The 72,089-nt window shown below is 37.1% G+C and overlaps 1 long non-coding RNA gene across 1 annotated transcript; it reads right to left on the minus strand.

The window, feature by feature from the left end:
• Positions 1 to 17,178: 17,178 nt before the first annotated feature.
• LOC115299078 lies at positions 17,179 to 52,768 on the minus strand. Its single transcript, XR_003911982.1, has 5 exons — positions 52,686 to 52,768; positions 49,182 to 49,227; positions 33,730 to 33,874; positions 31,969 to 32,034; positions 17,179 to 17,324 (listed from the first exon to the last, which is right to left on the minus strand). It is a non-coding gene; the product is annotated as an uncharacterized LOC115299078 (long non-coding RNA).
• Positions 52,769 to 72,089: the final 19,321 nt, after the last annotated feature.

The raw sequence follows: 72,089 nt of genomic DNA on the forward strand, positions 1-72,089 counted from the left end.
ATATCTTCTCTGCCTTGAAGATGCATTAAAGTATAGGCCTGTCCCCAATGTTTATAGCAACATTATCTATAATAGCTAAATTATGGAAACAGCCCATGTGTCCATCAACTCATGAATGGATAAAGAAGTAAAGAAGATATAATATACATATATATATGTATATATATATATATATATACATATATATATATATACCTGGAATATAATAATGGAATATTACTTGGCCTTAAGAAAGAATGAAATCTTACTATTTGCAACCATGTGGATGGAACTAGAGAGTATTATGCTAAGCAAAATAAGTCAGCCAGAGAAAGACAGATGCCATATTATTTTACTCATATGTGGAATTTAAGAAACAAAACAAGTGAACAAAGAGACCAAAAAAAGAGAAAGAGAGGCAAACCAAGAAACAGACTCTTAACTATTGAGGAACAAACTGGTGGTTACCAGAGGGGAGGTGGGTGGGGGGATAGATTAAATAGGTGATGGGGACTAAGGACAGTACTTGTGATGAGCACCTGCTGTCATACGAAACTATTGCATCACTATATTGTACATCTGAAACTAATATTACACTGTATGTTAACTAATTGGAATTTGAATAAAAATTAAAATAACAATTATAATGAAGTATAGGTCTGTCACAAATTGCAAGTGTAGAGTTTCATCCAACCCTACCTATGTCAACATAGCTGCCATTACATTGAAAGAAGAGAAGAATGGGGGGAGGAGGTGCAAAAAAACATATCAAACTTGATAATTCTACGGCCATACCACCCTGAACGCACCCGATCTTGTCAAACTTGATAATTATGACTATTCTGATAAAGATATTTGAGATTTTTTAGGCAAACAAAAATGACCAGAGCAAATGAGAAGTCTACTAACTTTTCTAAAGAATTGGCCACCTAAAAAAAAAAAAAAATTACAAACCAGAATGAAAAACCCTGAAACTGTTTAGACTTAAAGCTTGGGTTTTGAAAATTCCATTGACAAGACAGAACACATAAAAATGACATAACTTCCCTGAAGATTTGGTACCCCAACTTCTGTCCCCTGCCAAAATAGAATATAATAAGCCAAGAAGAAACTTTTTTGCCCAGATGGCTTCACTGGTTAATTCTCCCAAATATTTAAAAACGGAAGAAGCAATTCAAACTTTACATCAACTCTCCCAGAGTAAATAAAAAGAGGCCAATCTCCAACTTATAACCTTGATTTGAAAAACTGTCAAAGACATTATTAAAAAAAAAATATATATATATATATATCACACTTTCCCCCTGATGAACATATGTATAAAAATCCTAAAAGTTAACACACAAAAAAACTCTTCCATGTCAAAAACTAACAGAAAATAAGGTGATTAAATTTGAAGTAATTTGAAATAATTGAATTTGGTCCATCATCCAAATATATTCAGTGAGAATTATCATATCAACAAAACAAAAAGAAAATCATATAATTATCTTAATACATGCAAAAAATTGATTAAATAGAACATCTTAATTATATTAAAAATGTATAAAAAACTTAATAAAACAGTGATTTCTTAGTCTCACAAAAGGTTTCCACCAAAAAAGTATAGCATATTAACAGTGAAATGTTTAAAACAAAAATCATGGGACACCTGGGTGGCTCAGTCAGTTGAGTGTCTGACTCTTAGTTTCAGCTCATATCATGATCTCAGTTTCCCCATGTCAGGCCTGCTTCAGATTCTGTGTCTCCCTTTCTCTCTGCCCCTCTCCCACTTGCACTCTGTCTGTCTTTGAAAAATAAATACAAATTAAAAAAAGAAAGAGAGAGGAAGAAAAGAAGAAAGGAAGGAAGGAAGGAAGGAAGGAAGGAAGGAAGGAAGGAAGGAAGGAAGGAAGGAAGGAAGGAAGCTCAGGCCATGATCTCATGGTTTGTGGGTTCAAGCCATGCATCATAGCTGTGATTAGAGACCTAGAAAAGAAAAAAAGAGAATCTGAGGCAGGAGCAATATTTGAAACTATTTTTCAAGAATTTTTCTGAAGTAATCCAAGCTGCTGATTCAAGAAACAATACAAATGATGAGAAGGAAAGCACATCTTGCTAAATGATAGTAAAAAAAAAACACTGAAAACCAATGACCAGAGGAAATTTTAAGACATTCTTTTCAAAGAAGAAAGAAAAATTGGCAACTGACTTATTACAGAAACTATTTAAGTCAGAAAACAATGAAATGGTATTTCAAAGTCCTAAGAAAACAAAAATTCTAGAGTTCTATATGCAATAAAAAAATCTTTCAAAATTGGGGGCACTTAGGATGGCTCAGTTGGTTAAGTGGCCAACTCTTGATTTTGCCTCAGGTCATGATCTCATGGTTCAAGAGTTTGAGTCCTACCCTGGGTTCTGCACTGACAGTGTGGAGCCTGCATGGGATTCTCTTGACCCCCACCTCTCTGTGACTCCCCTACTAGCATGTATGTGCGATCTCTTTCTCTCTCAAAAATATATAAAACATTTATAAGAAAATCTTTCAAAATTGAAGGTACAATAATAATATTCCAGGAAAAAAAAAACAAGAACATTTTTTATAATATATCCCCATTCAAAGAAATAAAAGCAAGGAGTATTTAAGCCAACAGAAAGGTTCCTCAAATGAAGGAAGAAAACTTCAGGAAAGTATGAAAAGTAATAGAAACAAAAAGTGATAAATTAAAAATATTTATTTTATTAAACAACAAAAATAATAACTTCCAGAACTTAACATATATGAAAGCATATCCATCAAGAGAGAGTAAATAGATTTAGTGCTTTAAGGTATTTATATTTTCTAGGATTTGGTAAAGACCACAAATTAATATTAGATATTAATAAATTCATCATGCTAAATAGTGTCCACTACATTTTACACATGAAACTAATATTACACTGTATGTTAATCAACTGGAATTTAAATAAAACAAGGAAAAAAGATAAATAATATATAACTAAAAGCTAATTGAGAAGACATTTTTATTATTTATTTACTTATTTATTTATTTACTTATTTACTTATTTATTTTAGAGAGAGAGAGAGAGAGAGCGCATGTGAGTGGGGGAGGGGCCAGAGGGAGAGAGAGAGAGGATCTTAAACAGGCTCTGCCCTCAGCATGGGGCCTGATATGGGGCTCAATCCCTAGACCCAGAAATCATGACCTGAGCTAAAATCAAGAGTCAGATGCTCAATAGACTGAATCACCCAGGTGCCCTGAAAAGAAATTCTAATAATAATTTGCTGATGAGTACAAAGAAAGAAAGAACAGTACATATAATGGTGGACCCAACAGAAAACAAGTAAGTGCATGAGGATGAAATTGCAAATTAGATCATCCTACACTTCTCTTTACAAACTTTAGTACTTTCTATTGCAGTTAAGCTAAAATCCTCTTTCTTGGATCTCACCTATTCTCACTTCCCTTGTTTCTGACTTCCCTCTAGCCTTATGGCTTCTCTGACCTTTGAATGTGTCAAAATTTCCCCTTGGGACCTTGCACTCACTCTGCAGCCTGAAGGGCCCTCTTTTCATGTATTTCCAAGATTGGCTGGGCTCTAATATTACCTCCTCAGTGCAGCCCCCATGACCACCATGCTAATTTAACCATATAGTTCTCCTACCCACAGCTAGCACATCACAGTTGGTTTAGTTTTTGCCTTCATACCATTGATTCTCTGTGAATTTATCTGGGTCATTTATTTTTTTCACTTCATTATGATTTTTCTACTTTAATACAACCTCTATAGAAACAAGGACTTTATTTCTGTTCTTCATCTAATCCCAGCCTATAAAACAGTACATCAAGTAAAGATTGTTGATTCGATGAATGAAATGTCTGTTAAGTGGCTAAGGCATCCCAGACTGTCTTTAAAAATATAAGTTCCCCAAATGCCAGAAGTTAATATTTCCACTCTTTGTTTCATCAGGTGACTTCTAGAATATTCGGTTGGAATCTAAGCACATTTTAAGTAGACTTTGGAAATCTGGAGTTTGGATTTTTATCTTAATCTCAATGGGAGAAATATACAAAACTAATACTTGGATTGTTTTAAGGAAGAATAGACATAGTTTTCTCCAGGGAGCAGAATTGAAAGAAGTAAGGGCACAAGGGATGTGGTATAAGGTACCATCAGAATGAGGATATTCCGAATGACATATGCTGGTCCTGGAAGCAGAAATTTTGCTGATCATTGAGACGATTGAAGCGAATACTAGCACCTACTAGGCATTCTGTACACAGCGTTTCTGCACAAGTGAGAAGTTGGCCAAAAAGAACTTTAAGTCTCTTTGAATTCTGTTTCCACTCCACAGCGCTACATAATGGTCTTTGCCGTTTAAGTTTATACAAAGTAAATACCATTTATGGTAACACTTGCCTTAATTGTAAAGGGTCATTATGGTATTTGTGCATTATTCTGCTTCCTTTCTAACTTTCCTTGATGTCTGGTTCTAAATATTATGGTAGGAGGCTTTCCAGACTGTGTGGTCCTACTTTGCTGCTTCTGTAGCTACAATCTGGCTGCCTACTTCTAGGCTCTGGCAAGGACCTTTTTAAATGAGTCATAGTAGCCACCTAATTTGGGAGAGATCCAATGTTTATTTTATTCTGATTTTGTTGTGAAAGGCTTACAAAACGTTAGTTAATGACCTGCTCCCTTCTTTCTGCCCGTGGAGGTAGGGGTGAGAAGGTTTCTTGGGCAAAAAGGATGTTTTGATCCTCACTTTTCTTAAGTAAATTTATCATCCTTATCTGATGGTTGTTAAAGTGATATGATAAAATTTACCTTTTTGTTGTTTCCTCTTGCCATATTTTAGCAGTGGAGAGATGTTATGAATTTATGGGATTACACGAGCAGACACCTAGGATTTCATGGTGGTGAACATGCTGCCTCTTATAAAACTGAGATAGAAACTTGGATCTCTCTAGCCTGGGGTCTCTTGTTTTTCCTATCTCTTTTTCTCTGACCCACGTCCACTGCCCAAGATCAGATTCACATAATAGCTTACAGGTGCTAAAATAGTTTGATTTTTCTCATAATTACTCTCAAGCCTCTCGTGTCCGTCCTGTTCAATCAACCCTAACTATTGTGTTGGTGTAATCTAATCAGGTCACTCCCCAGCTCAAAACTTCCTGCCTCCTATTTCCAGAAGCATGAAGTCCAGGAGCTCTGGCCAGACATTCCAGGTCTTTCACAATCAGACCACAATCTGCCAGGCCTGCCTTATCTGGGGCTAATCCTTATCAAATGACAGGCTTCCCCAAATCCCACCTCGGGCTTTGGCTTATTCTATTTCCCTTTTATCCTCATCTCTAAGTCTTTCTCATATTGAAGGGAATAGGAGAACGTGTCAAGGGGGATGGTTAGAATTCCTGCAAGTGCCAGAAAATGTAAAACTGAGGAGGTGGGTGTTGGGGGTGAAGGGAATTTTAGGCTTAAGATACTAGGAAGAGATTTAGATAAACTTTAGAGAAATATATTTTTCAGATTTAGCCTGGCATCAAAGCATAAGGAATAGATTTCTGAATTTAATTGTCTGCATACAGATGTTTGTAATCAGTGTTGATTCAGATTCAATTGAGCAATGAGTATGCTTTTCATATTATAATCATAGAACCTAAGACAGAAAAGCAGGCCTCTCCTTGGTTCCCAAACCATCACTGGTCCAAGCAAGTGCTTGTTACTTGCTAGTTGATTTGAACCTTTTAGTGGCGGGCATTACCAGTTTTTATCCAACATGGACTCATCCATCACAGGACTTTATGCCAAACAGATCTTTTTCTAGTGTCCTAAATCATCACCAGTCAGTCCCCAGGGCTGCTGGTTCGCCGCCTCTCAGTGTCTCTTCACACACAACACAACAGAGACAACAGAGCAGTGATTGATCTTTGCTTCTCAATATCTTTTTTCATCTTATTACACGTTATGGTGAGTAAAGAGGAATGCTGTACTCCAAACAGTCCTGTTTTCTATCATTGCTATGAAACATTCAAAATTTAAAAAATAAATAAATAAGCAGAATAACACTTTGGGGAGCTCTTTACACACACACACACACACGCACGCACACACACACAAAGAATGTGATGAGTAGAAAGCTAGAAAGGATAGAATGGCAATCTTCCATTAAACTTTCTCTTTTACACAATTTTTTAATGTTTATTTTTCAAAGACGGAGAGGGATGAGTGGGAGAGGGGCAGAGAGAAAAGAAAACAGAATATGATGCAGGCTCCAGGCTCTGAGCTAGCTGTCAGCACAGAGCCCAATGCAGGGTTCAAACTCAGGAACCATGAGATCATGATCTGAGCCGAAGTCAGAGGCTTATTTGACTGAGTCACGCTGGTCCCCCTAAAACCTTCTCCTTAAAAGGCTGCTTATTTTAGGGGATGCTTGGGTGGCTCAGTCGGTTGGGCATCTGACTCTTGATTTCAGCTCAGGTCATGATATCATGTGCTGATAGTGTGGAGCCTGCTTGGGATTATCTTCCACTCTTTGTGACCTTTCCCTGCTTGTGCTCTCTCTCTCTCTCTCAAAATAAACTTAAAAAATAAACTTAAAAAAAGCCTGCTCATTATTAAAGATTTCTAAGGCAAATGCTTGTTTCTTTTTTCATTTATTTCTTCTTGGCTGCTTAAGCATTTTATAGTAGAGAGAAAAGACTGAGTATCTGTAATAATGCTCAACCATGAGCTTCCTTGAAGTCATCTGTTTTGGTGTTCTCACCCTTAACATGGAAACAAAAAGTAAATAAATATTAGTGGGCTCGTCTTAAAACTCACATTAAAACAACTCTGTTGTATTGCAGCTTATCTGTGACAAATCTTACTTTAACGATGTTTTAACCTACATGCAGAACACAATTATGGGAAAATGTTTTTGGTTCTTCCCAATCTCACTATCTAAAGAGACAAACTTGCTTTACTTCAATTTAGTGCTCTATAGTCTAAAGTAGGCCTTTCCCACAAGAGAAGAGAAATTTGTGAGGAAAGTTAAATTTATTGCGTTTTTAAATTGAATTTCATTGTAAACTTAAATTACATTTACTATTGTACATTCCGAGAGTATCAGTAGATGAACCTTTCAGTTTTACATACATTTATTAAAGAACCGCCTTGCTTCAAGAACAGTACGTAGACATCAAGGAGCCGAGGATGAGTAAGTCAGTTACATGCCTGCCTTCAATTGTGTTTGGGAATCAAACATTTGGAGAGACAAAGTATAATTCCATGTTTTAAAGATTGTAATGGCTTTATGGATAAGGTTGATGGGAAAGTTGTAATAGGAACTTTGCTTGAGTGAGTCAGGAAAGAAGTTTCACAAAGAGGAAGATATTTGAACCCAATCTGGAAGACTGTTTTAAAAGTACCATTGTCATATGAAATTTATTTTTTTCAGTTTATTTATTTGGAGAGAGAGAGAGGGTTGGAGAGGGGCAAAGAGAGAGAGGGAGAAAGATAGAATCCCAAGCAGGCTCCGCACTGTCATTATGAAGCCCAATGTGGGGCTAGAACTCCTGATCCTGTGAGATCATGAACCTGAGCTGAAGTCGGATGCTCGGCCCCCTGAGCCACCCAGGCACCCCCAGCCTGAAAGGTTTTTAAGACTTTGGGAGGAAGATGTTCCAGGGAGAGGCAAACTACATAATTAGTTTAGCAAACAATAATCAGTTTTCTCTAAGTTTAGCATAAAATTAAGAATTGAAAGCTGGGGTAAAGCACCCTGTTTGTCATCCTAAGGGGTTCGCTCTCTGTGTTGGCAATAGGAAACCTTTCATGGATGTTAATAAGAAAAAGCATGAAAAGGGTTGTTTGGGAAGATAATCTTGGGGTGTGTTCAGAATGGAACAGATAAAAGCTATCCTGAAAGTCCAGATAAGTAAGTGGGAAAATATTGCAAAATCCCATAAGAGATGACAGAGGCCTTAATAAATGCAGTTAGTGGAGGAAAAGAGGTAAGCACAGACAGAAGCACAATTACAGATCAGGATCAGCACTGCTACTTGGGAAATGAGCAGTGAAATGGGCAGACAGGCCTGGGACAACTGTCAGGTTTTCTCTGTGCCACATGCAAGGTTTTTAAAAAATCAGCATCATTAATGACATTTATTGAGGGCTTACTCTGCGCCAGATGCCTTGTCAAGGGCTTCAGTTCAAATCTTGTAACGATCTTCTTAAGACAGATACCATTATTGTTCCAACGCTACAAAATAAATGAAGTTTAAACTACCCTGGGAGGGATCATTGAAATGTAGCTGGAGTACCAGTAACCTTGAATATTCTTTTCAACACATGTTGAAGTTTATTAGTTAGTTTCTCCATATCCACAGGGTCAAATATTAAAATCACTTTGTTTTAATAAATGGGAGGGGTGCCTGGGTGGCTCAGTAGGTTAAGTGTCCAGCGTCAGCTCAGGTCATGATCTCACGGCTGGTGAGTTTGATTGAGCCCCACACTGGGCTCTGTGCTGTTAGCTCAGAGCCTGCTTCGGATCCTCTATTCCCCTCTAGCTCTGACTCTCCCCCACTCGTGCTTGCTCTCTCTCAAAAATAAACACTGAAAAAAAATAAATGGGAAATCGGTCTGAGAAAAACCAATGGTAGCTCAAGAGTGAAATTCTGGATCTCATGTGGCAAGGAACTGAGGGAGGCCCTCAGATAACAGCCAGTGAAGAAATGGGACATTCCGTTCAATAAACCATGAGGAAATGAAGCTTGCCAACAACCAGGTGAATGAATTTAGAAAGAGAGCCATTCCCCAAGTTGGGCCTTGAGAGGAGACTGTAGCTCCAACAAATACCTTGATTACAACCTTGAAGAGACATGAAGGCAGAAGCATTGAGCAAAACAAAATATTTTCGCTGCTGCAAGTCACTAAATTTTGGAGTCACTTGTCAGAAACATGTATTAGTCAGGCTTCTCCAGAAAAATAAAGCGATGTGTGTGGGGGGAGGGGGGGTGTACAGAAGGAGAGAGTGTGGGAGAAAGCAAGTCCAAAGTCTACTGAGCAAGCTGGCAGGCTGTCAATTTCAGCAGGTGTTGATGTTGCAACCATGAGTCCAAGGGCATTCTAGGGCAGTGGTGGTAGGGTGGCAGAACTCATTTGTCTTTGAGGGACCTCTATCTTTTTTCCTAAGGCCTTCAACTGTTTGGATAAGGCTCATGAGCTTTACAGAAGGTAAATCTACTGGTAAGTAGTAGTCACATCTAAAAGTCACCTTTACAGTAACATCTGGCCTGGTATTTGACCAAACAACTGGTCACCATAGCCTAGCCAAGTGGACATACAAATCAACCATGATCATGGCAATAGATAACAAATATACATACATTAAACATTAAACCAAATATGAATATATCATTCTTATCCTAATACCCAAGTATTAACTTGACATACAGAATGTTCTCTATTTTTGATTTTGAACTTGCACAAGGAGACAATTTTATTATTCAAATAAGAATTGGTATTGCCATTTCAGTGTGTTAAAATTGGTTGACCTTGGGACTAGCTTTGAGGCTAGAATGAAAGACCTGGGACATGTAGACAGACAGACTGACATCAATCCTGCCACTGACATCAGGGTTCAAGGCACTCTTTCATTGAATATTTCCACCTGAGTTGAATAAATGGAATTCTGCCGCTAGAACCTTTAGCAAACTTGTTTTTTTTTTTAACCACTTACTTAGATTTGCATTCTTTTTTATGTTTCCTTTTAGATTTATATAACATCTATTTGGGCTTGCATGTTTTTCATAATTTTGTTTGACTCAGATACCGCACTGTGAGTGCATCCTGACTTTTCCTATCCACAAAATAGACAACATGGCTACTAATTGCTCCCACACTTCCACATTTAGACCTACATTCCTGGAGTATTAAAAGATATTGACTTCCATTTCTTAGTTTCCATATCTAACATTCCTGTAAGGATTCCAGTTGATCCTGTTCAGATATGGTGTCTGTCCCTAGAGGAGGGAGGGATTATAGAGAAGATCGTATAGCACTCATGGGAATAAGGGATGCTGGCCAGCTAATCCCCCAGATTTTGTAATGCATAGGCATAAAAACTCATGGTATTAGACTTATATTGCTTTAATTTAAGTTGATGAACAAAAAAGATTTGCACGCTCAACTCTAAAAATGAAAGATTTCGTAGTAATACTCTTCCCAAATTCTTACCTGCTGGACTTCTACTCAAGGGCCAGTCTTAGACCCTCATATCTACATCTTCCCCACAGTGTCTCAGCCATGCCTGCCCTTTGGAGGTGGCAAGTAGAGCTTCACATATATCCTCCTTTTTCGCAACTGGAATTTTGCAACATGTAGGTGAAAAAAGACACACAGCCAGGGCCAGAAAGACAAGAGCCAACTATTTCACATTTAAACTTTGCACAAAGTTTCAAATTGCAGATTAGCAGCATGTTCTTATATGTAAGTCATTTTAAACATTCCAAAAAGTAACCTGCTGGGACAGTTATCCAAAATCAAATAAGGAATGATTCCATAGAGAAGAATTCTAGTCATCAGAGGAAGGTAAAGAGGTATTTTTGGATACAGAGACTCTGACAGGAATGGAGATTGGAGCATGGCCGGTACAGTCCCATATGTCAATACCAAGCAGAAAAATATTTATTTTCTGCCTTCTGCCACTTGAATTGTCCCTAAATATTTAAATATAATGACCTGAAAGTGAAAACATTGAAAAAAAAAAAAACTAAAGAAAACCACTGTAATGAAGCAGGGGCTATAAAAGAAATCAAATGAAAATCCTTAACTATTGCTTATTAGAAGACATGGTGGAATAGAACCTAGAATAGAGATGATAAAAAAAGGAAATTGATCCCTAGATAACTCTTCAAGCGCTGAATTGGTTCTTTCCTCAGAATTCTTTGTTTTCTTGTGTTGTTTGTTTGTTTAATTTGGATATTTATACACACACCTCTCTTCTGTCTCAAGGTAGGCCCTGTAGCCCTTACACAAAACCACACAAAATGTGTAACTTTGTCTACATATCTTCTTGGTCCTTTTCTTCTTAAATCAGTTGTATGTGGTATCTCAGAACCTCCTTACATGGCCAGGGGCTAGACGTGCTGTTTAGTTACTTAGTCCTTGAATCTCTCGCATGGCTATGTGTGTACATCCAGTTCTAAGAAATGAGTATAATTTTGCTTACTATAAAGCAAAAAGAAACTGCCAAACTAGATATGAGTCATATACAATTTTTCTGTTTGGCATTGAAGTCTATGCCTCTGTGTTTCGGTACATTTTTCAAAGGTTTAAAGAGTATACCTCACTTAAAAGGAACTTGGTGAATAATATTTAGTTACATACTTAAAATTTATTCCACCTTTATTAACTGCACTCAGATTTTTCTTTTGGAATGTCCTGCCCTCATTGGGCTATAGCCATGAACTTTGGATGGATTGACTCGATCCCAGCTCCAAGCTATATTATTTTGTCCGAATTAGAACAAAGACTGGTTCAGCAGGGCTGTCACCAAAGGCCCGATTAACCAGCACTTGGCTTCTTCCTGGGCACAGTCATTGGCTTAATCAGAGTAAACCTCAAGACTTTTGTTAAATTATTATAGTGATAGTTAAAATATTATAGTGATTATAGTGATAGTCTCTCTTACCTTGTATATGAATCAAATAACACGTTGCTTTGGTTGCTATTGGCAGCCATTTTGTGGCTATGATGGAAGCCAATCTGAGCATGCAGCCAGAACACAGAGAGGGACGCCGCCAAGAGAGTCTAGGAAACCGAGAGACTGCCTCATCAAAACACACCTGGGCTGCTCAGATATGTGAGCCAATAAATCTGGCTTATCATTTATGCCAATCTGAGTTGGAGTTCTGTTACTCACAACCAAAAACATCTCAACTAATATATAAAGCATCTGGGAAAGTGGACTTATCTAGAAAAGGAATACTAGAATATAGTAAAATTTAATCACTATTATTTATTACAGTATTCTCATTCACTGTAGCATTTCATGGATTCATGAAATCAGACAGAAAGACTTCAAAGTTAAGCAGAACCAAGCACTCTTTTAATAATGTACAAATGTAGTAGTTGATTCAGTCCTGTTAGAAAAATATGCCCAAAAGGTGAATTAGCCATTTGAGGTTTGCTTGATCTAAAACTTTTCTCTACGAAACCAAGTTTTCTCTACTAATTATAGAAAATATGTCAAGCTTGTCATTCTTACAAGAGAAGGATTTTAAAGATCTTATTACTCAAAATTATAATTTTAGATGGGCAAGATAGGAGCAATCATTTATTATTAAACAACTTACCAGGTATTAGTTTATCGGATTAGCTCCAGCAGAAAGAACCCTCAGGAAATGGAATGTACATTTTATTAGGTGGAACAGACATGAAAGAAAAGAGTTGCAGGGGCACCCAGGTGGCTCAATCAGTTAAGCATCTGACTCTTGATTTTGGCCCAGGTCACAATCTCACAGTTTGTGAGTTCAAGCGTTGCATTGGGCTCTGCACTGACAGCATGGAGATTGCTTGAGATTCTTTCTCCCTCTCTCTCCCCCTTCCCAAGTCATATTCTCTCTCTCTCTCCCTCTCTCTCTCTCTCTCTCAAAAATAAATAGATAAACTTAAAAAAGGGAAAGAAAGAAAAGAGTTCTGTCTACAGAAGAAGGACAGGTGTGGGCGAGGAAAGAGTAGTAAAGTGACAAAAATTATTCTAAAAACTAACCTCACTTACTTTATTTCCTCCAGAGTCAGTCTATGTAGAGAAGGCTTATAGATTATATCTCCATGTTTGAAGTGCTTATTTATATGAGTATGAACCCTGACACCAACAATTGGCAAAGTTTTAAGAACATGTCCTAGAACTAGAAGTGTGTTCAAGCCAGAAACCTACAATAAACAAACTGAATGGACGCCACATTTCAAACTTGACAATTGGCCCTTCTACTCTGTCCCTCCGCTCTCCCTGATCCTGCCAGTCAATGACTTTCTTGGCAATCTGCGTTTACAAGATATTTGCATGGCTTCTCCACTCCACTTTCCATCCTGGAAAGGAACTAGTTTTGTGAAAAACTTCTATTTGTCTCACTGGGAAAAAAAAGGGCAATGATTAACTACTAGAACTGCATCCACACATAACTGAAGCTGGTTCAGCTCTTATTTCATACACTCTGTTTCTCCAAAAGAAATGTGGTCCTTCTTCCTTCCATTCTATCGACTATATCTTTAACTGCTTTTTCCCCTAAAGCATTCAGTGTAAGATCGTTTGATTTGAGGGAGCCTTCCAAATATTTATAGAGTAGCTTGAAAGGGTCTTTATAAAACCACTTTGGAAAAACTATTTTGTTCTTCTTGCAGGAAAAAAAAAACCTTAAAAATGTGTTTTGATTCTTTCTAACTGAGAAAGAGAGAGAGAGAGAAAGAGAGAGAGAGAGGTATTAAGGTGCAAAACTACCACTTGACCATTTGGTTTTGAGCTGATATTTTATTAAAAATTATAAAAGAAACTCTTTGGTGTATAAAACTCAAGCTGTGTAGTCTTTTGAAGTAAAAAAGTCCTGCTATATCTGCTTGATTTATGGTTTGCTTTTAGGAAAAAAGAATACCGTCCAAGCCTCATTTAGACCCTGGTACCTATTTACCAGTAGATTAATGTCAAGTCCTGCTATTTTTGAGATCCTGACCTTTTACTTTTATTTTGTTTAATCAGGAAATATTTAAAATTACACTCTTTAGGCTTCTAGATTTCACATCAGCGCATCTGCCAGCGGTCTGCCCTCCTCCATAGGAGTTCTGGCAGAAATAGACAAGCCTGGTAGAATATCAAAGTTTATCAAGCCACAGGATCTACAAAATCTTAATTTTCCTCATTACTCCGCATCCCACACACCCAGCCCCACCCTAGAAAGTAGTAATATGATCCAGAAAGAAACATTGGAATTAACAAAATCGAATAGAGCCGAGAATCCTAGACTCTGGATAAAGACCGGCTTAAATTTGTTTACACGTCACTAATGAAACATTTGTGGGTGTGATGCCAAAAACTTAAAATTGAGAAAGTTTATTTGCATACCTTTCTCAAGATGGCCCCTGTGGCCAGTTGATAATTATACTTCATTTTTTTGACCAAAGAATCTGAACCCAGCTTCTAGAAAATATGTGACATAGTATCAGAGAGAACCTTTTGTCTTATCTCTCTCTGAAAAATCTCTACCTCAGAGACAGAAGCTATGATTATCTACATGACAGTCCTAGACTGTGATGTTTCCTAAAATCTGAAATTCCTCAATATGATTCCTAAGCTTCAGCATCCTGGCATACTTCCAAGAAGCAAAACAAAACACAATGGAACTACAGAAACCACAAGATTTTATATTGAAAAAATACTGAATACATTTATATTTTTTAATATCAAGATTTTCAACATTAAAGGCTCCATCGTAGTTTTTTATTTGTATCTTTCTTGCTCCCCAGATACCAGCAGACAACTCTAAAATTAAATAACTTTTATGAATAATATAGGCGGCACAACTGCAAAATTTAGATTTTGAATATAAAGGATAAGATAAATGAAGTAGACATATGATCTTTCATTTTCCTCCTTTTCATCAGAGCAGTTCTTCGATGACCTATGGACCTACTTCTTTCTGTTTCTTCTCTGCCTCTCCCACACACTTTCAAGGAAATGGACCAAAACATTCATTGAACATTGGAAAAATTGAGCTCTAGAGGAAAAATCCTAGGACTATAGCAATGCGCTTTATTTTCTTATTATAATAAAAATAATGATAATATCTTGAGTTTAACGTGTCTTTCTTTTAAAGCATTTGAGCATATTGTTTTTGTTTTCATTGTCTATAGATTATCCAATGTTCCCATGACATACTTAAAGCCACTTGACTCCTTGGTAGAACTAAGACTAGAACCTAAGCCTCCCACATATGTGTCTAAAGTTCATTCCCCTAGGTTATATATTGGCCAATTCATAAAGTACCCACCTTAATAGTCCAAAGGCCTCTAAATAACAGCTGAAAGTCACACTAACTAAGGTTATTTTCCCTCTGGGTGTGAGCTCTTTTGCTTTGTGATAGAGCTCAATTTGATTTTTAAAATCAGCTCCTTGCTTTTTCTAGCCCAACTGTTACCTAAGGAAGGAACAATCTGAACTACTGCCTTTGGGTTTAACTTTTGATCCAGTCATTTACCTGCGTGGCCTTTGAGCCTGCCTCATGGGAGAACTCTCTCGAAATCTCAATCAGGAAGTCAGATCTGGATAGCAATGAATACACGGGTTTCTATTTATAATAAGTAATGTACTTCTTTCTACTTCATTTTTTAAATATAAAATTCAACATAATAAAATACTAACTATCTCACAGGATTTCTGTGAGTTTTAAAGAGAACTTATTACATGTGTATATCATATACATAATATATATAATATACATGATATATTACACATAACTATTTACATATTGCATATAAGGCAGTGTATGAGTTTAGTCAGTACTCAAGAGATTTTATTATATTCTTATTTTTTGGTCTGTAACATTTTATTTTTATGTGTACTCTATTAGCAATTACCCCAATAGTTCCAACATTGAGCTTACAAACATCAGCCTGCTGTGAGCATTGGTCAGGTCCCTAGGCCAGTCTGCATAGGCATTTCATCCCACCTCCATCCCATCCCACCCAAAAAATGATTAGGAAAATTTAGCAGAACTATTTTGATCATCTTAGCACATCTACTCAAAGCTGAAAATATTTGAATAGCCTGGTCATTCCTTAATCTGAAATACATAAACTTTGTAAAAGTTACTCATGAATTTTTCAATTGAATCAACATCCCTGATGTTTAAAAATTATGTGCATATATATGTATACATTCATATATATGTATACAAATATGTATTACATATGTATATATGATGTGTATATATGTGTATATGTGTATGTATTCAGTGAAAGATGTGAATTAATCTTCATGTATTATATTGTCAAATGTTAAGAATGTTGAGCAATAATATAAGGAATGTGTTTAAATTACTGCATGCAGAAGATGATCATAAAAGGAAAGAGGCAGTTTTCCAAAAGTTAAATGGGTTTCCTCTCAGCATTTCAGTTTTAAGTATATAGTTTCGCATACAGGTGCAGCATCTGACTCTAAACTTTATAGTCCTCCTTCTACAATCCATAGCTTTAATAGTTTTCCATTCCATTATTAACTCCCAAAATATAGTTTGTTATTCTTAAATTGTTGATACAGACACAATGGAATCGCAAAATCTTTTTTTTAAGTTTATTTATTTATTTTTGAAAGAGAGACAGACAGAGTGAGTGGGGGAGAGGAAGAGAGAGTCCCAAACAACTCTGCACTGTCAGCACGGAATGTGATGTGGGGCTCGAACTCACAAACCGTGAGAACATGACTGGAACCGAAACAAGAGTTGGACACTTAACTAACTGAGTCACCCAGGTGCCCCTGGAATTGCAAAATCTTTAACTGAGAACTCTTTTAATCTTCCTCGTTTTTAAAGTAAATATTATAAATATTTACAAATTTACAAACCTTGATACATATTGTAAAATAAACAAGAAAGTCTATCAACTACTATACCTGCTTTTGTTAAAAGATAAAGTCAAGGGATGCCTGGGTGGCTCAATCTGTTGAGCATCCAATTTCAGCTCAGGTCATGGTCTCATGGTTTGTGGGTTTGAGCCCCGCATCGGGCTCTATGCTGACAGCTCACAGCCTGGAGCCTGCTTCTGATTCTGTGTCTCCCTCTCTCTCTGCCCCTCCCTTACTCACACTCTGTGTCTCTCTCTCAGAAATAAATAAACATTAAAAAACTATTAAACTTCATATAGGAAAGAAAAGTTTTAATGTTAGGGGTTGTGGAGTTTAAACACCTATAAGTCAAGTTTACTCCAAATAGTCACATGTCTGGATGTTGATGAATGTCTGCCCTGGGTAAGGCTTCATCATCTTAACTTGTTTATTCATACTGTTTCTTTCTTATTTCAGTTTTAACTTTAAACATGGTTTTATTGTATTGTATAGCAAAGACTCTAAGACATGGTTGTTTGCAAATATATTGGATTTGAGATTACCTCAGGAGCTAGAGCCACATTTAATTCAACCTGTGATAAATCATATAAACATTTCAGTCTTTGTTTAAAGAAGTCGTTTTTATTGTATGCCTTCTTGGATTTTTTTCTGAGCATGGTATCTTTACTTGCTCTGTTTTCTTCTGTTTTATCAGTCTTCTTTATTTACATAACAGTTTCCTTCAACTTCCAACTTCCAAGTTACCTTGACATGAAGCTGTTTCTTTCTGGAACAGAAAAGGAAAATATGTCATGTACTATTATTCTTTTTTTTTTTATTTATTGAACCATCTGGACATCTGGAAGCAGAGTCTAAACCTGTCAGCCTCTCGTGATATAAAGCAAATATGCATTATTCTATGGAGGAAACTAAAACAGAGGCTTTCTTTCTCCATCTCCCCACCTCATGGAAAGAAATTTAATTTATGGGGATTTCTGTGAAGGGCAGTCTGTGTCAGAGAGGAGGGCTTAGCAATTACCTCAAAAAAAAGCACTCAGAGTTTCATCAAACACGCCCCCCCCCCCCAAGATCTTTGGAAATTTGCCTAAACTCCATTTTATTTTCGACAGACCCTTCAGACACATAGGAAGTGAAGGATATGCTTCCAAGCCAAAAGGTTCTTCACAGATGGCAGTGGAGGCGGAAACACTGGCGTGTTCCTTCCTCGGCCGTTCGGTCATGTTTGTATCGTGAGACTTCATAAACGAGGAGTGTTTACAGCATCCCGTGGCTGTGAGATGTGCCAGGCGGCATGTAGGGTGCACTCAGGTAGAGCTAAGGGGTTCCATTTCCTAATTTACCCTCTCAAAATCACAGAGTTCCATCCCGAGATGGTGCCTCTGAACAGTTAAGAGCAGTAGGTGGACACGGGAAGGTAATAGGATCTAAGCCAGTTCTGTGTTTTCAGTCAGCTGAAAAAAATGCATTATTGTGTAATCTGAGACTTAAAGGGACTTCAAGGGATATACATTAATCGTTTAGCCCACTAGATCCACGGCTCAAGTACCAAAGTATCAAAGAATTAATAATAGGAGCCAAAATAGCAATTGCCTTTCCTTTTGTATTTCTAACATAAAATTATTCTCTATGAAATAATCACATACAGTATTAAAAACAGTATTTTTTATGTAAAGCTAATGCATCCAACTCACCAGTGTTTTCATAAACAATGAAACAAAGTCATTTTACCTTATACAGAACTTTAGGTCTATGAAGCATTCACATCCACACCTGCAGCATACATAGACAATGATTTGGCTACTTATAGTCCTAAAACTGCCACAAAGCCCTGTCTATCTGGATAATTCTATGATTCACAGAGTTGACTCAGAAATTTTATTCCAGCCTACCCCCTGTCACTCACACAGGATGATGGCACATACCAAAGCAATTCTTGAAGTTGCTACCTTACCTTTATTAATCTCTACAGACTGAGGTTCTAATTTTTCCCACCTTTCACCTTGATTAAGAGACCAGCTTCTTCTGCCCTCTTCCCCCCATTGCCACTTCTAGGATTGAAGATGTGCTTAGGATTCTGTGTGGCCCATTCTACAGATCTGTCTATTGTATGTCACCTGTCCCTGGTGACCGATATCCAGGCCCTACGGTTCATGCGGGAAAAACAAGACTTGTTTTTATGAGAGCCTATACACATGCTAAAATCTCTTTTACCAGTATTTTACAACTCTTCTCATTGTCTACAGCTTTCCTTGATAACTAACTGGGCCTCTGCCTGGCTGGCAGGTTACGTCTTGTAGATTTCTGACAGTTTAGATTCCTTCAAGCTAGACTTCTAAAACTTGAAAGCCATTTTGAGAGAGCAATTTCAAATCTTTGCCCTAAGAAAGTAGTAGCAGACTTTCCTATTATAACTATTCCAACATACACCATTAAAGAACCAAATCCGATGGATTTTCATCAGACTCAAAGAAAATGCTGGTGCTTTTCAAAGTCCATCCCAGTTTCTTTACAGCCCAGCTCTCCACTGGCAAAATTCTCTGGATTATATTTGGAAATTCTGGGGCATATTTTTAAATCACAAATTGATGTGTTTTACTTTAAAAGTAAGACCTCCTTTATATGTTACAGAAGAAATTTTACCATTATCATTGGATCTTTGCACCTTAAAATAAACTTTATTTTGAACCACACCTTTCTGTGAGGCTTGACAAAAGAAGACAGCCAGACCTAGAGGGTTATGAATTCTGTGATGGAACTTGATTCATGGTTTCTAATAAAGATATTTTAATGCTCCTGCCAAGTTCAGCAGCAAGGCTTGCCAGAACACAGGCGCTCAAGTAAGCCTACCCCTTAATCTTGTGTGAGAAGAGAAAACAGGCCCAACAGCAATACAGGCTGGATATGAAAGTCCTTCTCTGCGTTACTTTCCCCAGTAAAGGTCATCTGTGCCAGCAAGAAACAGTATCTCAGTAATATCTGGTAGTGCTCAGAGCCACTGGCAAGAAAAGGAGCATTACGGTCAATTGAATATTTATTTACGTAAGAAAGCCCCTTTTGCCAGTTGCCCTTTTAGTACATACACTTTTCCCCCCTATACAGAAACAGCTTTTGATTATTCAGGTTAGTTGGGGTGGAAAATAAGGGGGAAGGGACAAGACCACTCAAAGTGATAGACAATGAAAAACTCAACTGTGGTTGGCTTTCAATTTTGTTTTTGTACTTTCATTGAAATATGGGTGTGTCTGGCATTCTGAGAATTTGCATTTCAGATAAAGTAGTAACAGCAGAGCATAGAGACCTGACTCAGAAAAGCTGGAAAGTCATTTTAGTTCCCTATCTGCTCAACTTTTGGTCACCCCATTCCTTACTGGGGGTAGACATCTCCACCTCTCCATTTATTGCTTGATTTAATTAAGTGGGGTAGAGTGTTTCTTGGTTTTCAACCAGAAAATGGAAGCACAATCTTCCATGGCATGATGATATAAAACTTGAGCAATAGACATTTAACTGCTCCATAAGAAAATTAGTGGAATAAAAATCCATTTACTTCTCAGTAAACTTTGACTTGGCATACATTTCAGAGATACTTTGCCAAATACACTTGATAATTGCATACAATTTACAAAACAAGATTGTTTCTAGAATTTTTACCCCGTCCCCACCCTTCACCAACACACACACACAATCATCCCACATCCCTCAGACTGAGACACGTGACAAACATCCAGGTAGGGGCACAGGAGGATGGCACGCCAGTAAATACCAGAGAGAGATTTGTCATGTAGCAATGAAAATAGTGAGAGACAACCCAAGAACATCTTTCACCGAGAAGAGACGATCCTCCTCAGTGCTGTGTGAGTGACATTACAAGACAATATTTAAAATTTATTTAACCTACACATCTTCCATTTTCAAAGAGGTAAGCATTGATATATTTGGCAGGTGGGAGAAACTAAATGTTCACTTGCAGAGGTACTGCCATTTCTGTGGCTCCTGGGGGAAAAATGTTTTAGTACATGATTTAGATGTTTTACAATCATTACTGTAATGCCAAATCCTTGGAGTCACTGTTTGTGATGAACCGAACAGGGTGCACAGATGCCTTAAAGCCTGGAAAATTGCTAACCAGAAAATGCTTCATTTTAGTCAGAGTTGTCTCAGAAAGACAGATCTCTCTAAACAATACTAATTCAGGGACTTGGCTAACATTGGAAATGGAAAGTAGTGCTCTCTTGCCAAGTTTTGGAGATGCTTGCACAATATCCAGATGATTGAATTATATACATGGCAAATCAAAGTGGCAAATATCAGTTGTACAAATCAAATTCTTAAAGGTAACTAATGATGGGGCATTATCCCAACCTTCTTCTATTTTTTTAATGTTTATTTATTTTTGAGAGAGACAGAGTGTGAGGAAGGGAGGGACAGAGAGCGAAAGGGAGACACAGAATCAAAAGGAGGCTCCAGACTCAGAGCTGTCAGCACAGAGCCTGATATGGGGCTCGAACTAACAAACCATGAGATCATGACGTGAGCCACAGCTGATTGCTGAACTGACTGAGCCACGTAGGAACCCTTTTTCTATTTTTTTTTAAGTTTTTATTTATTTTGAGAGAGAGCAAGTGTGAGCAGGAAAGGAACAAAAAGAGGGGGAGAGAGAATTCCAAGTAGGCTCAGCACTGTTGGCACAAAGTCTGATGCAGGGCTCGAACTCACAAACTATGAGATCATGACCTGAGCCAAAACCAAGCACATGATGCTTAACCAACTGAGCTGCCCAGGTGCCCCTAGAAACTCAATCCTTTTCTAAAATCAAAGTAGGAAATTAACATCTTTTCTTCTTTTATCTATCTATGCAAAAGCAAGTAATATAAGATGTTGTTCAGGAGCTTGGGTGGCTCAGTTGGTTGAGCATCCAACTCTTGAGTTTGGCTCAGGTCATGATCCCAGAGTCATGAGACTGAGCTCTACATTAGGCTCCATGCTGAGCGCGGAACCTGCTTAAGGTTCTCTCAGTCTCTCCTTGTGCCCCTCTCCCCTGCTTGCACTCTTTCTCTCAAAAATAAAATAATAAAATAAAATAAATTATTAAATTGGTAAACCTTATTAGTTTTAAAATTGATGTTTTCAACAAACATCTTTACTGTAGAAAGGGATAATATGTGTTACTAAGCCATCATAAGGTTATCAGTAAAATTTTCAACCTGGCATTTGTATTCAATGTGAAAAAATTTTGTCCTAAAAAAAAAAACAGGTAAGAAAACTAACAATATAAATAGAGAAATACAATTGCACATTCACAGACCAACATTTGAAAGGAAATAAGCGAAAATAAATCTAAATGGTCTTTGACTTCACTGGCATAAATGATTCCTGAAAGCATGAGTTAGTTATAAGGACAAAGTCAAAATAGATGAGATTGTATAGAAAAGGACAATATTTCTTCTGTAACAGATCTAGGTCTTACTATGAAAGATATTGGAAAAACATGTTATTGATAAAAAGGAAGAAAATATTCAATTGTCAAAGGACTTGATCTTAATCATCTAAAAGTTGATAAACAAACATCAGAACATATATCATCAATTCTTTTAGAATATATCAATTTAGATGAGTTTTTCCTATATTCATTAACATCATTACATTGGAATAGCTGAACTTAAACTGCAGATTGACACAATAATAGTACAATTGAAGCCACACATAATCTCAAATTACTTACTCTGGGCTTTCAAATGAATGACAGGACTTTCAGCTTTCACCACTAAATTTTATATATGCAAAAAAAAAAATAGTTGTCAGCGGACCAAGTCAAAGATTAGAAGCACAAGAAGGAGGGGCATTGGGGCGGCTCAGTCAGTTAAATGTCCAAACCTTGATATTGGCTCACGTCATGATCTCACTGTTCATGGGTTTGAACCCTGCATCAGGTTCTATGCTGACAGTGGGGGGCCTGCTCGGGATTCCCTCTCTCTCTCACTGCCCCTGCCCCATCTCTCTCTCTCAAAAAACAAAATTAAGAATAACAAGAATGATTCCAATGTACTATTTCTGACTAGAAGATAGAGGGATTGTGTGTCAAAAACTGCAGGCAGTTTCTAAAGACACAGAGAAGTCCTTGATCAACACCTGACAAGAGTCAGGGATCTGTGTCCTACAACCACAAGGAAGTGAATGATGCCAACAACAAAAATGAATTTAGAAGGAACTTAGAAGGCAGATTTCCCCCCGGAATCTGCAGATGACCACTCAGCCCAGCATACATCTTGATGTCAACTTTGTGATACTCTGAGAATAGAACCCAGCAAGGCCATGCCGGACTGTTGACTTCAAGAACTATGCTGGCTGAAGTCCAATCCTATCCTGTTATTGCCCAGGGGGATTAACTGGTCATTTGCACATCATGTCAATTCACAAACTCAGGCAGCAGAGAGTCCTTGTCATGTCAAGTTCAGAGAAAGCAATGAGAGATAGGGGCCTACCTCTGAGGCTATCTATTTTTTCTTCTAGATGTATACTAAAATGACACATTTTCATTAAGTTGGCAAGATGATTCAGTCTTCTAGTATTAAATTGAAGTTGGTAGGGAAGAAATAAAGTGAAATAAGGATTGCATATGAGACCTAAGAAGAAAACAACATAATAGAAATAAAAGAAAGGGAGAAAGCTATGATTGAGTATGACTACAAGGATCTGAGGATTTTTTATAGTCTACAAAAACCATGTATTTATCATCTTAAGAAATTAGTTGCGTTTCTTCCTTTTAAAGTCAGTAATGCTAGTATTGTACTATCATTAAAAGTTGAATATTAAAAATAGTTTGTGGCATATGCAAACTATAATTCTTCACTCACTAATATCCAGACTCTACATCAAATTCTATTATTTTCAAAGTTAGAGACATAAAATTTGAAATATTAGATTGAAGCATATAAAACTGTGAATATATAATCCTTTATGACCTATTAAAATGGTAGCTTCATGTGATTCAACTTAACAGATTGTTAGGGGGTATTAAAAACATTATGTGGCTACAGCCACATAATTAATTTTGGTAAAGAGAGAGCTGAATAGTGACTTAACAACTGGTAGGCCTTTTTATCATATAACCTATTTCTCTAATATCTATCACAGTAAGTGCTAGAGTCATTAAGGGAGAAACATTGATCTTTTTTATACAAACTGTCCACTGAGAACATTAAAGGAAAAATTAAGCTCAGTCTTTAAGATAAAGTACCTTTACAATTTACATTTACAATAGAGAGTATCGCTCTGAGAGTGAGGGATGCTATTTATTTTAATTGGCTACCTTTATTGACAGTATCAAGCATGACTCAATATTTTACTGTGGCAACAGAATATTCTAAAGAATACTAATTTTTAGTTAAGAGAACAAGATTATTTGGTTGGACCATATTAAATGACAGCACAAGATAAACCAGAACATCTTACCTCACAGAGAGAAGGTATTACATCTCAGAGAACTCTCTCTCTAAGCTCTTATGCCCTTTTGTATTTCTTTTTGTATCTCTCCACATTCTCTATCTTGGTGTCTTCATGTCTAGACACTCGTTTATTTATTGTCCTAGCTTAGGCTTTATGGTAAGTCATTACAGGGATGTCTATAAATCGATTTAGAATCCTTTGTTCCACTAACATTTTGTTGCATGGGCCAGGAAAATCCCCTATCTTTGGTTAATTCTATGATTTCCATTATTCTCATACCTCCTACTACTGATTGTACTCACTCAAAGGGCATGCTAAGTAAATCCAACTAGGTTTCAACTAATAAGCAACTTTTTCTTCTATTCATCCTAGAAGCTAGCTTATATAATTTCCACATTCTTCAAGTGGAATCCTACACCCTATACTCAATCCCAGAGATTATTTCGCTGAAAAGATTCAAGTCATTAACAATAAATTTTATTGACTTTCTCCTTCTCTTACTGAAAAATTTACCTTATTTTCTGTTATCCAATTCAATGTTGTCACAAAGAAATATCTTGCTCCTATTTTCAAAACTAACCCTTTTACTTGTCCTCAGAACCTCATTTTCACCCGATTCTTCTCCATCCTTACTTTATGAAACATCTCTTGAACGTCAAGTATATTTCTCTTATTGGCTTGATTCCAAGCAATACCCTGTGATAGCTTCATTCTCTCTGAATGTTATTCCTTACTTACCCCCACAAGCATTCCTTTATTATTTTTGACTCTTCACTGAAGGATTTCTGAGGGAATTTTGTTTACATTATTATCTCTCCACATTCTCTATCTTGGTGTCTTCGTGTCTAGATACTTGTTTTTGTATATTTCTTCATAAACTGCTATGGTCTTTACATTGAGCTTTGTTCAGGAAAGCCATCCTGCTGCCTTAGTCAAAACATTGTGAACCAGGGGGCCACTTGAGTGGCTCCATTAGTTCAGTGGCAGACCCTTAATTTCAGCTCGGGTCATGATCTTGCAGTTCATGAGATTGAGCCCCACATCCAGCTCTGCTCTGACAGTGTGGAGAACCTGCTTCTGATTTTCTTTCTCCCTCTCTCAGCTCCTCCCCCTCTCACACTTGCTCTCTCTCAAAATACACTTGATCTTAGCCAAAAGTCCAAGAAGTGATGCTCTCTCTCAAAATGAATAAACTTAAAAAAAAAAACCCACCCATAAAAATAACTTCCTGAACCAGGAAGCATGGAAAGCCTAAAATGCCATCTCAAGATGAGGTAGCTTCATGGCTATTCAGATTTTCTACTTCATCTTGTGTCAGTTTTGCTCACATGGAACTGTGTAAGTCTTCTGGATAGGAGAGACTCTATTTTGAGAAAAGCTCCACTTTCCTTTCTAAAGCAAATGGCTAATGAACTGGGCAAAAAGATCCTTGGCTGGACCAAAAGAGGCAATTGTTTTATAAGCATTTGTCTATAAAAGTCAACAGGACAGCAAATATCCTGATCATAAGACAGTTGGTTGTGGACATTTTGAAGAGAGAATAGTTAACTAATGCATACCAGAATAGTTTCATTTATTACCACCAAAAGAACAATCAATGTGTAACCAAAAGTAGTTCAGCCTCTTAGTACCAACTGACTTTTTTTTTTCTTTTTTATCCAAATCATATAATTGCCTTCCTTCCTGTTTATCATAAAAATCCCTTGCTTTCACACTGCAGGCAGAATACTTTTCTGGTTTCTACTAGGATTAGGCTCCCTGGATTGTAATTCTAAGACCATAAATAGAAGCTTCTGTTCTTTTTCAGCTTTACTTCCTTTCTTGGTTGATGGTAGTTTGTATCATTCAGGAATTTGTCCATTTAACCAAAGTCACCAAATGTGTCAGCATCACATTGTTCATATTCCCTTATTACTCTTCACATGTAAATAGGATTTAGAGTGATAACTTCTGTTTTATTCCTGATATTAGCAATTTGTGTCTTCTCCATTCTTTATTGTTCTTTTTTTTATTTTGTTATCATTTATTTATAGTTGAGAGACAGAATGCGATCAGAGGAGAGGCAGAGAGAGAGGGAGGCACAGAATCCAAAGCAGGCTTTGAGCCGTCAGGACAGAGCCTGAGGCAGGAATCAAACCCATGAACTAGGAGATCATAACCTGAGCTAACATCAGACACCCAACCTACTGAGCCACCCAGGTGCCCTGTTTATTTTTCTTCTTAATGAAGGGTTTCTACTCTAGCTATTTGGAATTAGAAAGCCTCTCAGCCCCTGAGAGTTGAAAAATTTTATGAGCTCTCTGGTGGTTCTTTTGCCTGGTTTCATGGAGTTTCGCCCTATTTATGCAAAACTTCAGATCCCCAACAGACTCAAAGGGACTGGTGTACAAAGTTCTATAGCTCTTTTTCTGCTTCTTCTTGAGTGCTTTGCCACAAGAACTGAAGCTCCTCGACCTATATGAATTCTGAGTCTGTCTCCTTAGTGGAATCTGTGAAACCCCAGCCTCTGCTCAGATGCCTCTTTCAGTGGAGAAATCCAGAAAGGCAAAAAGATCAAAACAATTGCAGGGCTCGCCTCCTTTGCTCTTTCTCAAAAATCAGGGTCCTATGCTGCCTTTTCCTCATGTGTAATAAGAGCTGTTTAATATTTTGCAGCTAGAGGGCAAAATCAAGGCCCATCACTCAATCAGGGCAAATAGAATTCCTTTAAGTAGGGGTGTCTTTTGAATTCGCTCATTCTATCACCTGTGACCTTCTGGCCCAGCTTTGCTGGTGTGTTTTTTTCCTCTGCTGTCAGAATCTAGCATCTAGCTACAGTTGTCCTCTGGGCCTCTTTAACAGATTGTCTTTAAAAACATGCATTTTGAATGGGACTCCACATTCTTTCCTTACCGTCATGCATTCAATGAAATATTTTGGATTTTGAAAGAGTGATGTCAATTTAAGTGCTTAATTTTGACCAGTCTTCTGCTCTTACATAACATTGATAGAATGGCATGGTAAGGAGCTACCTTTTATTTTATTTTATTTTTGAGAGAAAGAGAAAGAGCATGAGCGAGGGAGGGGCAGAGACAGAGGGAAACACAGAATCTGAAGTAGGCTTCGGGCTCTGAGCTGGCAGTACAGAACTCAATGTAGGGCTCGAACCCACAAACCGTGAGATCATAACCTGAGCTGAAATCAGATGCTTAACCAACTCAGCCACCCAGGTGCCCCAAGGTGTCACCTTTTAAAATGGCAAATTCTCTAGGAATAGTAATACACTCTTTAAACGTTTCTCGTGAGAGAGGCTACCGAATGGCTTTAAGACCACTAGGCAGGAAGGAAAAGATGACAGAAAAGGGAGATGAGAAATGAGAAGACGTTATTCTAAAGTCATTTCCTCGGCAGTTAATTCTCTCTCCTGGAACATGCCAGGTTTCTGTTCTTCCCCAGTCACCCCTGAGGTCACCTTAAACTCTTATCCTCCAGTAAGCCACACAAGGTCAGGGAGGGTTTTCATCTCCTTTGCAGAAATTTTTAAATTTATTTGTAAATGTTTATTTACTTCGAAAGAGAAAGAGAGTGACAGTGAGAGAGGAGCAGAGAGAGGGAGAGAAAGAATTCCAAGCAGGCTCCACACTGTCAGCCAGAGCCTGATGCCAGGCTCTATCTCAAGAACCATGAGATTATGCCCTGAGCCAAAATCAAGAGTCAGACACTTAACTGAGACACCCAGACACCCTTCTTTTGGAGAAATTGTTTTTAAAAAAGAAAGGGGGTGAAGTGAAGACATAAGACTACAAAAGTCAAGGGAAGAAATCACAAGAAGCTCTTAGGGAATACAAAAGGAATATTCCTTAAAAGCACTAAATTATAGTACCAAATAATATCATAGTTCTAACAAGAGAATATAACTGCTTTCTACTTCTTACTTTCAGTAAGCCATTAATGTGCATTTAAATTTTCTTCTTTGTAATATTGTAGATGTGGTTAAACAATATGATTTCTCTAATTTCTTCTAGAGCTAATATATAAATTTACTCAGTAGTAAAATAAATATTCTAATTTTATACTACCATATTGGGAGGAAAAGTTCTTAAAGGTATTCTATACATAGGAAACATTCAACATGAAAGCATATGAAGATGAACAGGCTAGACTGTTTCTCTATTACTAAGCACAGAAGCATTATAGAAGATTGTCTACACTTCTGAAAGCTTAGGTAAGAATAGAAGCTGTAGAGCTACCAGCCATGTTTCTCATATTTCTAAGGAAATAAATCAAGAAATCCAATAGTAAGGAATGTAGTGGCCATGGCAAACAGTTTGATAATAATTTGGCCTTATTTTGAACCCCTTTCCACTTTGCATTTCTAAAGTTGGTAGTTCTATTTCTATAATCCCTGAAGTATGATTAGAATTAGAAAAGTATTTAGTGCCATGCTGAAATTAGCAAAAAGAAAGAGAAGGAGGTAATAGGAGCAGAGGTGGGAAGGAGAGGAAGAGAGGAGGAAGAGAAAAAAAGAAAAGGAAGCAGAGAAAAGGTAGGGAGGGGGAGGAGGAGATTAAACAGTAAATAGGAAAGTACAGGTTCTTATATTTGTTTTTGCCACACTTCCAGTGAGTCCCAGGGTCAGATGATAAATTAATAGGTAACAGCCTCTCTTCTGCTCTAGCTAACCTTTATATAGATTCAGAATTATTTTCCAAGGAAACGTCAAAATCTGCCATTATATTGGCTTCTAGCTCTGGTTAACAAACTTGTTAAACTTGTAAGCTGTAAGGGACAACTGAGCATTCTAAAGGTGTGTGCTACTCTTCTCTACAGGTACCAGTTTCTTAGGTTAGGAATACAGCATTTCTGTGGGCAAACATCTTGATGGAATTCTGTACAGGCATTATTAGAATTGTAAAATTATGGAAAGCGCAGAGTCTACTGTGAGATTTCAATCTAGAGCAGAGGTGAGAAAAGCATAAACACAAATATATGTAATGACTATATTTTGTGTTTACAAATACAGTTTTCCAACAGAAATGGTATGGAGGGAGAAAAAATAAATTGTTGGGTAAGTAGAAATTCTGAGGATAAGAAATAGGAAAGACTGAAATAGAAAATCAGGGTAATAGGTATAAGGACAATCAGCAGACAATTCTCCAAAAATAAACAAAAATAACTTCTTGAGGGGCTCAGTGCATTAAGTGTCTGACTTTGGCTCAGGTCATGGTCTCATGGTAGGTGAGTTCAAGGCCTGCATAGAGCTCTTGGCTCTCAGTGCCAGGACCACTTCGGATCCTCTGTACCCCCTCTCTGTCCCTTCCCCACTTGCTCTCTCATTCAAAAATAAATAAACATTAAAAAAGGAAGATATAAAATCTTTTAAAAAAAATAATAAACGTCTTGAAAAAGGTGTGACTCCAGCAGAAATCTGAAAGATAGGACATGATTTGGAGCAGACATTCCACAGGAATTAAAGAATTAATAAAAAAAGAAAATAATAGAAAATAGTAAATTCTATTACGATTGCTGTTTTCTTTTTACTTTTTTAATGTTTACATAGTTTTGAGAGAGAGAGATAGTCAGAGCATGATCAGGAGAAGGGCAGAGAAAGAGGGAGACGCAGAATGTAAAGCAAGCTCCAGGTTCTGAGCTGTCAGCACAGAGCCCAATGTGTGGCTTGAACTCACAAGCCTTGAGATCATGACCTGAGCCGAAGTTGGACGCTTAACCAACTGAGCCACCCAGGCGCCCCTATTATTGTTGTTTTATTATTTAGAAGGAAGAGGAAAAGATTATTTTTCCTCCCAAAGAGGCACTACATGCTGCTCCCATTTATGTTCTTGGAGTTACCTGTAACTCTTGTATCTCCGCTGTAGAAATACCACAAAATGGTGTGCTTTTCTGCATCTATTCCCAACCAGTGTTACAGATCAGGGCTTTCCACTTTTTCAGGATATCCGATTGTTAAACACTTACCAGCACACGGGAAATTATTTTCTCTGAACAACAGGCAAGAGTCATGTCCCCAAAGACACTTTCAGGAATGCTGGCTTACAGAAAAAAAGCTCTTTCCAGCTCTATCTCCTAATACCTCCTCTATGTACTTTGTTGCAATGTATCAACTTAACCTATTTTCTTCAACTCCTACTGATTCTTGAATTTTTTTTAATTTTTATTTATTTTTGAGAGAAAGAGAGGGGCAAGAGCATAAGCAGGAGAGGCAGAGAGAGAGGGAGACACAGAATCTGAATCAGGCTCTGGGCTCTGAGCTGTTAGCACAAAGCCCAACGTGGGGCTCGAACTCATGAGCTGTGAGATCATGGCCTGAGCTGAAGTCAGACACTTAACTGACTGAGCCACGCAGGTGCCCCATTTCCTACTGATTCTTAAAAGTCTCAGCTTGGACATAGTCTTTTTTGTGAAACCTCTGATCTTTCTACACAGAATTAACTAGAGCCTAGTTGCCCCCCCCTGAAGTTTGGATGTGTCACTATTAGAATATTATTGTCCTACCTATAATTCAGTAACTAATTCAACAAATAGTTGTTCCTCCCCTATTATGTGCCAAGAATTGGGTTATGTGTTGGGAATAATATTGAAAAGGCAGCCATGGTCTATTCCCTGGTGAGGGAGATAAACAATAAATCAGGTAACTATCATTTTGACAAGTGCTTAGAAGAAGAGTGTAATTATACATACATTTGCTTAATCTACAAAGCTGTGATTCTCTTCAATGATAGAGAATTTTTTTCTTTTTAAGTGTTTATATATTTTTGAGAGAGAGAGAGTGTACATGTGAGTAGGGAAGGGGCAGAGAAAGAAAGAGACAGAGGATCCGAAGAAGGCTCTGCACTGACAGTAGAGAGCCCAGTGCAGACCTTGAACTCACAAACCATGAAATCATGACCTGAGCCAAACTCAGATGCTTAACGGACTGAGTCACCCAGGTGCCTCACAGCTTTTATCCATCATCATTCTCTTTTTAGTGTCAGGATTTTTCTAGAATATATATGTTGGACAAATTTTCTGTGAAAGAAAGAAGATACATGTAGGGAAAGAAAAAAATGAAACTTTTATAGATTGTATTTACTTACAAGTGAGTACTAAAAGATCCTTAAATAAAAAAGTAAATATATACATAAAATATGATATATTATAATGTTAATATGTATGTTAAGATCAAGAATGGATGACAAAGAGGATTCTTACTCTTCAGTTTAAGTTAACTCCCCAGAGAAGAGATTGTGGAAGGAAATGTTAGAGCATTTAGAGAGGAAGCCATAGTAGAGATGAAGCAGAATTAAGACTAGATTGTGATTGTGGAAATGAAAAGAAAGGGAGAAATCCTGAAAATATCTGCTTGAAGAATGAGTTGAAGAGGTGATGGTCCAGAAAGGAAGAATAGTAATAAAGGAGAAAGAGCTGCTACTGAGAGCCCAGAATGCCAGGACTTTGGAGCAGTGAGTTCAAGTCTTGGCACTGGTACAGTCACTGGTATTGTTGTTGCCTAGAAAGAGAGGTTTGAAGGCAAGCGTCTACACTGGAATGCTCATGTAAGCAATTCCGGGGCAGAAAAATAACAAGTTAATCCTTCAAGCTGTCCCTGACCACGAAATAGACTAGCATTTATTTCACGGTATCCTCCCAGTAACAAAAAGTTAATATTTTCCCATGTGCATAATGGTAAGAATTCCCTAGCTTTCCAAAGATGGACACGTTCCAAGTGCCCTGTTAGCAATCTTCCACTGAGAATAATATAAGCATTCAGAAATTTTGAGGAAACTCCCTTATTTGCTGCCAAAATATTTTTCCCCCAAAGCCATATACAGCTTCTGGAATAATTTCATGATTTTGGCATGATGCACATTATTGAGTTTGTAACCAAACACACGAACTTTACATATCGGGATCTCAACCAAATTTGTCTTCTCTGGAACATTTTTTATTTAAAACGTTAACATACTGAGAGAACTTAGGGCACCCACATGTGTGCAAAACCGTTGATTCAACAATTCCTCAGGCGTCTCATAAAGGAAATGTAGACCTGTAACCTGAAATAGACCAAAGAAAGAGATTTCAAAGTGTTAGAATCCCAAACACATTCAGATGTAATAACACCATGGACTATTCTCTAATATTTATTCCCATCCCTCTGAAGATTGGCTTTGGGCTATTTGTTTTGAAATTCTAAAGCCATCAGTACTTAGAAGTTACACCGGGAAGGAGCTTTCCTTATTACATATCACATTTAACCCTAAAATACATGGAATTATAGGTATTTAAATCAATTAGGGCCTTTGAAATTATATATTCTAATTTTGTGAATTTGTTGTCAGTGATTTCTATTACAGACTTTTCGCAAATATGATTTTTATTTCTGAATTTCTGCTTAGAAAACTGCACATGTTTAGCCTATTGCACAAAAGTTTAGATTTGTCAATTCCCTGAAATTGATTCATGGGTGATGTGACTGTCGGGGTGGGAAGGGCAGGGAACCACAGACCTCAGGTCAACTGTCTCTGATTTGGCCCAAGAACCTTAGCCACAAGGGAAGAAATGGAACCCAGAGTGCCTGAGGGAGAAAGGTCACACAACAGAGGATCAGGGCGGCCAGTGGGAACTGAACTTTCTTGATAATTCATGGACCTGTATGCTGTCTATGGCTAATAGGAATTTAAATAGCCACAAACAGAAGTGCCTATCTGGCTCAGTTAACAGAGTGTGTGACTCTTGTTCTTGGAGTCATAAAACTGAGCACCACATTGGATGTGGAGTCCACTTAAAAAAAATCATAATAATAAAGGGCACCTGAGTGGCTCAGTCGGTTAAGCCTCCAACTCTTGACTTCAGCTCAGGGTGTGATCTCATGGTTGGAGCCCTGCATTGGGCTCTGTGCTGATGGGGAAAGCCTCCTCGGAATTCTCTCTCTTGCCCTCTCTCTCTACCCCACTCTCTCTCTCTCTAAAATAAATAAATAAACTTAAAATCAATAAATAAAAATAAAAGATTACAATAAATAAGCACAAACAATCAAGATTTTGGATATCTGTCCACCATCCTGCCCACAGACTGCCCAGTCATGGTCAAGAGGTAATATGGTCAGAAGGTGGAGAAGCCTGGGAGCACCTGGGCGGCTCAGTCAATTGAGCGTCAGACTTTGGCTCAGGTTCTGAGCTGGTTTGCAAATTCAAGACCCACACAGGGCTCCCTGCTGACAGCACAGAGCCCACTTTGGATCCTCTATCCCCCTCTCTCTGCCCCTTCCCTGCTTGTACTCTCTCAAAAAATACATAAATAAATACTAATTAAAAAAAAGAAGTTGGAAAAGCCTGGCTTCATTTCTGATAGATGACTGGTTGGGAGTAGCGTATGACTGGACATAAAGACTTTGTCTGCATCAGTCTCTCTATCTTCAATGTAAAAACAAGTTATTTCTGGCCGAGTCCAACCACTTAAGACTATCACAAGTGAGATGATAACTACAACATGTAATATCAAAAGCATATAACTTCAGGGGGGAAAAATCTCAAAAAAACAATCACAATAATAATAACTTGTATTTTCCAGAGAATGACAATCTAGAAATAACTGTGAAGTAACACTTTTGGTACAAATATGTTCGGTCTGATTCTAATGTCCACTGGGAAAAAACAAGTGGTAGCTTACACTGGTTTTTACTTAAAGTCTCTAGCTGTGCGCCCCAGGTCCTCATATGAAAGCCGTCTCAGCTGCTGGCGGACATCTACCTTTCTCCTCCTCCGTTGGCTCCAGCGTCTTGGGGAGAAGTCTCTGAAGGCTGCCAAGTGCTTTATTGTTGCTGCTGCTGGTGGCTCTGCTTTATATTCACACCACCTTCCCAAAAAGACCAAAGTCCCATGCTGGGGTAGCTGCCTGGAAGAGTATTATTTTCGTGATTTTTACTGATACGCAACAAGGTGGCCCAGGGTCACGTTCTCCTCTCTAGATTTACTTCTTTAAAAAAGAAGACCACACAGCACTGTATTTGTCCCAGAGCAATGTTACTCTGCATTCCTGATGTCCACTGAGATTTTTCAGTTTCTAGTGGCTGGTACATACTTTATACCAAAGAAATGCTGATGGAAATGCATAATGAAGATTTGCAAATTTGCAATATTATTATTATTTCAGTGTGTTAGCAGAATCCCTTGACTGTCGCCAGGAAACGCACTGAGTGTTGATCATACTGGTGAAATGAACTCGAGAATATCACAGATTCCAAAACAGATTTATCCAAAATGGTAATTAAATGTGTCAACTTGCAAAAACAGCATTTTGTCTCTTAACAGTTTCTGATAAAGGGAATTGAGAAAGTTTGTTGAATACATAGAATTACTAAAATTGTAAGATTAATTTCATGCTAGTAAATACAGTAATATTTGATCATTTGGATCAAAAGCTGTTAAACTGGAAAATATCGTACATATTTCATTAATTCTTTTAATGTTTTATTTATTTGAGAGAGAGAGAGAGAGAGAGAGAGAGAGTGTGTGTGTGTGTGTGTGTGTGTGTGCATGTGTGTGAGCAGGGGAGGGTCAGAGAGAGAGGGAGACACAGAATTCGAAGCAGGCTCCAGGCTCTGAGCTGTAAGGATAGAGCCCTACACGGACTCAAGCCCACAAACCATGAAATTGTGACCTGAGCTGAAGTTGGATGCTTAACCCACTGAGCCACCCAGGCACCCAATACCGTACATATTTCAGACTTGAATATCAGTGTAAGAGCTGAAGAATGATAAGGGGAATGTCATTTGCAAAAGGATTTAAATATACTAGGCACATTTAAGGTTTCCTTTCAAGCTTCATAATTGAGTTAAATACATTTAATCCAGAGAAAGAAGGAATGAGAACTTTTAAAAGTCTTTTTCTTTCTTTCTTTTTTTTTTTTTTACATAAACCCTATGCCTAATGCGGAGCTCAAAGTTACCACCCCAAGGTCAAGAGTCACATGTTCTACTGACTGAGCCAGCCAAGTGTCCCTATAAAAATTTCAGTCGTTCATGGGACAAATACAAGCAGTATTGTGTGATACACACTGCTGTATACAGAGAATACAGTGCTGGACAAGCAAAATACAAACCACACTTTCAGGCAATTTCCAGTCACATGGGAAATGCTGACAAAGAGGCAGGTGCCTGATAACAAATGCTAGGACTGGCGCCTGATCGGAGAAAGTACCAACTAAGACAGAACAATGACAGATGTCAGGCCAAGGAAGAGGATGTTTAAAATAGAATAATGCATGTACAAAGACCTGGAGTTGAGACTGAGTGGTTGGAGAAGTAAAATCCGTTCTGACTGGCTGAAATGCAGAATGTGAGAAGGAGTACTGACTAGAAACGAAACTGCAGAGGATTATCAGGGGACACATTAAGAAGGGTTTCCAGGTCCTTGGAAAAGAAGTTTAATTTTATCTAGACAAATGGGGAAATATTACAGGGTTAGTACTAGAGTACTGGTCTTATCAGGTATACATTTTTAAAATTCTGACCACAGCCTGGAAAATATCTCCATGAAAAATGCAGAGAGCCAAGCTAAGCGTAGGGAGATCGGTAAGGAAGCTGTCACAGTGATTCAGAACTGCTACCATGGTGGCATATGTAAAGGCCCCTTCATAGAGATAGAGAGAGGTGAGAAGTGTACAGATCCCAGGATGCTTAGGACGTATAGTGGTGATGGATTACATGTCAATGGTTAAAAAAAAAAAAAAGCATAGACACCACATAACTTTCTGGCTTAAGGTCCTAGGAAAGGGAAAAAAATGCAAACAGGCAAGATTTCTACTGTGGGACTTCCAGATGGAGATGTGCAGTTAAAAGTTGCAAAAAAAAAAAAGTTGCAGATGTTAATATGAATTGAAATGTAAGCAAATTTCCCAATGGGTTAGGTCAGAGGAGATATTTAGGCAAAAAGGGGGTTGAACCTCTCCACGGATGTGCCAGCGGTAGAAACAACTAGCTTCTCTCTCTCACTTCTCTCTACGATGACCAGAGACAAGTAAATAGATGTCGACTCTGCACCTGTACTGTGGCAAATAGTATTTTGGGAAAGTTGAATCCACTGAGATCTGCTGGGAGGGGAGAGTCTCGGTAGGAATATTAATAAGTTAACGAGAATGGGGAAAATCCATTTAGATATTTTCACCAAGAGTTTGTCGGCCAGGAAAGGGAAGAGAGAATTGCAAGAGAAATTGATTCTAACATCTGCCAAAGTCTCCCAGTGAAACACAAAAGGGAAATAAGAACCCAGGCTTCTACTTACAAAACTTTCTCTCTTTGTGGTTCTAGTCTTTTCCTTAACTGCATTGCTGTTCTTTTCAGCCTCAGATACCTAAGAGTCACAGGATCACAGAACTGAAGAGGCCTCCTTCAGAACACACCACCCTACTAAAGAAATCCTGTGTATTGCATACTTAACTGGTAACTGTATTTTCCTTTTCCTCGGCAATCAATGAGGTATTGCTCTACGGGTATCACTATTGCTTTACTAGTTTACTTGTCCTTGCTGTTTACTGGCAATGTGCCTTCTGTGGGCTGCATATCTAAGGTGAAATAAGTGATAAATGTCCACCAGGGACCAAGCATGTCCAGTGAAATAGACATCACTTCTCTGATGGAAGACATGTTCCATAATGGCTTAATTACACAGTGCAGATGGCAATAGATACCAATGAGGTAGAGATTTCCAAAGTGGAACTTTAAAAACACCTGGATGAACTTTAAAAAGATAGAAGCCCAGTCTTACTCCAAATAAACCAAATCAGAATTTCAGTGTATTAAAAGTCAATAGGGGTGCCTGGACGGCTCAGTCAGTTGAGCATCTGACTCTGGCACAGGTCATGATCTCGTGGTCTGTGAGTTCAAACCCCATTCAGGCTCTGTGCTGACAGCTCAGAGCCTGGATGCTGCTTTGGATTCCCTCTCTCTCTCTCTCTCTCTCTCTGCCCCTCTCTTGCTTGTAATCTGTCTCTCTCTCTCTGCCCCTCTCCTGCTTGTACTCTGTCTCTCTCTCTCAAAAATAAATAAACATTAAACAATTTTCTTAGAAGAAAAGTCAAGCATTAGTTTTTCTTTTTTTTTCTTTTCTTTCTTAATACTCAGCTTAATCTAATGTGCAGCCCAAGTCATGAGCTTATGTTCAATAGGGTTTTGATGGCTGATCCAGTGTGCTCCCATCTTAAAGTTCTAGATATGTGGGCTCCATGTTCCCGAGTAGAGGACTGAGTTGTGAATTTGAGCTGTGAACCCACTTGCTTAAAGGCCTTTGATTTCTTCTTGTGCACATGGCAGTAGCCAAGGCTAAATGTGTCACATATGTGTGGGCAGTAAGGGCAAATGGCACAGAAGACTTTTGGCAAAATAATTTTAAATTGTTATTACTAACACTCAGTGAACAGAGAGCAGAGATGATCAAAATCATTATTTTATGGGTCTAAATTTGTTATGAAAAACAGCGATAAAAAATTTGAGAGGAAGAAACAAAAGCATGCGTAGGGGGGTGTTGTCAGTGCCTCCCCTCCTGAACTCAGGAAGTCCTGCGAGGCTTCTGCCTGCCTGTCAATCCTCCCTTTTAGAAACTAATTAGCAAACTGCTTGAACAGAACAAGAAACATTTGAGGAGCACACATGCGCAGATGAATCAAAAAGTGGCTGAGCCTCATTATGATGTTAAAATCCCCTCCTGAATGTTCACCCCGAGCCTAGCCTACTTCCTCTGGCTCTTTGGTCTGGTAACAGTGCTTGTGGTGTTTAAGAGAGAGCGAGAGAGAGAAAGAGAGAGGGAGAGAATAAGATGAGAGAGAAATGAAAGAGAAACAAGCTGGTGAAGAAAAAAATACTCATGAACCAGATTTCCTTGGCTCTAGATCATTAGGTGACTCTAAAGTGATTTTAACTGAACATGAAAACTTGTCACTTTCATGTCCTTTCCTTTAATAGTCCTTCCTAAATGGTCAGCTGCTTTCTTTGAATGACTATTCTAATTTCTGAGAATTTAAACCCTGTTTTCTCCTAATAAATATTAAACAATTATATGCATCCCAGAAAATATCTCCTCAAACAATACAAAATTTCTTAATGTATAATTCCCAAGCTAACAGTAATATCTACTGTTGATCAAATACCTATTATGTAATAGGTGTGATTTGGTGGGTTGTAACCCAGTGATGTAAGTATTATTTACTAGCTTCTTGTTCTAAAGGATGAGACCAAGCGCCCAGTTCCCTTCCTAAGATCCTAAGGTTGTTTGAATCCAACACTTGAATTCTTTTTTTTTCTTTTAACATTTATTTATTTTTGAGAGACAGAGCACGAGCAGGGGAGGGGCAGAGAGAGAGGGAGACACAGAATCTGAAGCAGGCTCCAAGCTCTGAGCTGTCAGCACAGAGCCCGATGCAGGGCTCGAACTCATGAACTGTGATATTATGACCTGAACCGAAGTCAGACGCTTAACCAACTGTCCCACCTAGGCTCCCCAAAAACTTGAATTCTTAACCGTTTAGCTGAACTGCCTCCCCTATGAGAGTTTCTCAAAAGTAGCAACACAAAAATGATAGTTTTTTTTCTATTTTCATAATAAGAGGATGTCAGAAAAGTATTTCAGTGTGTTGATTAATGGCATTTGGAATACAGATAAGTATGTATGTATATTAATCAAAGGGAGAAAAGAAAGTGTATCTCTAAAATGAGTAATGTATTGCCCCTTAGACTTAGATATGCACAAACATCAATTCCATCAATTTTGAGGCAGCAAATTATGATCTATTTCATCCCAAACCAAGATCCCCAATTGAACAATGAAAAATTCAACAATTGAACAATGAAAACTAGTTTATATAATTAATGACAATTGAAAGTAAATAATTTATTGCAATTTCGTGCAGTGAAGGTTTATGTCCTCACCAAAGAAGGAAGAGGAGACTGCAATGCAGATGACAGTTACTGCAGGGCAAGTCATTCTTTGGAAGGTACACTCCTTTTTTTTGTTGTTGTTACCATTTTATCCACCAATTTCCAACCGCAAACTACACTTACAAAATAATGCTAGAAACTCATTGATAATATCATAATAGTAGGGGACTTCAACACCCCACTTACAACAATGGACAGACCATTGAAGCAGAAAATCAACAAGGAAAAAATGACTTTGGATGATATACTGGACGAGATGGACTTAACAGATATATTCAGAGCATTTGATCCTAAGCAGCAGAAATAAATCCTTCTTGAGTGCACATGGGACATTCTTCAGAACAGACCACATACTGGGTCACAAATAAGCCCACAACAAGTACAAAAAGGTCAATATCATACTATGCATATTTTCAGACCACAGTGCTATGAAACTTGAAATCTGTGGGGAAATAGGTTCTACTTCACATAAATGGGTTAGAAAGATGCTTAGGGCAGAAAGCCACCACCAGGGGGCTAAAGTGTCCGAGGTTAGCTAGTGAGATACTGTAATGGGATCACTAGGAACTTGTTACATCACCTGCAGGAAGTTACCTTCCATCTGGTGCCAGTATACTATTGTGCTTTGATCACAAACTCCACTTGCCCCAAGAGCCTTTGCTTCTTACACATACAAGTTAATGATTACTGTCTGATTGTTTTCTCCACTTTCCCGTGTGTAAGATCTTGTTTTCTTCACATTCACCACGTGGGTAATATCTTATGAGCTCAGTAAATACAGAGACAAAACCCTTGTCTGGGCTCTTGTCTCCTCCCACACATAGCCTTTCTTGTATTCAATTCTGCATCCATTCTCTTGCTAGACAAGAGAGAACTCCAGACTCATGTCTGTAATAGAAATCAACCACAAGAAAAAATTTGAAAAGACCATGAATACTTGGAGATTAAAGAACATCCACTAAAGAAAGAATGTGCTAACCAAGAAATTAAAGAAGAAATTAAAAAGTACATGGAAGCCAATAAAAATGAAAACAAGACAGTCCAAAACCTCTGGGATGCAGCAAAGGTGGTCATAAGGGGGAAGTTTATAGCCATCCACCCTTAATAAAGAAGGAAGAAAGGTCTCAAATATACAACCTAACATTGCACCTGAAGAAGCTGGGAAAAGAACAGCAAATAAAGTCCCACATCAGCAGAAAGGGGGGAATAATAAAGGTTAGAGCAGAAATAAATGATATTGGGAGGGAAAAAAAAAAGCAGTAGCATATACCAACAAACAAGAGGCTGGTTCTTTGACATAATTAACAAAATTGATAAACCCTTAGCCAGATTTATAAAAAAGTAAAAGGACAGAACCCAAATAAATAATCACAAACGAAAGAGGAGAGATCACAACCAACACCACAAATATACAAATAATAATAAAATAATATTATGAACAATTATATATTCTAATACATGGAGCAGTCTGGAAGAAATGGACAAATTCCTAGAAACATATAAACTACTAATTTTGAAACAGGAAGAAATAAAAAAATTTTTTGACAGATCCATAACCAGTAAAGAAATTGAATCAGTGATCAAAAATCTCCCAACAAATAAGAGTCCATGGCCGGAAAGCTTCCAAGCAGAATTCTACCAAACATTTAAAGAAGAGTTAATACCTATTCTTTTAAAACTGTTTCCCCCCCCGCAAAAAATAGAAATGGAAAGAAAACTTCCAAATGCATTCTATGAGGCTAGCATTACCTTGATTCCAAAACCAATCTTCTTAATGAACACAAAGCAAAAATTCTCAACAAGATACTAGCAAACCAAATACAACATACATTTATTCACCACAATCAAATGGGATTTATTCCTGGGCTACAGGGGTGGTTCAATATCTGCAACTCAATGTGATACACCACATTAATAAAAGCAAGGCTAAGAACCACATGATTCTCTCAATAGATGCAGAAAAAGCATTTGACAAAATACAGTACCCTTTCTTGATAAAACTCTGAGGAAAGTAGGGATAAAAGGAATATACCTCAAGATCATAAAGGCCATATTTGAAATACCCACAGCTAATATAATCCTCAATGGGAGAAAACTGAGAGCTTTCTCCATAAAGTCAGGAACACAACAGGGATGTCTACTCTCACCACTGTTATTCAATATAGAGTTGGCAATAGGACAACACAATGAAATGAAGGGCATTCAAATCAGCAAGCAGGAAGTCCAACTTGCACTCTTCACAGATGACATGATACTCTATGTGGAAAACCCAAAAGACTTCACCAAAAAATGGCTAGAACTGATACAGAAATTCAGCAAAGTCACAAGATATAATTCAATGTACAGAAATTGGTTGCATTTCTTATACACCAATAATCAAGCAACAGAAAGAGCTATCAAGAAATCAATCCCATTTATAATTGCACCCAAAACCAAAAGGTACCTTCGAATAAACCTAACCAAAGAGGTAAAAGATCTGTATGCTACAGAAAGCATAGGAAAGAAATTGAAGAAGACATAAAGAAAGGAAAAACATTTCATGGTCATGGATTGGAAGAAAAATATTGTTAAAATGTTGATACTACCCCAAGTCATCTACACATTCAATGCAATCTCTATAAAAATAACACCAGCATTCTTCACAGAGCTAGAGCAAACAATCCTAAAATTGGGATGGAACCACAAAAGACCCCCAGATAGCCAAAATAATGTTTAAATAGAAAATCAAAGCTGAAGTCATCACAGTTCCAGACTTCAAGCTGTATTGCAAAGTTGTAATCATCAATACATCTATTTTTGTGCCAGCACAAAAATAGACACATAAATTAATGGAACAGAAAAAAGAACCCAGAAATAGACTCACTAATGCATAGCCAGCTAATTTTTAACAAAGCAGGAAAGAATATCTAGTGGAAAAAATTCTCTTCATCAAGCGGTGTTGGGAAAACTGGACAGTGACGTACAGAATAATGAACCTGTACCACTTTCTTACATCATACAGAAAAATAAACTCAAAATAGATTGAAGACCTAAATGTGAGACAGGAAACCATCAAAATCCTACAGGAGAAGACAGGCAGCAAACTTATTTGACCTTGGCTGCATCAACTTCTTACCGGACATGTCTCTGGAGGCAAGGAAACAAAAGCAAAAATGAACTGTTGGGACCTTATCAAGAAAAAAGCTTCTGCACAGTGAAGGAAACAACCAGCAAAACTCAAAGTTAACTGATGGAATGCAAGAAAATATTTGCAAAAGACATATCAGATTAAGAGTTAGTATCTAAAATCTATAAAGAACTCACCAAACTCAACACCTAAAAACCAATTAATCCAGTGAAGAAATGGGCAGAAGAAATGAACAGACATTTTTCCAAAGAAGACACACAGATGACTAACAGATGCATGAAAAGATGCTCAACATCACTCATCATCAGGGAAATACAAATTAAAATCACAATGGGACATCACCTGTCAGAATGGTTAAACTTAACAACTCAATAAATAACAGATGTTGGTGAGAATGCAGAAAAAGTGGAACACTTTGTACTGCTGATAGGAATACAAACTAGTGCAGTCACTCTGGAAAACAGCATGGAGGTTCCTCAAAAAAATAATAACAGAACTACCCTATGATATAGCAATTGCACTACGAGGTGTTTATCCAAAGGATATAAAAATGATGATTTGAAGGGGCACATGCACTCCAGTGTTTATAGCATCACTATCAATGAAAGTCAAATTATGGAAAAAGCCTAATGTCCATCGACTGATGAATGGATAAAGAGAATGTGGTGTATATATATACAAACACACATATAATGGAATACTACACTATAATCAATAAGAATGAAATCTTGTCATTTGCAACAATGTGAATGAAGCCAGAATGTATTATGTTAAGCAAAATAAGCCAGTCAGAGAAATATAAATATATGATTTCACTCATAGGTGGAATTTAAGAAACAAAACATATGAACATAGGGAAAAGGAAGGAAAAATAAGATAAAAACAGAGAGGGAGGCAAACCATAAGAGACTCTTTAATACAGAGAACAAACTGAGGGTTCCTGGAAAGGTTTTGGGAGGAGGGATGGGCTAAATGAACAACGGACATTAAGAAGGCACTTGTTGGGATGAGCACTGGGTGTTATGTGTAAGTGATGCATCATTAAATTGTATTCCTTAAACCATTATTACACTATATGGTAACTAACTTGGGTTTAAATGAAATTTTTAAAAATATAAAGTAAAACTATAAAAAATAAAGCAAAACTAATAAAATATAATGCTATGACATGGACACCATTTTTAGAGCCAAAAATGTTTGTACATGAGCTTATTTTAAAATACAAAAGTGTTGCATGCACAGAAGAGACTAGTCAACGCCCTTCACTTGATGTGTATACAAAGAAAAATTTTGAATTCATCCATTGTTCTACATACATTCCCAGACTCTAAACTGCTGTGTCAAGTCTATTGATGAGTATGTCTTTGAAAACATAATGTAGAAATATCACTTCTAATAGCATATATCATTAGTACATTGGGTAGGGGGAGTAGTTATTATTATACTGAAAAAGAAATCATTCACAAAGAAGTAAACTTTTCAAGAAATATTATTACCAGAAGTGATGAATAAACAGCCATTACAAGGAGGAAAATTTGTATGGTCAATGGTCTGGGACCTTCTGGGGTAAGGCCTTGGGAAATCATATTACCCATCCCATAGAATGCATGAAAACATGAAATATACAAAGACAGAAGTGTGAGAACAGTTAACCCATTGTCACTAGACACTTTATGAAAGAGAATAGGGATTCTGAAAGAGAGAAATGAATGTGAGTATGCAGCCTATATTTCTCAAATCAAGCCATCCACCATTTACTTTTTCTAGTCAGAGCAGATTCAGAAGTCACAGGTTACACACATGGCTTCTGCTCTTTAAAGATATATCTTTTTTGTTTTTAATTTTGTTAATACTTATTAAGAAAGAGGGAAACAGAATCTGAAGCAGGCTCCAGGCTATGAGCAGTCAGCACAGAGCCCAAAGCGGGGCTTGAACTCACAAACTGAGATCATGACCTATGCCACGCAGGCCCCCCTGCTCTTTGAAGATATTGGTGGAAAAAATAAGCATATGACTTAGTTCCTCTTGTACTGGAACTTTGAAACTTGAAGTTGAGAGTCTTGTAGCATCAAGTCCTTAGGTCTCCTGGAGAGAAGCAGGTTCATAGAACTTCATGGATGTATATGGAGATGCATGAAAGAATATGCCCCAAAATGGTAATGTTACCTCAGGGTAAAGAGCTTTCATTTTATTTTAACTTTCTTACTTATACATATGTGTAGTGGGAACTTTTTTTTTTACAATAAATTATATTACTTCTAATATATTAAAAACGATGACCTTATTTCATCATGAAATAGAACTGAAACAGAAAAATTAACTCATTAAAAAGTTAAAAACTCAGATTACTGGCGCACCTCAAAGACATTTAGAGACACAGGGACTTTCTTAAACCATTTAAAATGATTCCTTATGGGCGCCTGGATGGCTCAGTCGGTTAAGCGTCTGGCTTCAGCTCAGGTCATGATCTCACAGTTCGTGGGTTCGAGCCCCTGTCGGGCTCTGTGCTGACAGCTAGCTCAGAGCCTGGAGTCTGTTTCGGATTCTGTGTGTGTGTCTCTCTCTCTGACCCTCCCCTGCTCGCGCTTTCTCTCTCTGTATCTCAAAAATAAATAATAAACATAAAAACATTTAAAAATTTTAAAAAATAAAATGATTCCTTAACATAGGCAGCTGCAGGACTGAATGTGGCCAGAGATTTATTCTGTTGTCAAATTGTAGTATCAGTTGAATTCTCAGCCTTACCAAGACTCATAATGATAGTCATAACTAACACTTAGAAAATGCTATGCTCAGTCGGTTAAGCGTCCAACTTTGGCTCTGGTCGTGATCTCACAGTCTGTGGGTTTGACCCCCACGTCAGGTTCTGTGCTGACAGCTCAGAGCCTGGAGCCTGCTTCAGATTCTGTCTCCCTCTCTTTCTCTGCCTATCCCTCACTCATGCTCTGTTTCTGTCTGTCTCAATAATTAATAAACATAATAAAAAATTTTTAAATGCTATGCTCAAGGCACAGTTCTAAGTGGTATAATTTTATTATATTTAATATGCAGAAGAATCCTTTTAAATCAGTATTTTTGTCTTCTCTATTTCACAGATTAGGAAACCAAGGCACACAGAGGGAAAGTAAATCACCATAGGTCAAATTGCTGGTAATAGTGGAGCCAGTGTTAGAACAATCGGTCTCATTTCACAACCCATATTCTTAACTGTACATAATAAGTAAACAGCACACTAGTCAAAATTACATGAGTGCTAGAGAACTAAAATGGAGAGATGTGGGAGGATTTCAAGGTCTGTGAGTACCCTGAAATTGCAAAGACTCGATGAAGCTCTCTTGATCATGGGATTAGTAGACTTTAGACCTTTGTGTTATAAAGATGTCCTTCCCTTGCTTGAAAACACTGCTGCCTTTTGATCTGGAGTAGTCATCCTGCAAGAAAGAGCCACTTCTCATGATAATCCCACTTTGTCCCCCACTAAATTGTGCAGCTAAAGTCAGCCAAAACATTCTCTTGATTTTCAGCATACCATGACACAATTTTAGTTCTCTGCCTTAAATATTGTGTCCCACAGCACTCTCTAGTCCTTTTCCCTTTTCTGTCATGAAAGGTGAAATAAGAAGGAGTCAGGTGCACCTGGTTGGCTCAGTAGGTTGAACATCCTACTTTGGCTTGGGTCATGATCTCCTGGTTTGTGATCTCAAGCTCCACATCAGGCTCAGTGCTTTCAGTGCAGAGCCCTCTTCAGATACTTTTTCCAGCTCTTTCTGCTCCTCCCCGGCTTGTGTTCTCTTAAAAATAAACATTAAAGAAAAAACAACGGAGTCAGCTATATCAAGGGGTCTTAAAATGGAGCTGGGAGGCCATTAAGGAGATGAGCCTTAGGCATAGGCTCACCCGCTGGAACTGTGAAGTTTTTAACTGTACCTAACAGCAACTATTCCAAGGACTCTGCATGAACAGCTGAAATTTGCTACAATAAGTGACTTTTGCTTCGTGAGAGCCTTAGCAACCGATTATTTTAGCCAAGGTTAGTTTTCTGCCACCACCACCACCAATCAAAATTATTTGTAAACAATGTATACAAGCTTTCTCTTTTGTCTTTAACAAGCTCTGACTTTTGTTCCCAGGGGGACATAATTTAGGTCGCCACACAGATCTGAGCTCCCCATATTGCAATAATGAGCCCTTAAATAAATGCTTCTGTGTTATTTCAGGTCTGTCTCTTTTCTCGCTCAACGCTATCTATCACATTTATTGCCACGCTCAATCACAAAGCCTAATAGTCAAACGCAAACCTAATTTCCGACTGTTTCCTTTAAAATGTCCAGTAGGCATTGCAAACCTAACATGTCCGAATCTGAATTCCTGAAAATTCCTACTAAACTAGATCCTCATATACAATCTCTCCTATTTCAGTAAAGGAATCCATCAATTTTTCAGCTGCTCAGCCAAAACCCCTGAAGTCATCTTTACTCCTCTCTTTCTACTACATCCCACATATGAATTCCAGTTTAGTCCATCTTCAATGTATTTCTATAATCTGACACCTCTAACCATGCACACTGCTGCCACACTGGTCCATGCCACCATAATCTCTTCTGAATTATTGCAATAACCTCCCAATGGTCTCCATAGTCCTTCACTTAATGAACTTTGCCTCCCTGTCCCCTTGCCCCCAAAACACGCATTAATTTTACAAGGACAACTGTAACGACCCTGATACAAGTAAATCAGATCATGTCACTCCTCTGTTCAAATTCTATTTTATGGTTTTCAATTTCATTCAGAATATAAGCCAAGACCTTTGCTAGTACCCACAGGCCCTACATGATCTAGTGCCCATTACCTTTCTGATTTCATGTCTTAATACTTCCCTCTTATTCTTTGTGCTTCAAGCCTATTGGCCTATTTAATGCTCCCCTAATTTATCAGGGGTACTCCCCTCCAGGGTTTTCACACTTGACATCCCCTCTCAGATACATGCAGAGCTAACTGTCTCATGACTTCCTTTTTTACTCAAAATTTACATTCTGTCAATGTGAGCTTTCCTGGTCGCCATCCTATTTAAAATGTCATGCATATATTCCCCACATGTTCCTTCCATCCATCATTCTCACTTAGAGCCATCAAACGAAATGTGATACATATTTACTTGTTTATCTTGTTTATTTTATCTCTCCCATGCTACAGTGAGAGTTCCATGAAGACAGGGATTTGTGTTCTGCTCCGTTCCTTATCATATTTCCTGTTCTGAGATTAATGCCCGGCATGGGGTTGACATTTTGTAGATACGTATTGAATATATAAAGGAACACTCCACAATGTCAATTATAGAACAAACTTGGAAGAGGACTTTAATACACCAAAAATATCACAGGACTTTTGTTAAGATTTCATAAATATTGGAAACTGGTGACAAAGTTGATTCTGAGAATGCTGATAAAAGAAAGATGAAATTAAATGCGAATTTAGGGGCACCTGGGGGGCTCTATCTGTTAAGCATCCAACTTCAGATCAGGTCATGATCCTGTGGTTCATGAGTTCGAGTCCTGAGTCGGGCTCTATGCTGACAGCTCAGAGCCTGAAACCTGCTTCAGATTTTGTGTCTCCCTCTCTCTCTGCCCCTCCCCTACTCACACTCTACTTCTCTCTCTCTCTCTCTCTCTCTCTCTCTCTCTCTCTCTCAAAAATAAACATTAAAAAAATAAAAATAAAAAAATAAGTGTGGATTTAAATGCATCAATATGAGTGCCCCTTCTCAGAGATTCTGGATTCATTGCAGGATCATGACCTGAAGTTAGAGGCTTAATCAATTTCTTGAATACTATAGACATAAAATAATAGAAAAGACAGAACTGAAATGCATCACCCATCCTTTTATTTTTTTTTTCATGACTGGCCTAAAGCAAGCTCTCTGTGGTAGACTGATTACAGTAAATGACTTTTGAATCAGATCACTCTTGCCAGTTCCTGTCCTTTCTGAAGTGGATAATCATCAATGGAGTCATTATATCAAGAATGAATATAACATCAAGAACAACAGGTCCAGTGTGTGACCTACACTTACACATGTCCTTGTGTCCCCTTCCTAATATAACCTCAGTCCATCAAATAAATCTGTGGCTGACTCAGCCTGCTTCACAGCTTCTACCTAATTCTTTTTTTTTTCTGAGATCTTTGATGCTTATTTATTTTTGAGAGACAGAGAGATGGAATGTGAACAGGGGCAGGGGGTGGAGAAAGAAAAGGAGACACAGAATCCAAAGCAGGCTCCAGGCTCTGAGCTGTCAGCACAGAGCCTGACATGGGGCTTGAACCCACAAACCATGAGATCCATGACCTTTTCCAAAGTCAGATGCATAACTGACTGAGTCACCTAGGAGCCCCTGAAAGTCAGAAAATATTGATTCAAGCACTCAATGCCATATTCTATGGGAAATTCCCAAGATTTCTGAGAATTTCCTAGTGTTCATATCTTCATGGTTAGTGGCTCTGTCAACTTGTCCTTCTGGACTGCTAATGCCACTGGCATCAGATCCCCTACAATGACTCTCACGTCCCCTGCCCTATACCAAACTGAGACACAAGAGACAACATCTTTCTTTTGAATAGCCTAACAATCTGCCTGCCCACAGCCTTTGCACGTTACATGTTAATTTATGATTTGGAATGACCAGAGAAAGTTATTTACATGGCTTCAAAAATGTTTATGTTTCATGTTGCCATTCTTAATCTTTATATTTTTATTACTTGCCTTCAATAATTTCTTATGGCCCATTTCCTAGTAGATGTCTGCCATATTGTGTGATCAGATTTCTGTACCTTCCTCATCTCTTCTACTCTCCACGTTGTGTTCCTAGCATCTGTTTGTCACCCTTACAGAGAATATTTGTTCTTCTTCCTTTTTCTTTTCGTATTACCCATGTCATTGGGTTTTCATGTTATACCAAAAAGTAGCTTCTTAAGTTTTATTTATTTTACAAATAAAGACAATTCCTCTTGGTTAAAGGAACTTCAATGCCAGCTTTTAAAAGTCTTTGTACTGAGACTAAGAGTATTGGGCAGTTGAGGGAATGGCATCTGCCTAATCCAAACCTCTCCAAACACCCAAAATAATGAGAAAAACCATACAAAACTCATACCTTCATCAAAACTCGAAGACAGACAATCCTAAAACCTGCAAATTATCTGTAAGTAGAAAAATAAGAAAAAGTTTCAGCACAACCAACTTTTGAATTCTTTCTGCATCATTTACAGAGAGCAAAGACATTCTAAAAAAAAAAAAAACATGTGCAAAAGAGGTAAGAGAGGATATTTCCACCAACAGTGCAAGAGGGTTCCCCTTTCTCCACATCCTTACAACCTGTTGTTTCCTCTTTCTCCACATTCTTACAACCTGTTGTTTCCTGTGTTGTTAATTTTAGCCATTCCGATTGGTGTGAAATAATAGCTCATTGTAGTTTTGATTCGTATTTCCCTGATGATGAGTGATATTAATCATCTTTTCATGTGTCTGTTAGACATCTGTATGCCTTCTTTGGAGAAATGTCTATTCATGTCTTCTGCACATGTTTTAACTGGATTATTTGCTTTTTGTGGTATTGAATTTGATAAATTCTTTATAGATTTTGGATACTAGTACTTTATCAGATAGGTCATTTGCAAATATCTTCCCCCCTTCCATAGTCTGCCTTTTAATTTTGTTGTTTCCTTTGTTGTGCAGAAGCTTTTCATCTTGATGAGATTCCAATACTTCCTTTTGCTTTTGTTTTCCTTGCCTCAGGAGACTTACCTAGTAAGAAGACACTACGGCCAATGTCCAAGAGGTTACTGCTCATTTTCTCCTGGAGGAAATTGATGGTTTTCTGTTTGATATTTAGGTCTTTCAACCATTTTGAAGTTATTTTTGTGTATGGCATATGAATGTGGTCCAGTTTCATTCTTTTGCATGTTTCTGTCCAATTTACCCAGCATCATTTGTTGAAGAGACTGTCTTTTTTCCATGGGCTATTCTTTTTCGTGGTTTGTAGAAGACTAGTTGATTGTGTAGTTGTTGGTTCATTTCTGGGTTTTCTATTCTGTTTCAGAATATGTGTTTATTTTTGTGCCAGTACCACACTGTCTCGATGACTACAACTTTGTAATATAATTTGAAGTCCAGAATTCTTATGCCTCCAGCTTTGCTTTGCTTTTTTGATTGCTTTGGCTAGTCAAGATCTTTTGAGGTTCCCTACAAATTTTAGGATTGTTTGTTCTAGCTCTGTGAAAAATGGTAGAGGTATTTTGACAGGGATTTCATTAAATGTGTAGAATCCTTTTGTGCTCACTTCGGCAGCACATATACTAGAATGCTTTGGGTAGTATAGACATTTTAACAATATCTGTTCTTTCGATACATGAGCATGAAATGTTTTCCCACTTCTTTCTGTCATCTTCTATTTCTTTCATCATTTTTTTATGTTTTTAGAGCATAGATCTTTTACCTCTTTGGTTAGGTTTATTCCTAGCTATCCCATGGTCTTTGGTGCAATTATAAATGGAATTGATTCTTTGATTTCTCTTTCTGCTCCTTCATTATTGGTGGATAGAAATGCAACATATTTCTGTACATAGATTTTGTTTTGTGCAACTTTAGAAAAGCCAGTATACTTTCTAGTAAGCCCAAGGTAGCACATGAAATTTCTAGTACAATTAACAACTCTGGTGAGTTTTATTTTTCCAAAATCCTCAAGAGAAATTATTTATAACTAACAATTGTTAAATACATTTTTCTAGACTGAGGTGAGGTCTTGAATAGTGAGGATAGTGTGCTTAATATCCAACTCTATTATCTACGTTAGAATATATCCTGAAAACAGGCATTCCTTTGTTGAAAAAAATTTTTTTAAATATACCTTTAATATCCAGAGGAATCTAAAATATAAAAAATCCAGAAAAAGATCAAGGGAATTAACTTTGCAAGGCAAATGAAAACCCACATGTTGCAAAACTTGATTTTGAAGTTTAGGTTTTTATTCTCTTTTAATAAAAAATCTTGTAACAAAATTAAAAGATGCAGAAATCAAGTCTTTGCAAATATTCTTCATTTTGAAATTCTTTAAATCTAATTTTCATATTGAACTGTCACGAAAGTAGCTAGCTACCCATTCCCTTTAGATACAGTAGCTCTATATACTTGGCAACTGCCAACCCATGAGTCACTGAGTCAGCTTGTGACATGCCCACAGTGTCTCATAGTATTTAACCCATTACTTCAGGAAACATATAAGGAAAAATAATTTCTCCACACACCAATAATTTTAACACCAATGCCAAATTTCTTATTACAAAGTTGCATTTCCTTAGTGTGAATGGCAATTCCAGTGGTTCTGTGCAAGTTTGAATCGTGTTTTTGAAAGAAACAATAGTTCTGTAGAATTGTTTTTCACTTGCTCTTTACCTAAAAAAGCTGTCAAACTGCCAACATGTAATTCTGAAAGCTGGAAATGGAATTGTGTTACTTGTATCATAATCCTTAGGATGTGTTCCTGTGGTTATTTCAGTGATTCACAGATAGCACCAGGAATCACAATAAAAACTAGGAAAGCAGATTTTGATAAAATATGATTGAATAAAATGCAAAATCACATTTTGGCAAAGTGCTTTTGACCTCTTCTTAATGTAAGATTTCTTCCTCTCCCTCTTCCTCCCCTTTCACCTCTTCTTCTCCCCTCCCCCCACCCTTCTCTTTCATTTCTGTCAAGGCTCACACTGATTTCAGATTTCACCCAAACTTTGAGAGTAAAATGTTGTATGCCTTGAGAAAAACTTCTGCCATATTTCCACGCATTTCGAGGCAATTTCCGATAAGAATGTTAATTTAAGTATGATTTATGGATATTGTTATTCTTATCTGGGGAAAAAATAAAAACTTAGAAGTGTTTTGACAGGGTCCATGCCTTTATAAAAATGCTGGCCCTTCTAATTTGTCAAAAAGATATCAGACTATGAAAAGCTTCTGTCTAAATTATGGAAAGGACCAAATATATGCTTTTGTTAAAAAAATAATATGCAAGCATAAAGTCAAAATCCTTAATCATTTATTTTTGAAATTAACCTCTTTCTTAAAAGTTAAACTTTTTTTTTTTTTTTTGCTTACTTTTTACTCCAAAGATTGGGTTCAGTTGAGGTTCTGGGAAGAACTTAGTGATTAACTTTAAATAAGCTTAAAATTCACTAAGTGTAAGCATAAAACCTTTTAACCAAACACTCTGCATGGGAACGTATTCCTCATTTCCATAAATCTAATCTCCTAAAGTCTAAACTTCTGCTCAGAATGTTTCTTGGCAGGTGAGCACAGAGAAAACCAAAAAGGCAGTTTGTTTTCTTGAGCCTTCGTAAGTGTACCCACCTCGGCACAGTGTATTGTAAAGCCTTCTACATCCACATCAGAGAAATAAATACACTTCGTAATTGTAATAGCTTTTATTTTTGAAGGACTGAAAATAGAGTCATCGTATTGTGAAATAATTTAAGTGAATCCATGTGCCCACAACTTGCTGTGTATGTGAAGCAAGTCAAATACAAGAAACATGATCTCCTTGCTCTGGAACAATAAATGGAACATAAATAAGCATAGAATGAATAGAAAGCAGTTCAATACTTACTATTTTGAAATGAATATATGATGATACATTTCAAAAAACAATTTGGAGAAATATACTTCTTTCCTCAAAAATGTCCTCCAGGCAATATTGTGAGAAATGTGTCCACTCAGCTCCACAACGAGACTGAAAAATGGGAAATATGAGTGCCTCATTTCCTGTGTTGATTTCACAAACATTTAGTAAATTTCACACAAAGTTGAAGTGACACAGGGCCTGCTGTCGCATAGCTCTCATGGTGCAGGAGGGAGAAATGTACCCAAACAATACACCAGGGTGTAAGTACCACAACTGAGATGTTGACAGAGTTCAATGGGATCACAAAAGCGGAAACATGTATTATGCCTAAACATGCCTAAGCAGAATATTTCATGAAGGAGGTAAATTTTAGCCAAGTAACAAATGGTTACAGAAGCTCCCTGGACAATCATAAGGGAAAGCAGCTGCAAAGATATAGAAGAGAAAAAGAGAATGGCATGTTCTGGAAAACTAAATATTTCAGCCTATCAACAGTAGAAAACTGAAAGAAGATAACCGTTTGTTCATTACAGAACAGTACTGAGGGGCCACCAAGAGATTTTTATTTAGTTTCCTACTTAATTCCATTCCATAAATTAATTCCTATTCATCAGTGAAAAACTGTGAATGGAGAAAACAAAAAGAAGAAAATTAAATGTGCTTTAAATCCTATCTGCAGATAATCATGTGGCTTGACCATAGGTCAAGGTTATACCACAGTCCTACTTTTAATAGGCTTGGAGTGCCACCGACCTGGAATAATGGGCAATAAATAGTTCTCCTGAAATCAACCATATATCCCACTTCTCAGTAGAATTTTCTCCACTTCCCTACAACCGTAAATTCTTGTCAGCCTTGGTTCCTGATTGAATTTTCTCTAGACTTGCACACATATCTTTGGTTTTATGATATATTGTTGCCATTTTCTACTCTTGGCACTAGTAAAGGTAGTTTTCTTTTTCATTGTTAATATTTCCTAGTCTTGTTTTTCTTCTAACCTATTGCTGAGTCACTGAGAAGGGTTTTAGAAGTAGGGTGGCTCAGTTGGTTAAGCATCTGACTTTAGCTCAGGTCATAATCTCATGGCTCATGAGTTCAAGCCCCATGTTCAGCTCAGAGCTGGAGTCTGTTTCGGATTCTATGTCTCTCCTTCTCTCTGTCCCTCCTCTGCTTGAGCTCTGTCTCTCTCCCAAAAGTCAATTCAAAAAAATTAAAAGAAAAAAGTTGGGCGATAAAAGTAGTCTTGCCAGAAATCCAGCACTTGTTTTCTTGTGTTAGTTCAGAAAATGCACATGTAAGTGGCATTGCGGGGCCAGGGAGTACTACTAAAAGAAGTTTGGTACATGAGGCAAACTGCTTTCTGGAAAAATACCAATTTTCATTCCCATTAATAACTATGAGATTGCTATTTGCTTTCATGCTTACTAACTGGGGGTGTTCTCTTTTATCTTTGGAACCAAGTGAAGGATTTTAAAGAGCCACACAGGGGTACCTAAGTGGCTCAGTTGGTTGGGCCTCCGACATCGACTCAGGTCAGATCTCACGTTCCTGGGTTCGAGCCCCGCTTCTGGCTCTGTGCTGACGACAGCTCAGAGCCTGGAGCCTGTTTCCGGTTCTGTGTCTCCTTCTCTCTCTGCCCCTCCCCCTCTCATGCTCTGTCTCTCTCTGCATCAAAAAAAAAAAAAAAATCATTAAAAAGAAGAGCCAGGAACTAAAATCAGAATGGTAATTCATTCTTATTACTCTTCTTTCAATGTAGAGAATGGATCGAGGTACTACATTGAGACGGTGTGATGGTGTAGTATGTAGTCAGGGAGACGGGGTGATTAGTACTATATTCTAGATGAGAGATTAGTCAAGGCAGTGTCAGGAAGAAGAGATGAAGAAAAGGATCTAAGACAGCATATGAAAGTACAAATACTTTTTTAAAAATTTATGTTTATTTATTATTGAGAGACAGAGCGTGAGAGGGGGAGGGGCAGAGAGGGGGAAACACAGACCCTGAAGCAGGCTTCATCCCTGAGCTGTCAGCACAGAGCCCAAGGCGGGGCTCAAACTCACAAATCCTGAGCTCATGACCTGAGCCAAAGTCAGGTGCTTAACCAACTGAGCTACCCAAGCACCCCAGAAAGTACAAATATTTTAACCAAGAATATGCTGTTGCTAAAGGAAAGATGAAAAATAATTTTGAAAATTACTGCTGTTTACAAAACATTCTACACATATTAGCTCATATAAATCTCACAACAAAGTCACAAAATGAGCTTTATTCTTCTGATTTTTCACATTTGTAAAATAGGTTAAAGCAAATATTTTGAAAGTCGCACTGTAAGGATTCTCCCCATCGCTGTCTCCCATCTAAGTACAGTACACTTATCTCCACACCTCACAGTATTACACAGCTTCTGAAATGATCCCTGCTTTTCTAACCTGAGCATCTTTTTATTAGGTAAATTTCTAGGCCCAAGATGGAACAGTTCTTGCCCATAGTGTCCTATCAGTGAACTGAAATTTAGAGAACTTCTACTCTTATAAATGCTTTGCTTGACCAGAAACATGCTCTCTTCAGTCAATTCTGAAAACTCAAGACACCCTTGAGCACAACATTTACTTTCTTGTTCCTTGATCTTTCCAAATAAGATCAGATACACAACCCCAACCAGTCAAGTTAAGCTTTGAATGTTTCCCTTGTTTCTAGCTTTCCTTTTATAATAAAGTTTGCAGCCCTTTCCCCTTCCTTTGCAGTTCTCTGGACTCTTGAAAGTAGAAACTGCCCACTTCATAAGGTGTGACATAAAATTTGTTTAGATCAATAAATTGCTCTCTTAGATTATTTTAACATTGGTGATGATTCCATTAATCAGATTGGAAAAAAAGTATATAAAGAGCCAATATCTAGAAAGAAAGATAATAAGTAGCCATGCATTGAGTGTCAAGTGCCATTGAGGCATACAATGACAAAATTAATTGGAATTGGGGCACCAGGGTGTCCCAGTTGGTTGAGTGTCTGACTTTGGCTCAGGTCATGCTCTCACAGTTCCTAAGTGAGCTCTACCTTAGGCTCTGTGCTGACAACTTGGAGCCTGATGATTCTGTGTCTCTCCCTCTCTCTCTCTGCCCCTTCCCCACTTGTGCTGTCTCTGTCTCTCTCTCTCTCAAAAATAAATAAATAAACTTAAAAGTTTTAACTAGAAATAAAGAAATGTGAATTTGGAACTTAAAAGGGAGAGCTGAGGGGCACCTGAATGGCTCAGTTGGGGAAACATGCAACTTTTTATCTCAGGGTTGTAAATTTGAGCCTCACGTTGCATATAGAGATTACTTTAAAAAATGTAAAATCTTAAAAAATAAAATAAAAATTAAAAAATAAGACGGAAAGCTGAATCATATATCTAAATTTCTGGTAATCATTAAGATATCTTGGTTCCCAAGTAATTCTAAGTCATAAAGTAAAGCAAACTTTTATAAACTTGACATATCAAATATATTATATGAATATAAGAATATAACATACAATTATTAATATGTTTTTCTCCCTCAAAGAAGGAAATGGACTAAAAAAAGATAATATCTAATCTGCACACTATGTCAAAAGCAACACTGTCCAGGGTGCAAAAAAGGAGAAATGAATCAGAAGGGGAAGGCAGAGAACAATACTTTAAAAGGACAGATGTTTATAATACACAAACTGAGTAAAGTTTCTTGAAGAAGTGAGATTTTAAAATTATACCTGGACATTGTTATGTTTAGATGAAAAATAAAGAAAAGTTTGGTTTAAACATGACAGGTCAGAATTTGACTGTTTTGTCTTTAGCCAAAAACAGTGTTTTGATTAATTGAATGTGTTCACAGATTTTGGTGTTAAGTTCATGGCTAATAAAGCAATGGGCATTAGAGATTTTTACATGTTTTTAAATTAGTCTATGATCCCATCAGGACAATGACAATATGGTAGTTTTCTTACCCCCAAATCTTTAGCTTCTATTTTCTCAGATCAGGATAATCCTATTGAATGGGCTTTAGAATTTATAGTTTGTGGTTTATGATATAATTTAGCTTTTTCTCAATCTTGCTACCTTCTTTTTTTTAATGTTTATTTATTTGGGAGAGAAAGAGAGGGAGGGAGAGAGAGAATTGGGGAGAGGGTAAAGAGAGAGGGAGAGAGAGAATCCCAAGAAAGCTCTGAGGTACCAACTCATAGCTCTAAGCTAGGGCTCCATCTCATGAACTGTGAGATCACAACTTGAGCTGAAATCAAGAGCCAGGTGCTTAGCTGACTGAGCTGCCCACACACCCCTTACTATCTTCTTTTATGATATTTTATCATGCTTGAGTACACTTACTCAATATGACTTAAAGTATTCAGAAAATATGCAAATCAAATTTTATTTTGTTATCAGTTAGCAACTCTTAAATAGAAGAAAGATAACACTAGAGGCAAAAGTTTGTGGATTATTTTCATGTCTTTGAGAATGGCATGAAAATAAAAGAAGTAAATTGACAAAATCTTACTAGTCAGAGATGCAGTAACTTAAAAATAACAATATATTGGAAAAGATTTAATTAATAACAACCTAATAGTGTCTTGTCAAATATTTTCCTAATCTTTGTTTTTCAAACATTTTGCTACATTTCTTCATTTCATATGTACAAATCTTTGTCTTTGTTCTTATTTTTATTTAAGGAACTATTCAATAATAAAATTAAAGATCACATCTGTGTATTTTATGTCAACAACCTATTACAGAATATGTAACTTCAATGTAGCTTTCATTTCCTATAGTTGATTTTACAGATTTACTGTGTGGTCATTATGTCCTCTCCATTGTCTGTCTCTTCTTTTCTTATAAGACATTTCTTTTTCTGGTCTTTTTGCATTGGGCAAAATATTCAGGAGTAGTGATAACAAGCAGATTTATCCTCATCTGGAAATGAAACCTCCATTAAGAATATTTGCTGGGTGCCTGGTGGCTCAGTCGGTTAAGGATCTGTCTTTGGCTCAGGTCATGACCTCATGGTACCTGGGTTCAAGCCCCACATCGGGCTCTGTACTGACAGTCAGAGCCTGGAGACTGCTTCACATTCTGTGTGTCTCTTCTGCCCTTCCCTTGTGTGTGCTCTCTCTTGCTCTCTCTCAATTAAATTAACATTTAAAAATAAACTTTAAAACAAGAATATTTTACTATTCAGGGGAGAAGGGAGGATGGTGGAGAAGTCAGGAGATCTGGCTTTTCCTCATCTCTCAAGCACCGCTATGTTGAGGTCACATTATGCAGAACAGCCAGGAAACACATCTGTGGAATGACAGGAGGGTCTTAACAGTTGGAGGGACACAGCTTTGCAGGACTGAGGTGCATGTGTGTGAATTGGGGAAGATAAAACAGCTTAGCCATGATGGTGAGAGAACCCTTTCTGTGGAGAGACAAAAGGGAGCAAGAGAGAGGGGTTGTGAAAGAGCGGCATTGAGTTACCATAAGAGGAAAACCTCTCTGGATCTTGGACTCTGGAATGAGAAGTATGGAGAGTGCTAGTTCTCTTTTTGAAAACAGCCTTTTGAGCTAAAACTCAGAGGTTTTGGAAGCATGCAACATCCTCTGCCCTGTGCTCCTACGGGGAGGGAGCTGGCCCTCCGGAGTGACTAGCTTGGTGTAGTGATCGCCAGAATGTACTGGGAGAGAACAGTCCCCTTCCTGGAGGACTTTGGGAAGAATCCCCAAGGACAAAAGACCCTGCAGATGCCAGCCAAAGGCCTTTCATCAGAAGGGTGGAAAGGCTTTACTCTAGAGCATGAAAGGAGATCGGCATGGTGCAGAGTCATTTTACAACATCTGGATTTGAATCCCATCTGAGAGACAAGGAGAGGCTCAGAACTGTGACTCAGGGCAAGCTGACCACCCTCACTATTCTGTGAGGGCTGCCTGAACAGTTTGGGTTGAAAGCCCCAGTCCAGGGATGAGAGACCGGGGTGACTCCATTTTTCCCCCAACACTAACAGTGAAGACTGCAGAGAGCAGCACAGCAGCCCCAGTGGAGGTGGGACCTGCTTACACCGACTCCACCCTCCCTTCCATGAGGGGCAGCTGCTTCTTTACTGGAGTAAGACTGACCCCACGTAGCCGGCCTCTCCTCCAGACCAGCACAGCCACCAGCCCCAGGCACCAAAGATCTTTTAAGATCTTTTTTTTTCCCCTTTCCTCCTTCTTTTCTTTTGGAATCAGTTTCTTAATTTGATTTGTTATTTATTTTTTTTTTGGTCAATTCTTAAGATAGATACGTAGATAGTAGATAGATAGATAGATAGATAGATAGATAGATAGATAGATAAAGTAGATAGATGATAGATAGATAGATAGATAGATAGATAGATAGTAGATAGATAGATAGACAGATTAGTAGATAGATAGATAGATAAGTAGTTAGATAGATAAGACATTTTTATCCTCTCCTTTTTCCATCTTTTCTCTTTCTGCCCCCCTGACCCCCGCTTTCTCTTTCTCCTGAATTAGCTTTAGAGGTTTTTTTTATTCTGTTTGGTTTTCTTTTCTCCCCTTTCCTTTTTCTCTTTTTATGGGATCAGGCTCCCAGCCCCTTTTTTTTCAGGGTTTCTTCAACAATAAAATCAAAGCACTCCGCGTTAAAGGCCCAAACACTCCACCATAGTAAGTAAGGAGGAGCTCTGCAGAGGACGGGCCAGTGGGATAGAGCACGCAAAATGCAACAGCAGAATGCATGCAACTACACTTCCTGGAGTACCGGGCCCTGGACAATGTAGGACCCTTTTTTAATACTCTCAGGTGCAGGACACATAACAAGATGGAGAAATTCCCCCCAAAATAAAGGTCAAGAAGAAATCACAGCCAGAGAATTGCTCTAAACACTTATGAACAATATATCTGAACAAGAATTTAGAATAACAGTCATAATACTAATAGCTGGGCTTGAAAAAAGCATAGAACACACAAGAGAAACCCTCGTATCAGAGATCAAAGACCTAAGAATTAGAATGAATTTTAAAAATGGTATAACTGAAATGCAAAGTAAATCAGGTACAGTGACAGGTGCTGAAGAAGGAGAGGGACTAGGTCAAATAGAAGATAAAAGTATGGAACATAGTGAAGTAGAAAAGAGGGCAAGGAAAGGCCTGCTGTTAATATCATTCTCAATGGGGGAAAAACTGAGAGCTTGTCCCCTAAGGTCAAGAACACAACAGGGATGTCCACTCTCACCACTGTTCTTTAACATGGTACTGGAAGTCTTAGCCTCAGCAATCAGACAACACAAGGTGAAAAAAGGCATCCAAATCAGCCAAGAAGAAGTGCAACTTTCACTCTTCACAGATGCATGATACATTATATGGAAAACCCAAAAGATTCCACCAAAAAACTTCTAGAATTGATTACATAGATTTAGCAAAACCTCAGGATACAAAGTCAATGTACAGAAATCAGGTGCATTTCTATACACCAATAATGAAGCAGCATAAAGAGATATAAAGGAATCAATCTGATTTACAATTGCACAAAAAAACCATAGGCTACCTAGGAATAAGCCTAACCAAGGAGGCAGGTAAAAGATCTGTACACTGAAAACTATAGAAAGCTTAGGAAAGAAATTAAAGAGGATACAAAGAAATGGAAAAACATTCCATGTTTATGGGTTGGAAGAATAAATATTGTTAAAATGTCAATGCTTCCCCCAAGTAACATACACATTCAATGCAATCCCAATCAATTTGTGCCAGCATTCTTCCCAAAGTTAGAACAAACAATCCTAAAATTTGTATTGAACCACAAAGATCTTGAATAGCCAAAGTAATGTTGAAAAGAATAACCATAGCTGGAGGCATTACAATTCCAAACTTGAAGCTGTATTACAAAGCTGTAATCATCAAGACAGTATGGTATTGGCACAAAAAGAGACACATAGATCAATGGAATAGAATAGAGGACAAGAAATGGATGATGCACTAATCTTTGACAAAGCAAGAAAGAGTATTCAATGGGAAAAAGAGTCTTTTTAGCAAATAGTGTTGGGAGAACTGGACGCAACATAGAGAAGAATGAAACTGGATCACTTTCTTACACTATACACAAAAATAAATTGAAAATACATGAAAGACCTAAGTGTGAGACAGAAAACCATCAAAATCATACAGGAGAAAACAGGCAGCAACCACTTTGACCTCAGTCATGTAATTTTATACTTGACATAGTTCCAGAGGCATGAGAAATGAAAGTGAAAATGAACTATTGGGATCTCATCAAGATAAAAAGTTTCTGCACAGCTAAAGAAACAATCAACAAAACTAAAAGACAACTAATGGAATGGGTGAAGATACTTACAAATGACAAATGATACAGGTTTAATAACCAAAATCTATAAAGAACTTACCAAGCTCAACACCCAAAAACCAAATAATCCAGTGAAGAAATGGGCAGAAAACGTAAACGAACACCTTTCCAAAGAAGACATCCAGATGGCTAACACATAGACACATGAAAAGATGCTCAACATCACTCATCATCAGGGAAATACAAATCAAAACCACAATGAGGTACTATCTCATACCTGTCAGAATGACTATAATTAATCACTCAGGACACAATAGATGTTGGTGAGGATGCGGAGAAAGAGGAACCTTTTTGCACCACTGGTGGGAATGCAAAATGGTGCAGCCACTCTGGAAAACAGTATGGGGTTTCCTCAAAAAATAAAAAAATTGAACTACCATACTAACTAGCAATTATACTACTAGGAATGTATCCAAATGATACAAAAATGCTGATTCAAAGGGCACATACACCTGAATGTTTATAGTAGCACTACTGACAATAACAAAATTATGAAAAGAGCCCAAATGTTTATCGAGTGATGAAAGGATAAAGAAGATGGGGTATATATTCAATGAAATACTGAGTAGTATTCCATTGAATGAAATCTTGAATAAAAAACAATGAAATCTTGCCATTTGTAACAATGTAAATGGAACTAGAGACTGTTCTACTAAGTGAAATAAGTCACTCGAGAAAGACGTATATCATATGCTTTCACTCATATGTTGAATTTGAGAAACTCAACAGATGAACGCAGAGGAATGGAAGGAAAAATGAGATAAAAACAGAGAGGGAGGCAAACCATAAGAGGCTCTTAAATCCAGAGAATAAACTGAGGGTTCCTGGAAGGAAGGTGGGTGGGGGGATGGGGCAAATTGTGGAAGCCACTTTTCAGATGAGCACTGAGATGAATCCTGGGTTCTGTTCCTGAATCCAAGACTACACTGTATGTTAACTAACTCGAATTTAAATACATATAAATAAATAGGTAAGTAAATCAAGCTATTCGTTTTGTTATGTAGGATATTCAAAAATAGTTGTTTTTAAATATATTATTTTTAAAAATGTCTTCCAATAGTTTTGCCAGTTACTGTTTTATATCTTTTTTGAAATCTCTACAAATTAGTTCATAAGATTTGTGATTTTTTCATCTTCTTGATTTATTCTTATTACTATTATATAGCATCCCTTTTTATTCCCAACACGGGCTTTATCTCAAATTTTACTTAATCTGATTTTGCTGAGTGGCTTCATTGATTTGTAAATTTGGGGGGGATTTATATGTAGTCTTTTATTTTATATTTTCTACTTGCCTTACCACCATTTTTTAAATTCCTTTTGCCCTTTCTATGTTTTGTTTGAATAAACCACTCTTTTTGTCTCATTTGAAAGTATATCCTCCAGTTATTATTTTTAATTTAATATCCATTTTAAAATTTTTCTATACATACATTTGACATTTCTCATTATATGTACCCCCCAAATTAGAAAAGTTACCAGGCTTTCACCCTCTTCTGATCCTGCCATTACATACATCTTACTTCTGCCCCATTTGCCCTATTGATGTCCTCTAGTATTTTAGTTCTGATTATCACAGATTGTTTGTTTTTGCTTCTTTCTTTTGTAAAAACAGTGAACTTCACTAAGTTATTCATTCACCCTTTTCTGTAAGTGTGTGTATTTATTCATTAATAGATGTGTTTCTCTTCTTGCTTAAGTAATTCTTTGTATAACATTAAAAGGATTCTTTTAAACCCAATATTATCTTGGGGAATAACTGTGATGATCTCATATGTAAGTGTTAGTTTATTTAGCTATGGGGTACTGGATTTGAAGCTCTTTAGCCTAAAACATGGAAAATGGCATGATCTTTTTATTCTTTTACCTAGTGTTGCTGTGATATCAGTTTTATTCTTGTTCCATTGTAAATAATCATCTCTTTCTCTCCTAAGATTTCAGAATCTTCTCTTCTTTGATGTCCTTAAACTTCACTATTATGTGTCAATGTGTAGGGGGTTTTGATTTTTACTTTATTCTTATCTAGTTTGTGCTACAATCTATGAACTCTTTTGATCTCAGGTCTTATTCTTATGTCTTTCTTTAATTCTGAAGAAACTATTTTTTCTTTCCTTCAAATATTTTCTCACTTCTATTGTTTTTCTGTATTTTTTTAAATTGAAGCAAAGTTTATATACAATAATATTCACGTTTTCTGATGCAAAGTTCTATGCGTTTTGACAAATGCAGGTTTTGTGGGATCAAGAGTTGTTGATTACAGCGGCATGAAGGACTTTTGTCCCTACTTTAATAAGATTTATTTATTTTTTTTAGGACTTACTATATTCTGAATGAACATCCTATATGATATATATGTTTTGAAAATATTTTTCTTTTAACTCTTTTGAAAGTTATCTTGAGGAATAAAAGTCTGCCATTTGGGGAAAGTCCAATTTGTCTTTTATTTTTTTCTTATGCACCATTTTGGTTTTGCTGTTATAGCCGGGAAATCTTGGTTTAACTGAAGGTCTCAAAGATTATTTTCTTCTGCTGCTTTTTCTTCTTCTTTCTTTCTTTCTTTCTTTCAAGTTACGTTTTTTAATTTTAAATTGATGTTAATGAACCATTTCTGTATGGTGTGAGGTATGAGCCAATGTTCTTTTTCATAAGAGTAGCCATTTTTCCAGGATTGTTTAACAAAATGATAGCCTTCCTTTATCCAATTAAGTTTGTATCTTTATCAGAAAATAATTGACCATAAGAGATCAATTAAAAATATAGAGGTGGGTTTATTTCTGGAGACTCTATTCCATGCCAATGATCTAGATGTTTATCATTTTGCCAATATTATTTTTACCTGATTACCATGGCTTTATAGTAAGTCCTGAGATCAGGTAGTGTGAGTTCTCTGTTTGTTCTTTTTCAAAATTATTTTGACAATTCTAGATTTTTTTTTTGCCTTTTCATATAAATTTTGTGTGATGCTACCCACTGTGCTAAGAAGGCAATTCATATAAACTTTAAATTCAGTTTGTACATTTCTACCCAAAAAATCTGCTGGAATTTCTATTGGGATCACACAGAATCTATAAATCCATTTAAGGAGAATTGACATCTGAATGTTGAATATTCTAATATAAGCACAACATATCTCTCCATTTAGTCAGGTCTTCTTTGACATGTTTCATCAGGGATGATTTTGTTTTTTACATTCAAAGTACTCACATACTTATTTCAATTTCTGACCATTCATTGTTGGTATATAAAAATACAGTTGATTTTTATATATTAACCTCATATCCTATAAACTTGTTAAACTTACCTAGTTTTAGTCACTTTTTTTTTTTGGATAGATTTTTTTGTAACTTTCTACATAGATAATCATGTAATCTATGAAGACAGATTGTTCATTTCAGGTCATGGATGTTTTTTATTTCATCTTCTTTCCTTATTGCACTGGGAGAATGATGATGGAAAACAGAGGTTAAAGTAGACATCTTTGCCTTCGTTCTTTTTTTTTTAAGTAGGCTTCTTGCCCAGCAGGAGTCCAAAGCAGGACTTGAACTCATGATCCTGAGATTAAGACCTGAGCTGAGATCAAGAGTTGGACGCATAACCTTCTCAGCTACCCAGGTGCCCCTGCCTTGGTTCTAATCTTAGAGGAACAGCCTTTCACTATTCAGTGTAATGGTAACGGAATGTTTTTAAGAAGACACCTAATCAGGGTGAGGAAGTTCTTGCCTATTGTTAGTTCATATCATGAATGCATACTTAATTTTGTCCAATGCTTTTGCTGCATCTATTGAGATAATCATGATGAATTACATCAATTCATTTTCGATTTTTAAACCAAACTTGAATTCCTGGAATAAACTGCATTTAGTCATGATGTCATCTTTTTTCATATATTAATGGATTTAATCTGCTGATATTTATTGGAGCACAGTAGTGTCTGTGTTTGTATAATATTTTGACATAGTTTTCTTTTCCTGGAATGACTTTGTCTGGTTTTGGTATCAAGGAAATGCTAGCCTAATCAAATGAGTTGTTGAGTGTCTTCTTTTTCTATTTTCTATAAAAGCTCGGATTATATTAGTATTATGCCTTTCTTAAATGTTGAGGAGAATTTACCAGTGAAACTATGTGAGCTTTGAATTCACTTTGTTATAATGTTTTCATCTCAAATTCTACTTCTATAATAGAAAAAGGAGAACTTAGGTTGCCTATTACTTTTTGCATGAGCATTGTTTTATTATTTTTAAAATACATATAGCGTCTGTAATGATGTCCCCTGTGTCATTCCTGATATTAGTAATGCCGGCTTCTTCCCTTTCCTTGATCAGTCTGGTTAGAGGCCTCTCAACTGCATTGATCTTTGCAAAGAAACCACTTATTATTTTCTGTTGTTTTTTTTAGTTTTAATGTCACTATTTCTTCTTTTTTCATCTTCATTATTTACTTTCTGCTGATTTGAGTTTAATTAGTTCTTTTGCTTTTTAGAGTATTTGTTTATGTTTTTAATTTTAATTCAAGTGTAATTAACATACAATGTTTTCTTAGTTTTAGGTATAAATTTAATTACTTCTTTACCTACTTTCTTAAGGAAAAATAAAGATCACTGAATTATGACATTTTCTCTTGTCAGAGACACTCTTTAATCTCCAAAAATTATCAGTAAGTGCTACTATAATGACATTCCACCTAATAATGTTCTTGGATTTCATTCCATTCACAATTTTCATTTTCCTTGAGACTTTCTATTTGAACCATGAAATATTTTCAAATTGCTTCTTTTCATGCTTGGGGTTTACTCGATAACTCTGATTTTTTATTTCTTTTTGCTCAGAAAATATACTTGCATGATTTCAATGTTTTAAATTTGTTAAGGTTCATATTATGGCCCAGAATATGGTGAATATTGATGAGTCTCTCATAAGCATTTGCCAAAATGGTGTATTCTGCTGTGTGTGGGCAAATATTCTATCAATTTCAACTAAGTCGTGTTGGTTGATTGTGTTTTTCAAGATTTTTATATCCTCACTGATTTTCTACCTGCTCTATCAGTTATTGAGTCAAAAATAGTGAACTCTCAAACTGTAATTGTGCATTTTCCTCATTTTTTTCAGTTCTATCAGTTTTTGCTTTATGCTTTCTTCTACATTACAATTTTACTTTTTTAAAAATGTTTTTAATGTTTTATTTATTTTTGATACAGAGAGAGACAGAGCATGAGATGGGGAGGGGCAGAGAGAGAAGGAGACACAGAATCCGAAGCAGGTTCCAGGATCTGAGTGGTCAGCACAGAGCCTGACGTGGGGCTCAAACCCACAAATGTGAGATCTGACCTGAGCCAAAGTTGGAGGCTTAATCGACTGAGCCACCCAGGAGCCCCACAACTTTACTTTTTTATTTCTTCTTTGCCAGAGTCCAGCTCCAGCAGGTCCAGGGCTTCCTGAAGGATGGATGGTCTTGGCAAAAAGGAGTGAGAGAGCCTCAGCTTCTTTCTGCTCACCAGGCAGGCATCTCTGCTCTGATCGTAGAGTCAGCTTTATTTATTGAAAAATGTATGGGGTACAAAACAGAAGTGGCAATTGCCTTAGACAATGATTTCTGATGACAAATTCTTTGGTAAATAAAAATTTCCCAGAACATAGATTGGTGGAAGACTCATGCATAATCTTTACCAATAGAGATTGAAGTAGGTGACTAGATGCTTATCACATGGGGAAGGAAGGGATCTTTAGCATTCAAATACCAGGCAAAGTTTTTAGCATAGCAAAGGCAAGAGTTAGGTCTTTGTGAGCAGGGGTCGATAACCTGTTTTCTGAGGGGAGGAAAAACAGGTTTTCTCAGGAAATGTAACATTTGCTCCTGTAAAAGAAGAAACTCCTACAACAAGTTTTTTCACAAGGTACAATTCACATATTTTTAGCATAAGAAGGCAAGTCTCTGTCACTCCTGATATCAGTCAGTCAGGTGCCTTGGGGTCAGTGCTCAAGCAGAAATTGAGTGGGGGTTGAGTGGGGGTAGATGCTGGTCACCATCTGATGGTGGGAGGCCTTGCAAACCCACCTTGCCTCACAAGGAGATTTTTCCTCTACTTATGAGTTCAGAGAGACCCAGATTCCTGCACTTCTTCCCAAGTGTTTCAAATGTAACTAGCAAGTCAGACATGTCACTTGCCTTTATTAAAAATAGTAAAGTTCATTTCATATATGAGAGTATGTAAAATTAAATCCATATAGGTCAATGTTCTCTTTATCAACAATTTATTCTGAGTCAGATCAGCTCTATAAGAAGTAGTAGCATGAAAACCTGTTTCAAGGCATACAAGACTCAGACGGTGGCTCAGGGTACTCACTCTCCTTTGATAAATACTAATTTCTTTAAAAACGCAAATACACATTGCAAATAATTATATTCCTAGAATAAGGTATTTCATTTCAAGAATTTCCAAAGAAAATTGCTGTATGTGATTTTAAGGAAAATAAAACATTTTTAAGGTTAGGTTTCAGTGGAAAAGATGAGATTGAGATATTTTCCCCTCCACATTTTATAAGTACTTTATCATACACCAAACGTGCACCAAAAATAGTGAAGCCTGTATCCTTCTCATCCAATGTTCAGTCAGTCAGAAGGACTACATAATCAGACCATCTGATTAGAAAACAAATTCAAGTTGCTTTACAAGTTCTTCATTAAAAGCACATTAAAATTTAAATCTTAGAGGTGCACGCAGGTGGCTCAGTTGGTTAAGCATCAGATTTTGGCTCAGGTAATGATCACACACTTGTGGATTTGAACCCCACGTTGGGCACTGTGCTGACAACCCAGAGCCTGAAGCCTGCTTGGGATTCTGTGTCTTTCTCCCCTGCTCATGCTGTGTCTGTCTGTCTCTCTCTCAAATTAAATAAAATTAAATTTTTATTAAAAAAATTAAATTTAATTAAAAAATTAAATCTTGACGATATATTCTAGCAAACAATTATCACCTATAATAGAAAACTCATAGTTACATAAACAGATTTGATCCTTTCCAAGGGAAGCCCTTGGTTCATGACCATGATCCCAACTATAGCATGATGTGAAACTTCATCTACTTTACTAAAACACTGAACTAAAGAACCAGACAACAGTTTTTATTAAGCTTATCTTATTATTTTTTGCCAGATGATCACTGCTAAACTTGACTCTTGATTTGTAAAAATTAAAATTTTTTAATGTATTTATATTTGAGAGAAAGAGAGACAGAGACAAGAGTGCAAGCAGGGGAGGGACAGAAAGAGGGAGACACAAAACCCAAAGCAGGCTCCAGGCCCTGTGCTGCTTGAGCAGGGCTCAAACTCACAAACCATGAGATCATGACCTGAGCTGAAGCCCGACACTTAACCAACTGAGCCACCCAGATGCCCCTGTAAGATTGAATTTTTTAACCACCAATTCACTCCTATCACTACCTGTAGACTTCTAAAAGCTGAGTCTCTGATGTGATGTAAATTAGGACCTGAGGTCCACATCTTTGGGCAATATTAATAAATTATGAGAGTAGAAATAAACTTCAAAGTTCATGTGGTTCAGTAGCCTTCATAATTTCTCAGTCAGGACTGTTAAGATCAAGAGAAATCTACTTCTTAGCTTTTTACTCAAGTAAATCTAATTCAAATATAGTATCACTTGCATTTCAGAAACTTTTCAAAGTAAGTATCATTATTTTTTTAATTTTTTAAACTTTATGTATTTATTTTCAGAGAGAGAGAGAGAGAATGAGCAGGGGAAAGGCAGAGAGAGGGAGAGAGAGAGAATCCCACGTGGGACTCAAACTCACCAATCTGTGAGATCATGACCTGAGCCAAAATCAAGAGTTGGACACTTAACTGACTAAGCCATCCAGGTGTCCCATCAGGGGAAAATTTAAGTAATGAACAAAAACTATCCAATCGAAGTTGAAATATACTGTAATTTTATTTCTACATTTAATTATTAAATAATAACCTTTCATAAAGTGTAAAATAATATTGTTATAGAAAAAGAAAACTTATTTGTTTAGAAAAACTGAGAATATATAATTTTTAACATTTAAAATATCTATAATTCCATTGTTAAAATAATCACAATTAAAATTTCGATGTGTATATTTCTAAATTAAACCACATAAAAATTATAAACTTTAAGATTAAGAAATGAGATATAAGTATAAAATATAGCTGTAAATAAAAAACTGGACCAAAATACACATACCATATTTTATCTTGTTTCCTTCATGTAGATGAGATTATGGAAGTTTTTCATTAAGAAATAATTACCTACAGTATCATTCAATGATTCTAGCCTGATCATTTAGTGTATAGACCATAATTTGTTTAACCAAATCCTGTATTTTTGGTCACTTAGAGATTTTTCATGCTTATCTATTATAAATAACTTTATGTTGTATATTCTATAATAAATATTTGGCTATAGTCTTAATGTATTTAGTATGATTTTGAAGTAAATACATTTCTTAGTCAAAGGGTATATGTTTCTTAAGCATTTGATATCTATTTCTGCCCAACAACAGATAATAGAAGTTATTCAAACTCCACTTACCAAAAACTTCTATGATAACCGACCACAGAAAAAGGTTTTGAGAAGTGTGGAAATGAAGCCCCAGATTAACAGAGCAAATCATAAGAATAGCATTCTAGTTTTTATTTGGAGAGTTTAGATTTTGTGTCACTACAATAAAGTAGAGAAAAAGCATTTCAATAGATACCATATTTTTTCTTTTCCTTTTATTTCCTTTTTTATGAAGAAATTAACACTTGATAAGGAGAAGAGAACATAGAAGAATGAAACCCATATTATTTTATTTTTAAGGACTTTAAAAAATTGACTCTGTTACCGGCCAAGATACTGAAATGATATTAAAATTAGAAATGGTTTCTTTGGCAGTGCATTTGAGGTTTCCTTAGCAATTTCCCTGTCACTATTTACCTCTATACACTTCCCTTTCTTCCAGTACCTCCCATTAGTTTCCACCTTCCAGAAGACTGAGTGAGAGGTAATTAAGCCTTTAGTAACATATATGTAGATTTACAAATTAAATCTTTTACATTTGCTATTTCCTTCAGCATATTTTTATCAGTGGGATTCAAGCAAGAAACCTATGGAAAGAAAGCATTGTTAAATTAAACTTACTCACTGGACTAAGGAACTGGTAAACTTTTTCTCTAAGGTACCAAATAATAAGTATTTCTCTGTCACAAGCTTATGCCTAGGCCACAGACAAGACATAAACAAGTGAGTGAAGCTGTGTTCCAATTAAACTTTATTAACCAAAACAGGTGGTGGTTAGATTTGGTGCATCGGCTCTAGTTTACCTTATCTGAACTCTCCTTCCATTTCAAACCCTCCAAAAACTTAAATCACAATAGTTTCTGTTATTGGGCAAACAACCAACATGTGCATTTTCCATTTTATTTTCTGGAATGATTCCCAAAACTTTATCCATGGAACAAAAAAAAAGTATAGATCAAATGAAAGTAACATCCAACTCTTTTTTTCTTTCTAATAGTCTTCATGAGTTCCCTAAAATTTCCATTCACCTTGTGTGGGAGCTGATCAGTGTTTGCTCACATTGGATGTCTTTGCCAAATGCACATCCTTGTGGAATTTGTCACCTCTTGAGTTCTTCAATGGTGGCCCCTAACTTTCAAGTCTGGACTACAAAATAGATTCAAAATCTCTGAATTGGTTCAACCTGGAAAGTCATTGAGGTTTCTACGCTGGTCCCCCTGGGAGGGAGGGAGGGTCTGCCCAAGTACAGTGCATTCCTGGCCTTTTCTAGGCTCAACAATAAATATCCTTGGTTGCTCTGACGCAAGTCTTCGTGTGCGGTAGAGAACATGTCTCATATTTTTCTACACTTGCCGGAAATGTGTCAAGACTAATTTTGCTCTCATCAGTGTAACATATCTGACTAGTTTATACAACAAACTTTCTTACTTTTCCCTGAACAAGACATTTGCATAACTTTGTATCCTGTGGCTGTTTAACATAATGCTCAATACAGTTGCTCAGAAAGTTGAAGACTTTTAACATGAAATGTGTAACGAATGGATGGATATGCTCCAAAAAGTTCAGCTTAAAACATCTTGTAAATAATAAAATCCAAACTCAGTTTATATTAAGGAAGTTATGAGTCAAAATAAACTCATGCCTAACAAATTGTTTATTATGTTTGACAATGGAAATTGCGTGAAAATAGAGTCCTGTTGTAATTTTTATTGGTATAATTAGTATAATATCCTGATATTGGATTTTGCCTACATATTAGAAAATCATATCTAATCTTGAAATATAAAGATTTGAACATTTTCTCTAATTACTTTGGTGCCTTCAGTTACTCACTCTCTCTTGCTTGTTTTGCAAAAGTATGTAGCAAGTTTGAGCACCAGCTATTAAAAAAAAACAAACATGTGCTAACTGCACATGCCCTTCTATTCCCCCTCTACCCGACTCTTCTTGTTTTAGGACCTAATAAATGTTACCTATTTCAATTTCCACTCCCTATACCCCACCATAACCCAGCTTTTTCTCTTACCATGCTACTGAAGTCACTTGTTTAGGTGGCTGATACATTTCTTTTTATACATCTACTGGGGATTTTTCACTACTTGTTGACGACTTTTTCCTTGGAACGGTTTCTTCCATTGACTTCTATCATTCTAACTTTTTTTCCTCTCAACTTTTTTTGTAAAGGTCCTCTTCTGCTGTGGACCCTGTGGACCAGCATCTGTTACTTTGATGGCTGCTGGGCATCTTAAGCTCAGAACAGCCCAAAGAGAATGGGTTATCTCCACCTCTCCACCAACTAGTTTCTCCCTAAGCATTTCCCACCACCCAAGCCAGAATCAGAATTTCCCCTGACTCTTTCCTCCCCTTCATTTCCATATTCAGTGAAAAATCAACTCTTGTTTATCCTACTGCCTAATAATTGTTCAGGTTTTTCCTTTCCCCCCAATAGCTCCATCACTGTCCCATTCTAAGCCACCCCAGTTACTCATCTGGGTTATTGAAA

Source organism: Suricata suricatta, chromosome 1 (assembly GCF_006229205.1).
Source record: "Suricata suricatta isolate VVHF042 chromosome 1, meerkat_22Aug2017_6uvM2_HiC, whole genome shotgun sequence".
NCBI lineage: Eukaryota > Metazoa > Chordata > Mammalia > Carnivora > Herpestidae > Suricata > Suricata suricatta.